Source organism: Bidens hawaiensis, unplaced genomic scaffold (genome assembly GCF_021521415.1).
Source record: "Bidens hawaiensis isolate Kalapana, Puna unplaced genomic scaffold, B.hawaiensis_p1.1 tig00032805_1, whole genome shotgun sequence".
Taxonomy (NCBI): domain Eukaryota; kingdom Viridiplantae; phylum Streptophyta; class Magnoliopsida; order Asterales; family Asteraceae; genus Bidens; species Bidens hawaiensis.
Window position 1 is genome coordinate 76,083 of NW_027495604.1, and position 72,089 is coordinate 148,171.

A 72,089-nucleotide genomic window follows, 5' to 3' on the forward strand; every position below is an offset into this window, starting at 1 on the left:
GCTTCCTATAGAGCCTTAGCAGACTGTAATTCTCTAAATCCCAAGGCAATCTCGGGTGAAAGTGCCATGGTTAAAGTAGAAAGCGCCTTGTTGTCCTCGTCAACTTTCTCAAAATCATCATCATCATACAGTTCAACAAGTTTCACAGCAACTTCTTCAAAGTTTTCACGTTGATATGTGATAACTTGAGGGCCTCTAACAATACTTCTCCAAATCTTGGCATCTTTCATTTTCACGTACTTCTCAAACCTGAACTTCCACTCGCTAAACCCCTCAAGAGACAGGAAACGGGGTACACGAGTAGCAGTTCCCATTATAGAGTCAAGTTCTTGATGCAGTGTAGCATTAGTTGATCCATTTGTTATTTGGTCCATTTTTGGATAAAGGTTAATGGTCTGGTCCAGAAAATAAGCCCAAACAGTTTATTAGTTTTCTTAAGGCCCAATAAGATCAGGCCCAAATATATAATCCAGCCGAAAACTACAGTTGACCGAGAACTGACGTTGACCGAGAACCAAGAAAATCAGCCGAAAACACTCTTAGTTGACCGAGAACAACCAAAGTCAACAGAGAACACTTAAAGTTGACCGAGAACACTTAAATCTGACCAATAACCAGGAAATTTGGCTGAGAACAGATGAAATCCACCGAGAACCCAGATTTTTTGGCTGAAAACTCTTAAATGATCCCGAAAACAGTCAAGAATGCCCGAGAACAACTTATATACTCAAGGATGCTTTGACCAGGAAGCTTTGGTAACAAGATAAATTCTGAACTAGGATTTGAAATTTTAAAACAAAAACCAAATAAAATCCTTTCCAAACTTGTCTCAACAACCCCGATGAATACGATGAGCACTTGATCTTCGATTTCCAGAAATTCTTAAGCCAAAATCAACTGAAAATCACTTCTTGAATCAATGATATCACTTCAACCAAGCCTAGAATAGGTCTACATGCTCTGATACAAATTGTAAGTCCATGGAACGAATCTTTCAATGTGATACCAAAACAAGATTTACCCAAACTAAAGTACAAACCAAACTAATGCAAGCCCAGCAAACAAGCAATACGAAATTTGTTTTAAAAAATGCAAACTATCTCTAATAAATATTTGGAAAAACTATCTAAAAAAATAAAACAATTATAGACAAAAAAACTTATTTTTAAATAGTGAAATAGTGTTTATTTTAAATAAGAAAAAAATGTTTTTTTTAATTTAAAAAATATTAAAAAATGTTTAAAAAAAAACAATAATAAAAGATAACAAAGTAACAAATGTTTGAATTGTATTAATGTATAACTTGAAGGAGTGTAGTATGTTTAGTAAAAATGAAGGGAATGGGAGTACGTTTAGCAACACCCTTTGAAAACTAAGCAATTGTTGAGTAAAGATGAAGATCAATTGTTTCTTACCTATTCTCAATGGCACAAGGCATAAGAATGATTCTCAGGGCAATAAGTGGAGTAAGAATAATAATGATGTGGGTAAAAGTTCATGGATTAATCAGAAAGGAAAGAATGGGGACCGTGGTATCCAGGAAAACAAGAACGCCAAGAATGGATAAGTCCAAGATTAAAGGTTTCAAAAGTGATTATTTTTAGACATTTTGCAAGTGACCTAGAATCAATATCAAGAATCAAGATGTCAATTTAACTCAAGCACAAGAAGAAGTCAAAAATGAAGGCTCTGCCTTGTTTATGATTCAAACATAAGTCAAAATGGAGATTGTATTTCTGAATGAGCATAAAGTAACCCCTACAAAGTATGAATCGGACTCTACATATGAGCTTGTGTGGTATCTTGATAATGGTGCTTCAAACCACGTGACAGGTAATAACTCAATCGTTTATGATCTTGATAAGAAAGTAAGTGGTACAATAAGGTTTGGACAGTGGGACAGTGGAAAGGAGAAGTAGGTTCATCCTAAATATGACTAGAACTATACGGAAGGCTATGAGCATGCCACAAGATTGTTGGGCAGAAGTAGTAAGGCATTTTGTGCATATACTTAATAAAGTGTATACTACAGCTTTGGAAAATTGTACACCATATTAGGCATAAAAAGATAAGAAATCAAATTTCAGCACTTAAGGGTGTTTTGGTGTGTTGGGCATGTAAAGGTTACTCAACCTGGTTTGAAAAGGCTGGATGATAGGATTGTTTCTATGGTCCACTTATGGTTGAGGTTGGTACAAAAGAGTACATGATGTTTGATATTGCCAAAAGGAAAATAGTGGTGAGTAGAGATGCTCACTTTAAAGAAGGTAGGAAATGGGATTAATCAGAATACCTAGAAGAAGTAAGTGACGATAGTCCAAAATGGGTTGAATTCTTTGTGCAACGTGACTCTATTCAAAGTGATGTGACTACCACAAATAAAGGAGGTGAAAATAATGTTGGCCAAAATGTGCATACCAATGAGGTAGAGGGATGTGGTCATATGCAACTTGTGAATGAGTCAGCAGTCTGAAATCTGAAGGTCTTCACATACTCATGTGCTGCCATCTAGACTTAATAATTATGTTTTAGATGGTGAACTCAAGTATGGTGGACATAGAAATGAGGAAGCTCATAATGTGGAACTGTTGTTTACATAAGAAGGTGAACCAATGACTTATAAATAAGCTTCTCAAGAAAGTGTATGGAGACAAGCAATGATAAAGAGATTAATTCTATTGAAAGAAATAATACATGGGGTATTAACTAACAGACCACAAAAATGTAATCCAGTGGGGATGAAATACGTCAATAAGGTGAAAAAGGATGCACTTGGAAATGCCACTAAGTACAAGGCCCGTCTAGTTTCTAAGGGATATGTACAAAATTTGGGCATAGATTTTGAAGTGCCATTTACGAGAATTGAAACTATTAGGCTAATCCTAGTTATTTCAGCCAAGTAGATTGGATAGTGTATCATATGGATGTTAAGAAACATTTCTCCATGGTGATTTAAAGGACAATGGGTATGTTAAGAAGCCAGAGGAATATGAAAAGAAAAGGGTTGAAACAAAAGTGTTGCAAGTTTTCAGAGGCACTTTATGGTTTGAGGCAAGTTCCAAGGGACTGGAATTTAAAATTGGATGGGATCTTAAAGGAGTTAGGCTTCAAGAGATGCCAACATGAGCAGGTTGTCTATGTGCTGTCAAAAGTAAGTTCTCTTTTAAAAGTGGTTGTATAGGTACTTGTGAGTTGAAGGAGTTATGAGGAAATTGAAAGGTTCAAGTTAAAAATGAATTCAAAGTTTGAAATGACAGATTTGGATTGTTGTGTTATTAACTTGGGATTGAAGTGGCCCAAAATCAAGAAAGGATCTTGGTGAAACAGTCAGCTTATGCTAGCAGATTAGTGAAGTTAGCAGGATTGGAAGTTTGTAATGAAACCAAAACTCCTATGGAATTTTGTTTTAAGTTGTTTAAATTAGAAAGAGGTAATGAAGTGGATCCAACACATTATAGAAAGTTAGTTGGTTCATTGAGACACTTAACAAAAACAAGGCAGGCTTGACTTTTGTAGTTGGTTATGTTAGTGGGTTCATGCAAGGGCCTAAGGAAGATCATATGTAATATGTACAATGCCCTATGGTATAAAGTATAGAAGGAATGATGGAGGTGGTTTGGTGGGTTATAGTGACAACAATCATTTAACAATAATGATGGAAGGAGTACGCCTGGTAATATGTTTTATTAAAATCGTGCAGAAATATCTTGGCATTCACAGAAGCAGAAAAATATGACATTATCAAGTTGTGAGGTGCACTAAGTTTATGGCAGGTGCATCAGCAGCCTGCCATGCTATTTGGCTGCATGGTTAATTGGACTAAACAATTAGTAAAAAGCAGAAAGTAGTAACTTTGCTGGTGGATAATAAATTAGCCATTGCTTTCATGAAAAGTCCGGTTTTTCAGGTAGACGTAAACACATACACACAAGTTATCATTTTATAAGAGTGTGTTGAAAATCTGGTTGACTTTATAAGAGGTGATATGCAAAGGGCTGATTCTTAATTGAAGCACTGCCTAGAGAAAAATTTGGTGAAATGAGATTTTTACTTGGTCTAAAAGATCTGCAAGAGAAGACTTGGAATCAGAGGGGATCGAGTTTGTTAAAGTTTGAGGGTTAGTTTTGTTATTCCAAGTAATGTTAGGGTTTGTTTTGTAAATATTGTAAACAATTATCTATTATCTATATAGAGTAAAATAAAAAAGTTGATGTCACAAACTTGCAATTGATAAAGTTTTATTCTTAGTATATAATAGATAGTTTTCCAACCTAAACATAAGTTATGTTCAGGTAGGGTGGTGGTTGTATGATTATGTGTATGTCTTCCTTAGTTTCAACCCAGTTTCGACTCTAAGTGGCAGCTAGAAAGGTTGTAGGTTTTTGGGATTTTTTTGTCAACTTGTCCATTGTTATTATTATTATAACAATTAAAAGTTTTAGTGTAACAAGGACCATATTGAGCTAAAAGAAATCCCGATAGTAATGTTGTTGTTTGATTTTTTTAGTTATGATTCGTATCGAATGGTATAAAACTGATCGAATACCAATATTTTTTTGTTTTGTTTTTTATAGTTCCTATATCGCAATGAACATAATGGAAACCGACCGAATTCGCACAAACTCAACGCGTATTTTTTTAGTTAGTAATGTTTTTGTTTTTGATTTTTATTTTAGTTATGGTTCGTAACAAACGGTATAGAAACTGACCGAATACCAATATTTTTTGTTTTGTTTTTTTATAGTTCGGTATCACAACGAACATTATGGAAACCAACCGAATTCACGCAAACTCAACACGTATTTATTTAGTTTTAGTACCGTAACGAATAGAACCGAGCGAATGCGTTTTCTGTTATAGTTACGGTACCGAAAATTTTCAACGCCAGAGATTGACAACGGCCGAGTTTTACCAACGCTCAGGTTTTACCGACCAACGCTACCCCATTGATTCACCTTAATTTTTATAATTTTTTTTATACTTTGTTTTAGTTCCTATAAAATAACGCGCGTAATCGAAACCGGTCGGACTAGCGGTGACTTACCACTTCAACGTTTGGGATTGACAACACTTGAGTTTTACCATCGTCTTGGTATACCGATCTGTCCAGCGCAAAGCGCCGGGTAAAACCCTAGTATATAGTAAAAAGAGACTTTTGGTGCCACAACATAAAAATATGTTCTAGAAGTTATATCTATATATATATATATATATATGATATTTGTGAAGTTATTACAATAAGTAGTTCGGTCCATTGATTTTGGTTATGTTGTTAAAGTGTGTTTCCTTTGCTTTGCCCCAGGTTCGATTCAAAAGCAGGCAACATGTTTTCTTCTGTTATTTTAATTGTGTCACTTTCCTTTGTGTCATTATCAAACACTTTTAAAATATGATTTTTTTTTTAATTTGTTCCAGTATCAATCAGTTTTAAAAACATGTTTGGTCATCGAACTAACAGACCGGACGGACGGCAATTTTTTTAATCGACCAACTGAACTAATGGACCGGACGGCAATTTTTTTATTTTGTTTTAGTTTCGGTATCGTAGATAATGTGACGAAACCGACCGGCCGAACTTGCGTAGACTCACAGCCTTAAGGCTCGAGTTTGACCAACGTCTGGGTTTTATCAACCAACGCCACCCCATTGATTTACCTCAATTTTTATAGTTTTTTAATTTTTTTATTTCTGGTACTGTAACGAACGTAACCGAACAAATTTCTTTATCATGGAAATTGACCAAATTCACGTTGACTCGCCCGCCTCAACTCAGGACCGACATTGCTCGGGATCTACCTACACCCGATTTTACCAACTGACACCGCCTTATTGGTCTGCCTCAATATTTATATTGTTTGTGTTTTTGTGTTTGTGTTTGTTTTGGTTCGGCGCCTTAACGAATGTAACCAAAAGCAATGAACATGATGGAAACCGACCAAATTTACATAGACTCATTGCCTCAACGTAGCGCGGGGGACTGACAACGTATACGTTTACCAAAGCTCGAGTTATACCGACTGACATCACCGTTCACCTCAATTTTTAAATTTTTTTTGTTTTTGTTTTGGTAATGTGATGAACGTAACCGAAACTGACTGAATTCCCATCGAGTCATCGAGTTACCGCCTCAACGCCCAGAAGTCACGCAACGCGGGAGTAAATGACTAGTTTGGTATTAATAGCGGATAGAATTGTGAACACTTTTTAAGATCATCAGGTATCCCGAATGGTGGAGCGATGACCACAAGAAGGGTAATAAATATGGGGGAAAATCCGTTGCCGCCATAGGAGAAGAAGAAGAAGAATCAGGCATCGATGGAGGTAACAGGTTTATGGAACTCTCCTCAAGCCGTCTTGTTTTTTTAACCTGAATGTCTTAAACCCTATAGTTTTAAACAAGTTAAATAAACCCCCTAAAATTTCTGGGAATTATAATGCTGGCCATAGTTCACAAAGTAATTGTAGGTTGTCAAGAAAAGCCCCTCAAAGTTATTTTTTTTTAACAAACATAAAACTGTGGAAGAATCTGGATTAATAAAAAGTTTTTTTGTATAATTCCGTTTGACAAGTTAATTTGGTTAAATTCGATGATAATTTCAAAAAATCGTGGATATTCGATTGTGGTGCTACCGACACCATAACTTTTGAATTGTCCGATGTAATATCAAACTCTAAACCCAAGATTAACCACATTAAAACCGCAAACGGGGAATAGTTCCCGTCAACGAGGGGGGACTATTGAAATTTATTCATCTTTAAAACTATCAAATTGTCTATATGTTCCATTATTATCACACAAACTATGTTCTATCGGTCATGTAACTAAAGAATTAAATTGCACTGTATTAATGCATCCCAGCTTTTGTATACTATAGGACATCAGGACGGGAGCAATTATTAGGCGTGGCACTGAAAGATAAGAATTGTATTATGTAGACGAAGTGACTCGACATGGTACTTTGATGCTTGCTCACAAAACTACGAATAGAGAAGCTTGCTTATGGAATCGAAGATTAGGACATCATTCTATCGGTTATTTACATCTTTAATTTCCAAAACTATTTCCTTTAAATGAAACGATAAATTGTGAAGTTTTTGTTTTGGCTAAAAGTCATATACATACCTTTAAACCGAATAACACAAAAGTAAATTTACCTTTTTCCCTTATTCATTCGGACGTTTGGGGTCGGCCGAAGTTATTGGTGGACAAAACTTTCGTTTTTTGTTCTTTTTATTGATGATTGCACTGTGTATGACCTGAATTTATTTTTTAAAACACAAATATGATGTTTTTAATAAATTTATTAATTATTATACTATGATACAAACACAATTTAAAACAAACATCCAAATACTTCGGCCCGATAATGGGGGAGAGTTTTTTAACTCCGCAATGAAGCAATTTTGTCAACAAAAAGGAATAAGTCACAAATCATCGTGCACCCACACTCCCGAACAAAACGGAACAGTAGAACGAAAAAATTGAATTCTCTTGGAAATAACTCGAGCCCTTGTTTTTTATTCTAAAACACCTAAATCTTTTTGGTCGGATGCTCTCGCTACTGCCACTTATCTTAGCAACCGCCTTCCAACCAAAGCTCTTGACTTAAAAACCCCTCTTCTAACCCTTTCCGAGTTTATCAAACTTCCTCCCGCACTTAAACTACAACCACGCATCTTTGGGTGCTCTGTTTTTGTCCACATACCCAAAATAAATTGATCCAAACTCATCCCTTGTGCTGAAAAGTGTGTATTTGTGGGCTATGGTATCAACCAAAAAGGTTACAGGTGCTATAGTCCAAAAAGACGTCGTCATGTGTACACTACCAGGAATTATGACTTTCTAGAAACCGAATTCTTCTACACTTCCCAACACAATGGCCAGGGGAAAAATTGGATAATGACACATTGAATTGGCTAAAATGGGTTCCAAAATGGGCTCAGTCATCAGAAGAAGTTGATCAAAGTACCAATTAGACAATTAATACTAAGTCATATGAAAGGTTTGTGTTATGTCATATAAATGGTCCATGTTTATGTTAGGCAATATGAAAGGTTATGTGTCCTTTATATAAAGGACCCTCATATGTATCTACAAGATATAGAAATCAATTATAATACAAAACTTTTACAATTATAAGTTTAAATTGTGGGGAAAGAGAATCACAAGTTTCTATGGTTTTGGTTTACTCAATTTTGCACAAGGTCTGGTAGTCAACATCTTACAGCCCATAAGCCCAACACAAGGCCCCCAAGACAACGGTTTTGAATATGGTTTAGTTTAATGGTTAATTAGGTATTTTGCAATTACAAACTAAATTTCTCTCCGGGTGTAGTTTGCGGATGTGTTCGACAAGCCACTACCCTCACAACGGTTTCTCACTTTACCATTCTAGCTTCATGTCGCTCCTGACCTTAGCTTGAGGGGGAATATTAGATAATTAATACTAAGTCATATGAAATGTTTGTGTTATGTTCATATGAATGGTCAATGTTTATGTTAGACAATATGAAAGGTTATGTGTCCTCTATATAAAGAACCCTCAAATATATCTACAAGATATATAAATCAATTATAATATAAAGCATTTACAATAATCAAGTTTAATTGTACCCAATCATCATTAGTAGAAGATAATGGTACCCAAGACAAGTCACTATACTCAAAACAATCTGTTGGACCAACTAATAGTTTTTCAACCCAAAATCCTTCCAACCCGGCGTCTGAGGTAAGCAATTCTCAAACACACGAAGAATCACATAAAAATCAAAGTATTGATTGATATACATGATAATTGTGAGATAGAGATAGAACAAACAGTGCAGGAAGAACACATGCAAGAAGAAACAATACAACAAACGGTGCAGGAAGTAGGGGTGTTCAAAATTTAATTCGAAACTTTCGAAATTCGATTCGATTTGTATTCAAGTATAGTAATCGAATACGAATTTATGATTTATTATTCGATTCGAAATTCGAATTCAAATATATATATATATATATATATATATATATATATATATATAATTTTGTGTTTGGGCCATATACATACGTAATAAACGTCCATTACAAAATATTTAAAACCCAATAGCACATATTAGTATTTCTTATCCCATACTATTTGCATTTTAATTTTAAACTTATTATCACATGGCATCGTAGCTATTTTAAACTAATATTTGTGTGTTTTACAATTATGATTTGGTTCTTGAAATTTTTACATACGTGAACTTGAATAAACTTGAATTTATTCTAATTCGGTTCGTATTCGATTCGAATTCGAGTTCCAAATACGAATCGAATCGAATTTCGAATATTTCATATAATACGAATTCGAATCGAATAATTCAACTTTTATTCGAATACGAATACTAGCAAAAAAATAAATTATTCGGATTATTCAATTCGATTAACTTAGAAATTCATTATTCGATTCGATGAACACCCCTAGCAGGAAAAACTTGTACAAGAAGAAACAACTAAGAAATACGTTCTCCCATCCAGAGCTAACCGAGGAATACCAGCTAAACGGTACTCCCTAGGAAAACAGAGTAGGTCCTCCAGATATCTCATAGAAAACATAGCTGAGAGAAACTTATCCAAAGAAGCCAAAGCCTTTACTTCAGCCATATTACTAAACAAATCCCAACCTCCATAGAACAAGCTTTAGAATCAAAAATCTGGAAGGATGTTATGGAAATACAGATAAGGGCGTTAATGAAGAATGACACATGGGAAAAGTGTAACCTTCCTCAAGGAAAGAAATTTGTGGGATGTCGATGGGTCTTTACTATTATATATAAACCAGACGGAACTATTAAAAGACATAAATCACGACTAGTCGCTAAAGGCTATACCCAAACAATATGGGATTGACTACTCTGAGACATTTTCTCTAATAGCCAAAATCAACACAATCCATGTGTCTTTTTTCCATCATCGCAAATGAAGGATGGTACATTCATCAATTTGATGTTAAGAATGTCTTTCTACATGGAGAGCTAAAAAAAGAAGTTTACATGGACGCCCCACCTTGATTTACAAAGAATTTCAAGATAAAGGAAGTGTGTCGACTGAAAAAAACCCTCTACGGGCTTAAACAGTCCCCTCAATTTACTCTTGCAATGAAAACATATGGCTTTCAACAACGCAGTTATGATCATACACTATTCCTTAAACGAAGAGATACACTTGTCACTTGTTTAATTATATATGTTGATGATATGATCATTAGAGGAAATGATGATGAAGAAATGAAGAAATTGAATGTAAATTTATCCATAGAATTCGAAAGGAAGACTTGGGAATATTGAAGTACTTTCTTAGAATTGAAGTCCTAAAACAAGGAATTTTTATATGCCAAAAAAAATAATTTCTTGATCTTCTAGCCGAGACAGGGATGATTGATTGCACACCTGCCTACACTCCGATGATAGTTAACCATAATTTTGTTTTATTTCAAACAACGGACCTTATTTATTTTTATCATTTGCCAAATCTCGTGTAATACACGAATAAATAAATAAAATGAAACATAACATGCTTTCAAAGAATCTATCACTTGAAACAAAGGAGTAAATGCGTAATGATAATAATGACAATCGATCTCACGAATTTTGGTTAGTGATGGTTTGCATAAAAAATAAACTCCCTTTTATTTATTTATTTACTTATTTATTTAGTTTTGTTTGAGAGGTTAAGGAATATATGCATCATGAACACCAAATATGATAGAACCCAAAGCAACGGATTAGCTTTCCTTGTTAGGTTTAGAACCGTCTGTCGGTTTAGAACCGTCTATCGAGCTTGAGCATTCTTCACAAGCACATCAGAACAGTCAGTCGGTTTAGAACCGTCGGTCGGTTTAAAACCGTCTATTGAGTCTTGAGCATTCTTCAAAAGCACATCAGAACCGTCTGTCGGTTTAGAACCGTCTATCGAGTCTTGAGCATTCTTCACAAGCACATCAGAACCGTCTGTCGGTTTAGAACCGTCAGTCGGTGTAGAACCGTCTGTCGATTTAGAACTGTCTATCGAGTCTTGAGCATTCTTCACAAGCACATCATAATTTATAGAAGCTAGCTGAGACAAATTCTGATAAACAAAACAAAATCGCTAGCTTAGCTAACGGGTCAAATCAAGTAATTTAGATATGTAGGCAAAACGGGTTTGGTCAGTTTGGCCGGATGTACAAACTGTTACCTTAAATGAGAAATTACTAAAAGAGTAATTCACATTGAGATTCGAAGCACCGAATTCTGCCAGGTTACCACATTCATCACCCTGCTTAAACAACCAAAGGATTAGAAATGGAAAAAAAAAAGTTTACTTTCTACTTGTTTCACAAGGTTTGACTTGATTGGCTTGTTTCGTTTATAAAGGACGCATGCATACCTCCTCATCTAACATATTGCCATATGAACTATCGCCAAATGTGCTGCCTGAATCTGACATATCATCAAAGTCACTACCACCATCAACTTGATCATCTTCTGGATTCCAAATATACCGACCTATAAAATAACTCGTGTCAAGTGCTTCAGCAGATGGTATGAATGCGGCCTGTAGGAAAACGAAACTTATAAAATAATAGTTGCTAAATATAAACAATTTTACTATTTCATTAAGAAAAGTATCAAATCACCTTCTGCCTTGCAAGTGTGTCCCAGTGGATATTCCTAAAAAACTGGTGTGTCTTTACCTGTTTATACCATAAAACAGATCAAATTATAACTTTTTTGGTGTATATGTATACGTAGGTGAGGGTTCTACGTAGAACATATTAAATCATTCATTTTCAATTAAAAAAAATACAAGAAAATGGTTAAATTGCAATGTTTATTCATCTCTTTTACCATTCTAAACATATACAAAGCAAATTTTGATTGTTTAAAACCTACGCAGATGTAGGTTATGTGTATCATGTGTAGGTATATTTTCCTACACATGTGCTGGTAGACGTTTAAAAGTGAAAACAAAAAAAACATATGAGCAAATTATTTTAGTGACTTTTTATGTATATAACATAGACATTTGTATGTAAGAAGTAGAAGTCCTAAAAAATATGAACCATTGATAGAAAAAAAATTTAATGATTTTGGTTTGTTGTCTTTCTTATTGTAATAATTTAGTCTTTTGTAATGAATCTCTCCTTGTATATGCGTTTGCATATGCGTATGCGTATGCGTATGCGTATGCGTATGCGTATGCGTATGCGTATGCGTATGTGTATGTGTATGTGTATGTTTGTTTATGTAATTGTAGAAAAAATTACCTCTTGAGACCCCGTTGCACCAAGACGTTGAACTGGATTTTCAGTCAACAACCTAAGATAAAGCAAAAGGTTAACTTTACAACATCATGCAACTTTTAAGCAGCTTCCTTAATATAAAATAAAAGTAAAAAAGCTCAAGTATTATGCCAAATTCATAATCATCAAGCTAACTTGTTAATCAGATCATATGCTTCATAGCTCATCTCCTCAGGAACCTTGGGCCATGGTATATCTCTATTCATAATATTGACAAAAACTTGCTGCATCAAAACAAGATGATTTCACGTAATATTTATTTAAGAACTAAAAACTAAATAATGAAACTATTATTTTTAGTGAGAGATATCCCACCTGTGGAGATTCTGCGTTGAATGGTGGGATTCCTACAAGTAACTCAAAAAGAATAACACCAACAGACCACCAATCAGCTGTTGCGCCTACAAGAACAAAAGCATTGCATGATAAGTATGAAGAGTAAAACATTATTATCAAATAAAGGGTATAGTGGTAACCGTGTCCCACGCCAAGAAGTATTTCAGGAGCCAAATAGTCAGGGGTACCAACAACTGATTGTTTTTGACCGCTTTCGGTTGTAACTTCATTCTCCCCATAAACAGGAGCCCTGTCGCCTGATGTCCCTGATAAATCATCTGTGCTGTTTATTAGACCCACCTTAGATAGCCCAAAATCTGACAGCTGTAACATTCAGTTAAAACATTGACTCAGTAAAAGTATTACAACTAGTAAATAGTAATAAATGTTAAAAACATAGATTATTAGTATTGCATAATTAGGTTTTATGTGTATTAAGCCCTCGAGCCTAAGGTTTATCTAGGGTTTCTGGTTTCTTTCCTGTATATATATTCTTGTTTGTTTATTTAACTTTCACCAAACAAACGATCGGACACGAACAACTAAAAGAATGGGGCTTCCTTGTTCTTGTTCGTTCGTTAGAAAATGAACGTGTTCGTGTTCGTTTATGTTCGCTCATTAACGGAATAACCGTACGGTTCAGGAACGTAAACAAACGAACATAACATAGCATAGATGACTGACATAAATGAGCTAAAACCAATTAAAAGTAAATGTGAACAAGTGAACAGCAATGTTCGACCTAAAAAGTTACTAAAACTAGACTAAATTCTAATGTGCCTGAAAATTTTAAACGAATATATTAAAAAGCGTAAACGAACCAACGTAAACTAACGAACATAAATGAACGTAAATGAACATATTCAAATTTGAATTAACGAAAGTAAACGAATGTTCACGAACATAAATGAACGAATGAAACACGAGTTCATGTTCGTCCTTTTAACTAATTAACAAAAAATTTGTTCATGTTCGTTTGTTTATTAAAGAAACGAACTTCCCGCCAAAAGGTTATGAACGGTTCACTGAACCTCGAGTTCGGTTCACTTACAGGCCTAATTACAGCATACAAATATATATTTTCCTATTTACTTTTACAATAAAAAAAAACAATGTTGAAACTGTATTTAATATATTGGTTATTATGAAATAATAACATTACAACAAAATTCACATTCTCCTTGCTCTTTGAAGTTATAAGATAAAATTCAGTAGCCAATTATTAAAATACAGATTACAGAATGAAAATAGAAATTGTGGACCTTGATGTGGCCATCTGGACCAATTAGCAAGTTATCTGGCTTCATGTCTCTATGAATGATATTCAAAGAATGTAAATACTCCAATGCAAGAACCTGCAAAATAATTAGCCAGAATTCAAGTTTACATCAAAACATTACTTTTTAAAACAAAAAACAGAAAAGAGAAAAAGCACTCACAACTTCAGCAATATAAACACGTGCCATGTTCTCTTCTAAGCAACCGAGAGTTCTCAATAAAGAGAAAAGATCTCCTCCATTTAAAAACTCCATAACCAGATACAGGTTTTCTTTACATGTGAATGAGTAGAAAAATCTGACCTGTAACAATTTTATGAATTTACAAAACAAAAAAGTCAACTCTGTTTTGACTAATTCTTTATGTGCTTCTAATAATCTAATCTCACCACAAAAGGATTGCGAACAGATATCAAAATATCGCGCTCAGCTAGAATACTCTCAACCGCATTTTTACGAATCATATCAGCCTTCTTCAAAACCTGCAATACTTGATCCAAATTAAGTCACTGATTATTCAAATTATTCCAAATTAATTACTTCAAGTTGTATAAAGTTCTCACCTTTATGGCAAACACATCACCTGTTGCCCGTTTCTTGGCTAGAAAAACCCGTCCAAATGCGCCTCTGCTTATCGGTTTTATTATTTCAAAATCTTCAATAGACGTCCGATCTTTAGAAAATGCATTCACGGGGCTGGCCCGCAGACTACGGGCTGTTTCATCATCTACCGAACTATCTTCATTGCCCATGTTACTTGATGACTCTATCTTATCATCATCTATCTGCCCACAGAGTAGTACATATTTCTCCCTGTATTTTGAAGGAAAAGCTTTCAGTTTAGTTATGAGATGCTATGATAAAATTTATAAATGAATTACTCACTGTAATAGTTTCTCTATACGTCTACCAAACGTTTCGACAACAAGTGCATCCGCCTTTCTGTCTTGGATAGCATATTTAAGGTCTGTTAAATGATCAAGCATTATCTCGAGTGCACTGTATTGGTTAGTGTTGTTAATACTGGCCACTGATCTAGCAATTTCCAGTAGCTTATGTATCTGTCATTTGATTTGATAGATGATTTCAGTATCTTAGATTATAAAAAAGATAAAGATTGATAAATAATTACTACCTGCTGCCAGTTTTCATGCTCAGTTGTGGTCTTTCTTTCACTCAAAAATAGTTCAATCTGATTGGTTCTTGGTGTTAGTAAAGGTGATCTAGGTGTCAAGCTTCCACCAGAAGAACCTATGTGACATGTAATAGGTGTAAGGGTTCCACGTCTTTCATTAGAGACATCGGGCAAAGTCTGCAGGTTTTCCATCACATAATTACTGTCAGCTTCATGAATACATTCTAATATATCTTCAGAGCATTGACAAGTCAACCGTTGTTTTCTAGGTGATGATTCATCGGAGTCATCTGGTGTATTGGAAGAAGATATTCTTTCAATTTCGGGATTTCCAATAGTAATATCTGCATTCTTGGGTGTACACGCGTCAATAATCCTTTCAAGAGTCTCTGCAACTCTATACAGTCTTTCATTGACAGTTAAACCTTTCAAATCACATCTGTCAGCAATGGCACATATTCTAGAATGTTCTTCCACGTGTACAGTCGGTATTTCAACTTCACATATACGACAAATCAATGAACTTTCATAACTATGATGAGATACTGAAGCCTCAGATGTATCTCTTCTTAGATTTGATGATATCTCCAACTCCTCAGGAGGACCAACTGGTATTCCAATAGTTAAGAAAGGATCATCTTTGTGATCAAATTGGTCAGAAACATCTTTTGTTGGGGTGTCCACGTCATCATGGCCTTTGAGATTCTTGTCTACTGTTGATGAAGCAGCAGTACTAACATCAACATTGTCAATTACATCTACTAAACTTAACTTTGCTTGATTTTGCTCTTTATTTTGATCAGCCTGTGTTTCATTGACTTCAGTTTCATCTAAATAGCCGCTGGAGTTTTGGTATGTAGATTCTATAACTTTTTGATAAACACTAAGGTCACTAAGCTGGTGAAGACCTAACATATGATGACCTTCATCATAACCACATTCTTTGTGGAACTGCACAAGCCGGGTGCATCGAGTAAGAATAAACAAAAGGCGTGTATGAACCTGTTTAAGAATACCCGTTGGTAAATCTTGACGACGATCATCCAAAATCTGAACAATGTTTTCACACTTCAACCAAAACTCATTGGGTGCCATTTTTGCACACTTTCTTGCAATAATCAACAAATCCTCCAAATTTTCTTGCAATTCTTGGTGCATTGAAGTTTCATCAAGTATGCCCACCAGATCTCCAGCGAAAATAGCCAGGTCAGCATCAACTTCTTCCTTTAATTTATCAAACTTCCCTCTAAGCATTACCAAAATCTCCTGAACTTGATACATATTGCAATGGCATAGAGCAACCATATTAAGAGTGAACCATATGTATATATGAAACTTAGAATAACATGAAGTATGTGAAGCAATGATATACCTCCACACGGCCATATCCACGCGACTTTGCAAAAGATAGAGGCCTTGATCCTTTGGAGCCGAGGTCATGAGTTAAACTCTTGAGATCGGAGGCTCTCTTTTTAAGACCACTTGTGGCACGCAGTATAGCTTGGAACCGTGGAGATTGCATTTCTTTAGACATAGTTGCATTACCCTGTAACCATTAAATAAAACAAATCTGAATCATTAAATATATATAAGACAGATGAAGTATTAGGTCGCTCTTATCTAACAAGGAGTAGATTACCTCGAGTCCACCAATGGGTGGTGGAAGGACTCGTAAAGATTTAGATTGACTCCATGATACCTTCTTGCCTACAAATTCATGAACGATAACTTTAATGAAAGATAACTCGAATATGGTCCAGATTGTAGACTTAGATTATCTGCTAGCTAACACTAGAATATACCAAATAGTAATTCTGTTTTTTAACCTCATAATTTAACAACCTGGATCAGCACAGCGCGGAGGAACAAGAGTCTTATCTTTATTACTAGTGCCCAAATTGGAAAGGTTAATGTCGGTGGAAACAACCCGAAGCGGAGAGGGAACAGAGCAAGTGGTGCGAATGTGATTGAGGCCAAGGGAGGAAGCATGGAGTAAGTAATCCTCCTCTGCCTCCTCGTCATCCTCCAGCTGGCGATCATCGTCTTTATTAATATTAATATTGTCTGGCATTTGGGCCATGGTGCGGGTGTGGCGAATGGGAATGGGAGGTAATTTCGTCATTTTGACGATGGAATTGGAATTGAGGTTTCTGTAGACATGGTCGATGGAATTGTGTTCGGGTTCTGATGATGATGACGAAGAAGAGGCGGTGGTGGTGGTGGAATTGACATTAGTAGATGTATTATTATTATTATTATTGGTGGTGGTGTTCATGGCATATTTGTTTTCCACAGTGTAGTGAAATGGGAATCAAGATGATGATATCTTTTAGGTTTTTGTTGAATTTGGGGGAATTTTGTTAGAAAGAAACAGAGGATGGGGAAAAGAAGAACGTATCGGGAGATATTCGCGGGAAACGGAGTGGACACCGATCCGAATCATGACCCTTCCAGAGGCATGTCAAATGATTTTATATTTTTAAACAACTTTGGGTCAAAATCAAAATTATTAATTTATGTTTTATTTAGACCATGCGCGGCGGTGGACTACAAATTTGGGTGTAAAGGGGCTTGAACACCGTCCTTCGGGGCGATAAACGGGGGGACTAGTTATGTCGCCTGCAATGTTTGTTCTTTTATGATTATTATAATAGTTTGTGTGATATATATACACACATGTATATACTAGCTTTAGAAACTCGTGTATTATACGACATCTAACTATACTATTAAAGCAATAAGCTTTAAGTCCATATTCCCCTCCCTATTGGTTGATTCTCATACTTTCCATGTATATCAATGGTTTCTCTAATTTTCAAGTTAATAAAATAAACCAATAATATATTAAATTAAGATTCATCAATGTTATTAAAGTATTATCTTTCCTCTTTCCTTTAATCTTTAATTTTTCATTTTAAATATTCTAATTAATGTATTATTTTAAAATCCTACCTATAGTTTCAAATACGAAATATTAAAAAAAATTAATATATTTTATTATTTTTAGTTGATTTCATTCACCACCTTTGTTATTTTTTGGTTGATTTCATTCACCACTTATGTTAATTTTTTAGATAATATATAATATATAATTTAATTAATTATTTGTTATTTCATCAATAGAAGAGATTACAAAGTGGTGATAAAGTTTCATAGTTGACCTAATTTTTTTTTATATTTTATTATTTTTGGTTGATTTCATTCACCACCTTTCTTATTTTTTGGTTGATTTCATTCACCACCTGTGTTAATTTTTTAGATAATATATAATATATAATTTAATTATATATTATCATAAGCTAAAGATACAAATGATATAAAAAATTACGATAATGGTATTTTATCAGTTATAATACATTATTTTTATGTTATAAGTTATAACCTGTGTTGAATTGTATTTTATCAGTTAGATTATATATTTATACATTTAGGAAAGGATGACCCATTTGTACCATTCATGTTTAATTTTATTAAATTAATAATAAATTTTATTAATTATGGTATAAATTTGTAAATTGATATCAAATTTAATTATGGCCAAATAGGAAAGGAAATGGTTTAATTACGGAATTTGTAAATTTGTAAATTTGATATTCCCCCCTTCCTATTTGAATTCACTATTGTATCAATTATGGTCTACATTTGAATGTAAATTTTAATTAATTAACAATCATTAAGTTTTACTATAATTACCTTAGTTGACCGATTGACCCATTGACCTTCGATCTAATAATGTATTATTTTAAAATCCTACCTATAGTTTCAAATACGAAATATTAAAAAAAATAATATATTTTATTATTTTTGGTTGATTTCATTCACCACCTTTGTTATTTTTTGGTTGATTTCATTCACCACCTGTGTTAATTTTTTAGATAATCTAACTATACTATTAAAACAATAGATTTTATAAACACATGGTATCTTCTTATTGGTCTAACCCTATTACTTCCATATGTAACTACTTTTTCTTTGATTTTCTTGCCAATAAAATAATTCAAAAACAAATTTTAATTAATCACAACCAATTTATGATTAATAAAATAAATAAGTATTAAATTACCAAAACAGAATGTTTTAAATATTTAAATTATGAATATTAAGGATATCTTGATTTGAGGAAATGGTTTAATATGATAATATCATTTTAAGAAGTCTGACCACTAATTATTTTGCCAACTATTTTACTTGGTAGTCAAATGATTTAATGGCCACATCAATTGGGATCATTCAGTTTCAATTCTTCAAGGACATATATACAACTCACCAATCATCTCTATCAAATAAAGTTAACCCTAATTTCAATATGACCGCTCAAAATCCAATTGATTCTATAGTCGTTGTTCTCCCTAAGGTATTAGGTTTGTGAATACTGTCTCTGTTGTTTGTTAGTCTAAGTTTTTATTTATTTACGGCTTTAATCGGTTGATTGTGTTTCATACAAGATTTTGATTTCTATCTTTGTATTCACTTTTTGATCATCATGGTAAGGTTCAATTTTTGTTCATTTATTGATGTTTTCTATCTAAATATTTGATTTTTAAGGTTTTAGAATTTATTTACAAGGGTGTTAAAACTGTTCTTTGTGTTGATTATATTTGTTTTTTGCAAGCCTATCGTTCCCGCAATGTACAATTTTATTCCTCTTTGGTATTGTTTGTGAAATTAATGAATTAATGACTGAGTGCACGTTTATTGTTTGTGAAATTAATGATTGAGTGCAAGTTTACTCAGTCATGCTAAAAGTATCAAATTCTCTACCAAAATACTTTGATAGTATTAACCAAAATGAACATGGTTAGACAAAATTCTCTATTTTAATGTATTTACATAGTTTGACCTTGAGAAATCGAACAATTATAAAACAATTCAATTTATTTATTATTAATTTTTAAAAGTAAAAATTCAATGTGCAATAAAATAGAATTTAGTTATTTTATAAATATGAAAATGTATACACGCAGAGTAAGCTAAATAGTTTGTTGATAACTAAAATAACATGAAACGTTGATAAAGTTTTATCAGTGTAAGTTTTATTATTATGAACAAAACCATTTAAATAATTCATTTAATAATTGTTATTTATTTCAGATATTCTTGCAACCGTATATAATTTAAGACTTGTAATTGTGGCTGCAGTAGGAAGTACTAGCCCATATATAAAGGCAATGGGTTTACAACATTCTCACATATCTAAAATTTAATTTCAATAATAAATTGTATTATGTTAACCAATAATTATTGATTTAACAATAGTTATACTTTCTATATATGTGAAGCTTTTTGACTTAAGTTTTTTCTTTTGATTTTGACCAATAATTATATCTTAAATGAAACTTTAATTATATAGTATTTTATTTTATAAAAAAAATTAGACTTTCTATATACGTTAATATGTAAATCCGTTTAAACTTAAGTCTTTTCGAATCATTTTGAAACTATTAATATGTTTTTTCTTACATATTAGTCAACTTCATTTTCATATTGTTTTGTTTTGGATTATCATTTATTCATATTCTTATATATCAAAAAGAAATCATCACCCCATAATACGAAACCTAAAATTAATGGTTAATATTCAAGTTTTGCATTCTCTATTATTTAATAAAACAATTGCAAAACATACTTTACATTGTTATATTCAAAATGTTTACTTTCAAGATGCATGTTTGACATTTCTTAAAATGATTTTAGAAAAAAATCTTTTTTTGAAAATTAGACTCTTTATCTTTCTATAATTCTTAACACAAAATTGCTACCATTTTTTATTCAAGCAATTTTCTAAACAATTAATATGATTTCCTTATTTATCAAAATCAAATACCTATTTTGTATTAATTATATTTAATTAGGTTTTGACGTTTCCTTAAAATAGGTATTCAAGCTGTTATTCTTAATTCATATTTATTTTAAGATAAGTAGTTAGTGAGTAACATTTATTCATTTTTATTTTTTCTCTTTAAATAATTACTTTGCAAATTTTGTCATGTTAATAATGTTTGTTTGCTTTGTTTATTATTGCAGGTTGCGGTTTGGGTTGTTACGTATAGATTGCGTTTTTATTTTCAATTAAGTATTGTATTCTAATATATATAATGGTGAATTTTAGTAATGATTTGGTAAATCGTACATGTAAACAAATTTGAATTATTACTATTTTAGTTTATTGAGTGATCATAACAAAAACATAAAAATGATGGCTTGTCAATTCTTTTATTTCGTCCGAGACATTGGTTTAATGCTTACTTTTGTTTAGCTTGGTCTATGTTTGATACGTTAATAATTATGAACACTTGAACTGATCATATTAATGGTTAGGCTGCATTGCACAATTAATGACATAACTTTTCTACTATGGTAAAACAATTTTTTCCGACCAATTCATGTAAAACAATCCGTTACATTTCTTCAAATCTAAATATATGTGTGTTTGTGTTTAATTAACGATTTTTATATTTCCGCATGTGTGGTACACAGATTAATAACCTATATGCTATTAAAACAATAGAGTTTATTGACACATGACATCTTCTTATTGGTCAAACCATATTGCTTCCATATATAACAACCACTTTTTAAAATTTATTTCTAATTGTATAATTCAAAAACAAATTCAATTAATTAGGAACCCATCTTACTTAGACTATTAACACATTTCTATTGGTTCAATTAACTATTTTCCAAAAATATCATTCATCCATAGAATTTCTATCTATTATAATAAAGAAAAAATTACAATGTTGAAAGTGATATACACTCTCTTCACCCGTTTGAATTGGAAGAGCAATTTCAAAATTAATTTACACAAAATCTTAACTACTCCTCGATTTCGTTTCATACACTCCATCGTCTTCCACCATTCAATCATCACAGAGTTTCTACAATTAATGCTACATCTATTATTTCTTTTTGTGTTTTGATTGGATGTGAAATCTCACCCATATTTCAGGTATTATCATATCTAAACGATATACGTTTATTCTATTGTTGGATAATCAATATCTTCATCAATTTGTGTTTAATCCACCGTGGGTTTTAAATAATTTAGAGTTATAATATGGAGAAGTTGGATATTACTACAAGTTTGATTTATTGCTCTAAAATGGACTGTCGGTTTTAAATGATTTAGGGTCTAAAATTTAATCGACTAATTGTGATTGACTTCTTCCCTATAAAATTGCTACGAGTTAGATAGTTTTCCATATACAATGAATATTTTTAATCTATATAGTGAAATTGCAACTTGGAATCTAACATTACTAGATTGATTGAATTTGATTTCTTTTAATATATATAAATTGTATTTTTCTTCGAACATCATGTGGTTTCAACACTTCATACCACTTGGGTAGTTTTTATTTTTTATTTTTTTGCAGGATTACAGAATCTGCAACTTGAGTTGGTTTATATGTGAAGGTATATAGAATTTTTTTTGCTAACAATGTAACTTGCAAGTTCATATCGCATATTCAATTTCACATCATTGAAGATATTTTTTGTGTATTATGGGTGTCAATTTACCTAATGTCTCGATCTCCTATAATTTCTTCAACAGGTTTGTAACATATCATTTTCTTATTATCTTAATACTTGTTTGTATTAGTAAAAGCCAATTTTGCAAGTCATGATACCCGGTGCAAGTAGTTAAGCGGAAGCAACAAAGATTTCACCAGGTACAATGCATATTTTTTTAAAGATAAGGTATCGAAATCAAGTTATGAGTCCTTAAGTTTCTATTTAGTTTTGGTGGATTATATTGGAATGACAAGCTACATTACATCAAATTGTCTAAAGTAAGGCTGGCAAAATGGGAGGGTCAGTTGAGGGTGGGCGATGGATTAAAATGAGTTTGGGTCAACTGATTCTAGGGTTCAGTTGTGGTTTTGGTTTTTTCTCATTCTAGGAAAAAAAATTGAATTCGATTCAGCGTTTGAATACGTTTGTTTCAACGGATTATGGTTTCATGTTTCTTAGTTGCTTGGTTTGATGGTGAAACGTTTGTTTATTTCTCTCTTGATATTATTATTTAAACTTAAATTCTATTATTATTGTTTGACCTTTTCCCTTTAATAATATATATTAATTATAAGGGTGACGCCAAGGGATTTGTAAATAGCCAGGAAGAATTGTCTAGGTAATACAAGATGAACCTAACCATGTAATTATTGTTAGTGCACTTTGAGGCTAACAATGGAAAAAACTATAAAGAATTGTTCATCAGAATGCACGTATTTGTTTGATTTTATATTTCTAAAACATTCTGTCATTTTTTGCGGGAGTCATATGGGTTTCTCAAAAGATCATTTGACTAAGTTTCTTAAAAGATCATTGGAGGCAGCCATTGGTTCAATTAAAACTACCGCAGCCAGTCATTTTTGACAGGTAGAGTTTTGACATGCTTTGGTTTATGTAATTAAACCAATAATTATATATGTTTGTTTTTTTCTTTTGCTTATACTTTAATTTAATTAACTATTTAATATAATTTTATTTAATAAATTTCCGTTGTATTAATTTTATAATTTAATTTGATTTGATTCGTTGCTTCCAAATTTTGAAATGAGTTTCCCTATTTTCTTACTCAAAATATATTATGTTGAGTTAATAATTAAAAATTAGAAAATTAAATTATCACATTATTATATGAGCAACAAGGTAACTCATTATGATCATAAATATCAGATAATTAATTTACCACAATCACATTTTATTAGCGTTTTAATTTTAATTGTTGTTTCTTATTTTTGAGTTGAGTTTCTTAATTTTTCTTAATCGCAATTTATTATGTTGACTTAATAATTCAAATCTCGAAAGTTTGAAATTAGTTAACTCCTAAATTTGAGTTATATGTTTAATGACATGTTTTTTCAAACATTAATTTTCTCAATGCGAATTCTTTTCACAAACATTCTTTTTCTTTGTTTTGAAAGTCAAATATACAAGTCATAATCATCACCAGTGTATACGCGGCCCTCTGATTTTTATTATATTTATATTATAATCGATTGTTGGCGCTGAAGAACATATTTACGCGAGCTATGTGGATTCAATGTAGTGGTTGGAAAGTACAAATGCGTTGGAGACTTGGAGATAATTGTTGATAAATTTAGTTCCAAGCTAAGTATTATCTATCCAATAGATAAGTCAAACATTGATGTTAAAGTCAAACTTTGTTACTTTAAAAATTAAAACAAAACAAAATTACTAATATATATGCTCTTACAATATGACACTATTCATTTAATGGTGATATCATATATTCCTCACTTACAGTAGTTTTATTACAAATTACTTTTCTCTTTTAAGGGAGTTTATTTATAACTAAATTTAATATATGCAAGATCATTTCAAAAGGATTTTTGATTTAAAAATAGGGAAACTCATTTATAGTTTAAAAAGAAATATGTATTTCAGAAATATTGTGTATAGCATATGTTGTGGTTTTAAATTACACGTGTTTGTTATACAATTTTTTTATTTCAACATGTGTCGTACACGAGTTAGACAACTCTGAAAGTGTTGGTTCTGGTTTCGATGCAGCATTACACTCACCGGATTTTCTAAATGGTTTAAAGATTTCTGGTATGCCTAATCATCTATTGGTTCTAAAAGTTGGTGTGCCGATAATGCTACTAAGGAATATTGATCAAAAGAACGGTTTATGCAATGGGACGAGATTACAAGTTATTAGTTTGGGGAGGCATTTTATCGAAGTCAAGGTAGTTTCAGGTACCAATATTGGGTTTCGCACTTATATAACTCGTAGTGGTCTAACTCCTACAGATAAGAAACTGCATTCAAATAAAAACGAAGACAGTTTCCTGTTTCGGTTTGTTTTGCAATGACCATTAACAAAAGTCAAGGCCAATCACTCGCAAGAGTTGGCATATACCTACGAGCACCGGTGTTTACGCATGGTCAACTATATGTTGCTTTATCACGAGTGAAGAGTAGAGACGGTGTTAAAATGCTTATATTAGACAAGGAAGGAAAAGTGACAAATAAAACTACAAATGTTGTTTATAAGGAACTCTTTAGTAATATATGAAATTGTTATTTTTATTAAATAGAATGATTGTAAAATGCAGTTTATTTTGCTTTTGAAGTTATGTTTAGTAATGTTTTTATTTTGTTATCCACGTTATTAACCATCGTGTATTATCTTTATCGTCTCGACATGTATGTATGAACTTTTGTTTTCCAGTTTAATATTACCGGTTCATGTTAAAAAGTTTATATTTGTCCACCCGTGGCGCCCACGGGTCAATAACCTAGTAAGTTAATGTATAAATTACAATGAATAATTCAATACAAATAAAGTAAAATATAATTAAGTCTCTTTATATTATATAGAAAAATGTATTACAAATATAGTCGTTTTATATCATCAAATGTATTTGAATTATAAATCGAGAATGGGTTGTTATACTATCGGTATCTTTAACTTCATCTTTCAAATCTAAAAGTCTCATTGTTTTAAATGTTGCTTTCAGTGACATTGCTTAATTATTGTTCTTTCACAAAAATGCTTTTCACTCCATACCCTAATACTAAACCATAAACCAAAAAAGACACAAGATTTTCTTTTTTGAACAGCTTTCATGATGTCCAATTATAAACACACTATTGTTCAACTATCATAATAGTCTTATACTAGATATAAAATATGAAAAATTTGTCTATGATTTTTAAGACTTATTAAACATTGAATATGTAAAAAAATAAAATAAAAAAAATATTATAGTTTTATTTAATATGAAAACAACAACAATGAAGATGTCTCAAAAATATGAAATGTCTCCAAAATAAAATGTTAGTGTACTCTTTAAACATAAACTCTTTTATATGCATTTCAAGAGAAAAGATCAAATAAGAAGTTTGATTTTCCCAAGAAGGCTAAGAAGGATGGTATTTTAGTCTACTACCTTAATATTGAAAACCCACTTAATTTAATTAAAACCCACTTAAATTTTTACTAATCTCCTACAACCACCACCGCCCACCGTCACCACCTTGTCGGAAAAGTCTTCGGAAATTTCGCCGGAAAATAAAAGACTATGAAAAACGCAATGAAAAAAAAACACAATGTAAAAAACACAATGGAAAATACACTCTGAAAATAAAAATACAATGACAAAAAAAACAATGAAAAACACAATTACATAACACAATGCAAAAAACACTATGAAAAAATAAAACACAATCGTATAACACAATTTGTAAAAAACCCATGAATTTTTTTTATTTTTATATAGCAATGTGGTACTCAAATAAAAGATAACGAGTGTTTTTTTATCTTTTAAAAGAGAGAAAGTCAACAAATGCGTTATCTGTAAGGCCCCGAACCCGGTAGTCTTATTTTAGCGTCGGATTTACTCATAAACACAGTTCTTACAAATCAGAGTTCATTAAAACTTTCGCGGAATATAAAAACTTTTATGAAACGTTACAGCAATCCAAAACTTGCCTTAATTAAACATTCTTGTCTTTCAAAATAAACGTCAATTACATTAAAACATCTTGAGTCTTCAGATGCCAGTCTCCTATTCGCCCACCATGTGCCCGCTCAAGCTAGCTGTCTCATTCTACTCACCTGCGTGCATACTAAAAGTCAGCTACGCTGAGTGAGTTCTAGTTAATCGGACGCCATACAATACATACACATACATACATATCCGAAGATACATATCCATACTTAACTAGTTACCCTTCTGTTCTACATACATACTTACTACCATACATACATACATATCTACAATCACTAACCTCAGTCTACCGAGAGTACGTTCATAGTCCGCCGTCTATACCTGTACTCAAGGTCGTGAACACGTAAAAGGTCCGCAGTCCTTACCTATGTTCACCGTTTAGGGTATGTGCAAGGTCCGTAGTCCTTTCCTATACCATCCTACATCCACAACACGTACAAGGTCCACAGTCCTTCCCTATGTTGCAACCTAATTCATAGCACGTACGAGGTCCGCAGTCCTCCCCTATGCTACCACAACACAAATACAGCACGTATAAGGTCCACAGTCCTTTCCTATGCTGATGCCTATCTGAAGTACGTATAAGGTCCACAGTCCTTAACTACGTTCTCATCTATCATCTATAACACGTATAAGACCCACCGTCCCTATCTACGTTTACATCTATCATCTACATTACGTATAAGGCCCGCAGCCCTTAACTACGCCATCACCAGCCGAGTCTATGTCCGACAGAAGCTAGAGGGATTTGCCATCCTAACTTACTATGTCGAACGTATAACTCACATACCATTCGTGTACCTGTATACACATACTTCACATATACAATAATTACATTATAGCATAAGAACACTCTAGGCGTTCTTTACATCATTCATTTAACAACCATACCCCTTGTCGATACGTGCAATATCCGAAGATCGTTCACGCCCTGACAAGTATTCATTTGTAATGTTCATACATCTTCGATATATAATATTCGTACCTTTATTTTTAACCTGACAGTACGCGCAATATCCGAAGATCGTTCGCGTACCGACAAGCAATCATTCATATCCATCACATATATCACATATGGCATACACTTATCACTTAGGATAAATGTATTAACAAACACATCGAGTATGCACACAGCCCCGAAAACATAACAAGGAATGGGGCTAGAAACTCACCTGAATCCTGTTACGCCCTCCGTTAATAGTTATTCCCTTCTTGAGCTGTGCACGGCTAACTGTATAATATTTACACGTATCAATTAACTACTACTACTACTCATGTTGTATTTCTATCTTTATATGACCCACAACGAACGGGGGTCCGGGGACAGCGCCCCTGGCAGCGGGGTCTAGGGCGGCAGCCCCTAGCAGGGTCCAAGGGGCAGAGCCCCTGGCTGGGGTCGAGCTGCCAGGTCAGCTTGGAAAAATTTTATTTACATTAATCGTCTTAACACATTTTCCATTAGGTTTTTAATTTATTTTCTAATCGAACTTGACTTTAGGCGAAGTTAAACCTTAGGCGAACTTAGCTTTAGGCGAAGTTAAACCTTAGGCGAACTTAGCTTTAGGCGAAGTTAAACCTTAGGCGAACTTAGCTTTAGGCGAAGTTAAACCTTAGGCGAACTTAGCTTTAGGCGAAGTTAAACCTTAGGCGAACTTAGCTTTAGGCGAAGTTAAACCTTAGGCGAACTTAGCTTTAGGCGAAGTTAAACCTTAAGCGAACTTAGCTTTAGGCGAAGTTATGCTTTGAAGGCGAAGTTAAGCTTTGAAGGCGAAGTTAAGCTTTGAAGGCGAAGTTAAGCTTTTGCAGGCGAAGTTACCCAGTTCGCAGGCGAAGTTGCCCAGTTCGCTACGGGTTTGGTTTTTATCACGCATTTTGGCGATTTTAATACCCTTGTTATGGTTCGGCATCACCCCCTAACGTTCCCTAACCATTTCGTTCGTATATATATCCCGTATATACTATAAAGCTTGGATCTTTAAGCTTAAGGACATTCAATAAAACATAAACTTTAAAGGTCAAGAACATACCTTTTGTGCTCGTTTGGATCTCGTTTAACTTGTTTAATCACAACTAATCGTTTACTCTCTCTCGGATCTTGCTCGTTTCTCTCCCTCGGCCGCCGGCCGTATATGGCGGTGTGTGGTGTGTGTGTGTTTTGGAGTGTGTAGAGATTATGATGGAAATGAAATGAGGGTTTAGGGTTTTAGGTTGGTTTAGGGGATATTTATATCCCTTAAAGCCCATGGACCTAGAGCCCATTCTTATTTAACCCATCTCAATTAATCTAAATCCATGATCCGTTCTTTACTCGATATTAATTAATTAATAACGCGAAATCACTAAACTTAACTTTCTTTATTCAACATTATAAATTTTAGGATGTTACATTATCTCATTATGCCCTTACCTTTGTTTTACACTTAACTTTCTCTATAATCTAATCTCAACCATTCAAGTCTAAAATGAATTGACAATATTATTTCCTATCCTTCCTACAAAAACTAATCTTCTTATTATAACTCAACTCTGCAATTCAATTTTCAATTTTAAAGAAAATATCTTTATGACACGTAATTATTATATTAATATAATTTTTAAATTAAGTATGTTTATAATATAACTTACGGCATTAATAATTCAATTAATGGAAATTGACCAATTAATACGATATGTTAAATTTATAATCAATATTATATTTAGAGAGTAAAGTTAAAATACAAAGGACAACAAAAATGAGAATGGTGAGAAGAAATCCAGTCCATTGATCTTAGATTTGAATGGCTGAGATTAATTTAATAAATAAAATTTGATGGAAAGGTCATGAAGGTAATAACTCACCTTTGTTGACTTTCTCTCTCCACATGCAAGGCGCATGTCAATTCCCCCATCATTTTAATATGTCTATAATTTTTTCATACGATATTATTTTTTTTTAAAAAAAATTTTACCATAATAATAAGCGTTTTTTTATCTTTAATACGAGTATCATATTGTTATATAAAAATAAAAAAAATTAATGAGTTTTTTTAATTGTGTTTTTTTTTGTTCATTGTGTCTTTTAGTAGAGTTTTCATATGAATTGTATTATACATTTTGATCATTATATATTTAAATTGGTACTCCTATTAAAGACAAAATTTAAAACAAAGATTACGTCATTGTGTCGTTTTGTTCGTCATTAACTTTTAGTCATTGTGTAATATGTTCATTGTCTTTTATTCGGATTGACATATGACAAATTCATTTAGTTTGAGAAAAATAGTATTGTGTTCATTGTATATTACGTTCAAGTCATTGTGTAATATGTTGTTTCCATTGTGTTTTACGTTTCAAGTCATTGTGTTATATATATTCACCATTGTGTCTTACGTTTTAGGTCATTGTGTGTAAGGCCCCGTTACCAGTAGCCTTACTTTGGCGTCGGATTTACTCATAAACATAGTTCTACAAATCAGAGTTTATTAAAACTTTTCGCGGAATATAAAACATCAATCATTTATTACAAAACATTAAATCCTTTCTTTAAAACCAACTTAAAACATCATATTTAAAACACCATTTCTTCCGTCTTCAGATTCCAGCCGCTCAATCCATGCCATGTGTCATCCTCATGCCATCTTTATAAACATGTATACCTGCGTGCATACTAAATGTCAGCTACGCTGAGTGAGTTTTAGTTAATCAGGTAACATACATTACATACACATACCATACATACTTACGTATCCGAAGATACATACTCATACTTAACCAGTTACCCTTCTGTTCTACATACATGCTTACTACTACCTACCTCAATCCACCGAGAGTATGTTCATATTTCGCCGTCTATACCTATACTCAAGGTCGTGAACACGTAAAAGGTCTGCAGTCCTTACCTATGCTCACCATTTATGGTACGTGCAAGGTCCGCAGTCCTTCCCTATACCATCCTACATTAACAACACGTACAAGGTCCACAGTCCCTCCCTATGTTGTAACCTAATTCATAGCACGTACGAGGTCCGCAGTCCTCCCCTATGCTACCACAACACAAATACAGCACGTATAAGGTCCACAGTCCTTTCCTATGCTGATGCCTATCTGAGGTACGTATAAGGTCCACAGTCCTTAACTACGTTCTCATCTATCATCTATAACACGTATAAGGCCCACCGTCCTTAACTACGCCATCATATGCCAAGTCTAAGCCCAACGAAAGTTAGAGGGATTTGCCATCCTACCTTACTGCGTCAGACGTAGAACTCACATACCATTCCTGCACCTGCATACACTTACTTCGCATATACAATAATTACATCATATCATAAGAACACTCTAGGAGTTCTTCACATCATTCATTTAACAATCATACTCCTTGTCGGTACGTGCAATATCCGAAGATCGTTCACGCCTCGAAAAGCATTCATTAATAACGATCATACATCATCCATATATAACATTCATATCTTTATTTACAACCTGACAGTACGCGCAATACCGAAGATCGTTCGCGTACCGACAATCAATCATTCATATCTATCACATATATCATATATGACATACACTTACCACTTAAGGTAAGTGTATTAACTAATCACATCGAGTATGCACATAGCCCCGAAAAACATAACAAGGAATGGGGCTAGAAACTCACCTGGATCCTGTTTCTTTCTTCATTTATCGTAATTCCCTTCTTTAACTGCGCCCTGCTAACTGTATATAGGGTACGCGTATTAATATTCATCCCTTTTTGCATTCTAGTTGGAAATGACTAAGTCTGGTATGACCGGTTGGCCTTGGTTAGATTTCATTTACTTATTATTCTTCCTACAATCCTAATGTAAGGTTTTATAATTATTTTACTATTATTTTCTCTTTCCTAAGATATTTTATTATTATCTTAAGACTTGATTCTTTTAATATTCTTTTCTTTATCGAGTTCACGTCCCTCCTCGTAAATTGTCATGTGTTTATACGTATGCTCGTATTTAGACGTATGTGTGTGTATGTATTGGACACACGGGTTATCCCATACTTTTGAACCCCAAGTGAAATCTTAGGTGTATACTTAAGCGAGCATCTCTTTGTACTCCCGGGTTCTCAACGAGATCAAATACAAATTAATCAAGTCACTTCGTAATGTAATCGAATTATAAGTGATCGGGTGTAGGAGTGTTATAGGGCTCGGGTTTGTATTTGGGCTTGGCTAGTGTTTTGGGCCGGTTTTGATAAAATATATAAGAAACATAGGCCCATCCTTCTCACCCCATCTATCTGCTCATCGTCTCTTTCTTCTTCCTCTTTTTTTTTTCTTGTCTGGTTCCCCTACAGCAGCTCCTCAAAATCGATTACAATGAGATCGATGATGATGAATCACTGATTATACGGACAGGTTCATTGTAATCGAACCTCCCTTGTATGCGAATCCTTAATAGCAGCTCTAAGGGTAATCAGGTTATGTGGAAGTAAGCGAGTTCTATGTAATCGAACTCAGATTGCGATTGAGTGTCTTTTGTATGCGACTTGTCAAAGTAATCAAGCACAGTTGCAGCGAATCCTTATTGCAAGCGATATGTAAAGTAATCGGTGTCCGATTGTAATCGAATATGGGTGTAGCGATAGAGGTGTAATCGAGTCTCAGCTGTAATCGATTTGGTATTGTATGCGCTAGGGTGTAATCGGGTTTATTGTAATCGAAATCCATTGTGTTCGGCTCGTTGTAATCGAATTCCATTTGTAAGCGAATTTATTGTAATCGAATCTTGTATTCGAGTTCAGTTGAATCGAGTGTCACGGCATTGTAATCGAGTTCATATGGGGCTCGATTACAATGTAATCGAGTTTATTATTACTATGTAATTGAGTCTTGGTTGTATTCGAATGCCGAGTGTATGCGATTTCTTTGTATATATTGTATGCGGGTTGTGTGTACACTGTGTATTGTATACGAACAGGGGTGAAGAGGAACTGGTGTAATTGGGTTGTATGCGATGTATATAGGTAAATCCATTTGTATGCGATTTATGTGTATGTATGTATTTGTAATGTATGCGACTTGGAGAAATGAATTTGGTGGGCTGCAGGTCATGGATGTGAACAGTGACCACCATGTGGTCACCAAACCCATTATCTTTTATACTTAAACCTTCACTACGAGACTATCCAACTCGTACATGACCCTACGACCACTTTCGTCTAAGACTTGGCTCGGGTATGCATAAAGTTTAATTCTTTAGGACTTATACATTCAAACTAGATCTAGGGTTTCTTTTAACGAGCCGTTCATTTTTCGAGTTCATTAGGTTCCATTTTAACATCAAGCTTTCAACTTTATTGTTCGTTTATACCCGATCTACTCTCGTTTTAAGTTTCAAGGCCAAACATTAAGGAAAACGTAGTTTTTAAGGATCAAGAACATACCTTTTCGTGTTCGTTTGTTGTCGTTTGGCTTGGTTATGATCTTAAATCCTTGGATCTATCTTATATATAGAAGATCTAATAATAGTTAGCTTGATTTGGTCTCGGATCTCTTTCGTTCTCTCTTGGCCGTTTATGTATAGTAAGGAAGATGTGTGTGTTTGGAGTGTGTGTAGAGATTTATGGAAAGGATGGAATGAAATGAGAGTTAGGGTTTTGGAATGGTTTAAGGGAGTATTTATACCCTCAAGGCCCATGGACCTAAGGCTCATCCATCATCTTAATCCATGTTAATTAATCTAAGTCCATGATCTCTCTCATATATTATTTATTAATTAAATATTATCACACGACAACTCGACGCAACTTTCTTTATTTATTATTATAATATTATAATATTTGGGATGTTACATTGTGTTATACGTATTCACTATTGTGTCTTACGTTTTAGGTCATTGTGTTATACGTATTCACCACTGTGTTTTACGTTTCAAATTATTGTGTAACATCTATTAATCACTGTGTTTTATGTATTAGATAATTTGTTGTTATTTTATCATTATTTTTACATATTATTATTACACAACGGTGTTATTAATATTTAAAAAAACATAATGATGAGTTGAAAAACACAATGACGAAAAAAGACACAATGATAAGCGAAAAGACACAATGATGTGCGAAAAAACACAATGACGGAAAAAGACACAATGATTAGCGAACCAATGACGGAAAAAGACACAATGATAAGCGAAAAGACACAATGGTGTGCGAAAAGAAACAATAAAGAAAAAAGACACAATGGTGTGCGAAAAGACACAATGATAAGCGAAAAGACACAATAGTGTGCGAAAAGACACAATGACGTGATTTTTGTTTTAAATTCTATATAACAAAAAACATACTCTTATTAAAGATAAAAAAGCGCTAGTTATTATGATGAATTTTTTTTTAAAAAAATATCATACGAAAAAGTTATAAACGTTCTAAAATGATGGGGGTATTAACATGTGCCTTGCATGTGGAGAGAGAAAATGTGTAAAATTACCTCTATACCCTTTTTGTTTTGGCCCCCACTTGACACATGTCAATTATTTATGGGTTCTCACACTTCTCATTTTTTGAACCCTTTGTATAATAACTTGACCCTATATTTAGAACCAGGATATTTTTTTTCCATCAATAGAAGAGAAGTGATTTGAGCGGGAATTTTATAGTGAAAATTAACCTCAGAATGTCATGTATTCAAAATTATTTTCTTTTATTAGTATAGGTATATATATATGTGTGTGTGTGTGTGTCTGTGGGGGGGGGGGGTATAGCACCATTACACCCTTAAAACAAAAATCACTCTTTGCTGATTGAGCGCCATATGACGCAAGTCACCCTATTTTGTAGCCCCCTCCACTACAAATAGCTTTAATAAACGAGTTTGAGACCATGCTTAAGTAGAGTTATATTATGAGTCTACACAATCATCCTACAATTTGTATTAATTTATATATTAAACACCTGAACAAAAAAACAATAATAGGTAAAAAGCATGCCATACTCGAACTATGTACGTGAAGGTCAATGAGCCGTGTCTTAGCTCTTTTAAGCTAAACAAGCCGAACTTGGTGTTACGCAAGCTCGATTTAGTTTGACTCATTTCCACACCTAGGGGTGCTCATAAACCGTTGAAACCACTGAACTGTCCAGACCGACGAAATCGGCCGGTTTCGGTAGTTTAAAATATTTGTTGTCTTATTCCCGGTTTAGACTTTATGGTTTGATAGTTTACTATTTGAAACTCAGATTCAGTTGTTTAACATTTATTTACCTTTTCATATTTTATAAATATAAAGTTTTGTATGGATATTATGCATGAACATTCATTATATTTTAAGAAAATAATCACTACAAATGTATGTTTTAAATATTCTGTTGTTTAAACGGTAAAACTAAACTGACAAACCATAAAACCATAAAAACCAGCCGGTTCAGTTTGTATTTTATTGGTTCGGAGCAAAATGTTTGTCAAAATGATCAAACCATACTCTTACCATCCCTAGACACGTTATTGTGCAAGGAGGCTAGTGCGTAATTAATCGTCACGACTAGTGGTAATGGTGTACTTAAGCATACCTTAAAATAAGGGACTACTATTCTATTAATGTAATAAACGTTGTATAATAACCAATGTATCATAAATTTCATAAAGCCACATGTAATTTGCTCAAAGTATATCATAAACCCTATGTCAACGGTTGTTTAAAAAACCCGTGGCTCGTAGCTCGCTCAATGAAAGCTTGAATAAAACTAGCTAAAAAAGCTTGATTTGAAACGACCTAAGCCGAGTTGCCTCATTTTTGTAACCGAGCCAAGCTCGACCCAAGCTTGGCTCGTTGGCTCGATCTTAAGCTTGTTTGATTTCAAGCTCATGCTCAAGCCGAGTCGAGATGCCTCGTTTAATATGAGCTCGAGTTCGACTCGGGCTTGACTCGTTGATTGCATGTTTTAAAAGCGAGGGACGATTTCTGTAATTCAACGTTAGTTAAGTAACTTGTCAGATGTTCGACTCCTGAATTGGTGGTTAGGCATTATTGCCCAGTGGAGGGTTTAGGGTTTAGGGTTTAGTGTGAGTTATCATAATTTGCCGTTAAAAAAAAATAACCACCACCTCCGGCTACCGGAGAACCACCATGTACGCCCTAATCCGCAAATCACCTTCAATTCTCCGGTCCAAATTCAACATCCGATACTTCATATCACCAGCGGTTCATCGCATGGAGGAAACCGGTTTATACGGATGCCATCATTTAAAAAACCCTAGGGGGTTTCAACGCATAGTAGATGACGCCATTGAACGGTTAAATTAAATAAATTCGAATCAATATATTTACTTCCTTCCGTATATTGTAAACCTTATTACTGTTTATTTTCTATTATTAGTATAGGTATATAAATATATATATATATGTGTGTGTGTGTGTGTGGGGGGGGGGGGTATAGCACCATTACTGTTTATGCTTGAAATCAATAAATTAATTATGTTATGTATTGGTTTTTATTTTATTATTAGGTCTAATGAACTTGTTAGCTATATTTCTCGAATGCCGTCGGCTTTGGATATTATTAATGCCATGGATGAAATATCAAACACTGTAAGTATTACATTGGTGTATAGTGTATGCATTGATATTATTACTTCAATTTTTACGGTGTTTATATCAAATTTGATTTGAAAAGTATAATTGATCTGTTTATTTGCTTTTTAGGTATGCCAAGTTGTGGACTCTGCGGAACTATGTAGAAATACACATCCAGACAGGTTTTTTTTTCCTATTTCCATTAATGAGACTCCTGGTTTAAAAATGCGCACCTAGGCGAGAGGCGCACTTGAGTTCTACGGTGGTGAACTCAGTGGAGTCAGTTATGGTGATCCTGTTACGGTAAAAAAAATGCTGCGTGCGCTTCAAATGATTTAAGGCACAGTTTGTACAAAAAGCCCAAAAAGCCCTAAGGCACACCGAAAAAAGCCTTGAGGCGTGCGCTTTTTGTACAATGCGATTTTCCGTGCATCCGGATGTTGTATAGCAATCTTTTTAGGTTTTACATGTATGCAAGTCAATTATTAAATCATATATAAAGCTTATAGATGCCTAAATATTGAGTAAATGTGGCTATAAACCTATAGGAAATATATATATATAAAAATTCTATAATATTGCGTGTCTTGCGTATGAAAGCCTAGCGCCTTTGCTCTTTTCACTTTTTGCTTAAATTTGGGACCTTGTCGCCTCGGTGCGCCTCAAGCTATTAAAAACCAAGATGCATACGTGTTGTTGGAATCATTTTCTTTATGCTGTTTCTTGATTGTAATTAAGTTATAATACAGGGAATATGTTGACGAGGCGTTGAAGGCGTCAATGAGGATAAACGAATATCTACATGTGAGGTGACAAGTTACATATAGTGCCTTGAATATCTAATTTGAGAATAGATATTATGAATAACAACCTTTTAGCTCTGTTTTTGGAATGTTTTAAGATTACTTGATGCAGCTTCTTGATTTTTCAATGATGATTGTGGTGTTCTTGATCAATGTTATGCAGTATCTCAATACAAATATTACTTTATATGATGCGGTGGTGAAAGCTGAAAGAGATCAAACTTTGACAAGCGAAGAAGCTAAAAGAGTTGCTCGGGATCTCCGCGTTGATTTTGAGAAGGGTGGAATTCATTTATGTGCAGGTTTTTTAATTCACTCTGTTGTATAACTGTATAAGTACTATCTTTAGTAAGCATATTTACTAACTATATATTTTTATATTAACAGAAAAGAAAGAGCGAGTGAGTCAGCTAAATGCTGAAATTGCTAAATGCTGTGCACAGTAAGTAATTGTAATCCATATTGCTTCATTTTTTGGATTACTATTTTGATACATTGCACTGTTTCAATTGTTTGTATTCAACAAAAACAAACCTTTGTTTATATCGATTAACCTATTTTCATTAGGTACAATGAAAATATAGTGAAGGAGCCAGGCTATGTGGATGTATATCCAGCATCACGGATTCCAAAGAACTTGCATAATCTTGTTAAGCCTGTTAATCGGATAACTTCACCTGGTTCAATAGTCAACATTAGAGAAAAAGGGTTCAGAATAGTAACAGAACCAAGCACTGTGTCTACTCTCTTGCAATGGACATCTGATGATGAGGTTCAATATGAGTCCTTTAAATAGAAATACATTCACTTTATTGATTTTGTTAACATGAACTCAGCAATATATACGATAACAAATTTGGAACAAATAAACTGAGTAACTGACCCATTTTTTCCATCTATATATTTGTTCTCGTTCAGGTTAGGAAAATGACATATATAAAAAACAATTCTGTTCCACATGCAAATCTTGGTGTTCTTGACAAGCTAATCGCTGCACGTCATGAAATTTCTCAGGTTTGTCGTTATGTATTTTGGAAAGTTCTTTTACACATTGTATTTATGCATCATGCAGCATGTCATGATATTACATGGCGACATGGCGTGTAAATTGTTTTATTTTCAAGTATACTCCTGATTCCTGAAAAAGCATTTTTTTCACTCTTCCCACCAGATGTATAAAGCACAATATAACGTGATCATGTCATTTTATGTTGTGCACTTGTGCATATATTTTAAATCCTTTTAGTAGACTGAACTGCTTAGCAAAAGCAATAATTTTAGCTAATCACATCTTTTATGTTGTACATCTAAGACATGTGTCCCAAATTTTCATTCAACAAGCAGAGATGCGCTTCATGTGAAGAAACTAACCATTAGCATCTTTTTTGTTGCAGATAATGGGGTACAAATCATATGTTGAGTATGCTTTGCAGTCAAATATGGCTTCATCACCAGATGTTGTATCATCCTTTTTAGTTGAGCTGAGTAAAACTGTACAGCCCAAGGCAGTTGAGGTACTTTTCTCAAAAGGTTATTCTAATGGTTGGTTTCAGTCAAAGGTGACAGTTTTGACCCATTTACCAAATTTGTTGATTTGGGCTATACTTACTTTTTGTTCTAGCGGGTCGAATGGGTAAATTTGTTGAAATTGAAAATGGGTCAAATGATTTGAAAGTCACCGAAAGTGTATGCAAAATGTATATAGACTCAAATTGTTCTATTAAACAAACTATTTTATTCTTGTAATTTAGTACTATAATTAGATTAAAGAAGAGCCAAAAAACCGTGTTTGCAGGTTGCGTTTTAACAATACTTGGAACATACCCATTCCTGTTACCGTACCAGTAGATCTGTAAATGAACAGAACGAACACGATTGGTGTATGTTCGTGTTCGTTTGTTTAACTTAAACCAAACAGACGATCAAACATGAACATTTAAACGAATGGAATGCTCTTGTTCATGTTTGTTCAATATGATAGTGAACGTGTTCATATTCGTTTGTGTTAGTTTGTTAACAGTATTAACGATTGGTTCACGAACGTAAACAAACACACATAAATGAACATAGATGAACAAACATAAAGGGACTTAATTGAGCAAACAACAATTAAAAGTAAATGTGGACATCAATCTGCTAGGCTTAAATAATTAATAAAGCTAGACTAAATTTTAATAGACCTAAAATATTTTAATAAATATCCGTATATAAACAAACTTGGAGAAACATAAACGAACTTTCACAAACATAATTGAATGAACGGCACATGTGTCCGTGCTTGTTTGTTTAACTAAATGAACTGAAGATGCTTGTGTTCGTTAAATAAAATATTAAATGAATGAACTTATCACCTAACGCTTCACGAACAGTTCACTGAACGTTCTGCTCGTTTGCAGGTCTACACACCGGCTCTTTTTTGCCACCTGTAGTTCCAGTACTCCAATTTTCTCTGTTTCATTTCATACTTATATTGCTTCAATATGTTAGGAGTTTGAGTCAATGCGTGATTTCAAAAGAAGGAAAACCAGCCAGCAAGATGTTGAACTAGAGCCATGGGATGAAGCATACATTGCAAGGTCAATGAAATCATCTGCTTACAACTTGGACTTCTCAGTATGCTATCTTTTGCTTTTTATATCTCAACTATATTAATACACTTAATGATGTCTTTTGTTATTTACTTAACAATTTTGTTAATATTCTTTCTCAGGCCGTCTCTTCATATTTTTCTTTATCACAATGTATTGAGGGATTTAAAGTTCTAGTCGAGTCCTTGTTCGGTATGAAATTTGTTAATATTCCTCTCGCACCAGGCGAATCATGGCACCCAGATGTGATAAAGATGGCCCTACATCAACCCAACGAGGTGCATTTATATTTTTATGACGATTCATATTATATTCTACATTGCATCGCACTATTACATAATTTCACATTTTCACCTACATTTTAGACCCGATATGGGTTCTGCATCTAGCTTGTATAATAAGTGAACATAACATTATTGTATCACAAATAATATATTATTTGCAGGGAGATTTGGGGTATATATACCTTGATCTAAATTCTAGAAATGGAAAATATCCCGGTTGTGCTCATTTTGCAATCAGAGGAGGGCGTCGAGTTTCCAAAACGGAATATCAATTGCCAGTATGTTAATCAATATTTGTACCTGTCAAAATTGTCTTTATGTATAAAAAACAAGTGACTGAATGTTTTCTTAATTATCGTGCAGGTTATAGCTCTTGTTTGCAATTTTTCAAAGTCACGAAGTTCACGAGTTGTGGGGCTTAATCACTCTGATGTAGATACACTTTTCCATGAATTTGGGCATGCTCTTCATTCCTTGCTTTCAAGAACAGTATGCACTCTTTTGATCCTTTAATTGTTTATCGTTATAAAGGCCTTGCCTTTTGTGTATCTTTGTCTTATTTTAATTTTCATCTGTATTTTGCAGGATTATCAACATTTTTCAGGAACCCGAGTGGCTTTTGACATGGCTGAAACCCCTTCAAACCTTTTTGAGTGAGTACTGGCTATCAACTAAACACCGCTTAAAAAAAGTACTTAAGCTTTTAGAAGTCCATTCATACATGCTTCAAATTGATTTAGTAGTTTTCATAGAGTTATACGAAAAAGTATAGTTTTTCTTTTTGTGAAAGGTCATCTATCTATATTAAAATGTTACAAAAACTAACTTTTTTTTTTACAAAAATGATTTTTTATATGGGTTGTTAGTGTTTTAACATCCTATATATATTAAACCAGTGATTTTGTATGAAAAAGATTTAGTTTTAGAAAAAAAAATCATTTTCTCAATCCTTTAAGAGAGAAAGATATATGCCCCCACATCAGCAAATTTTGTATCTTTAGTTACCGTTTTGGCAATTTATCTATGTGGATATATGGATATTTGTAAAGTGATTACGTGATTTTGGATAATCAGAATTAGATAATGACCTGTAAGAAAGGGGTTATTACTAGTTCTGATTAGCAAAGTAGATATTCTTGTTCAAATTAGGTTAAAAAAAAAGATATTTAATTGTCTTTAGATTATGTTTATCTCATTTTAATCAGTTTTGTTGAAGCTAGTATGATATTAAATACTTTATTAATATTTCTTCTAAGTTTGTTAATAATGTTAGGTGCTATGCATGGGATTATAGAGTCTTGAAGAAATTTGCCAAGCATTATTCAACCGGTGACATCATTCCCGAGAAACTTGTCACCTCATTGCAGGGATCCAAAAGGATGTTTGCAGCAATGGAATTGCAACAGCAGGTCAAATTTTTATTTAATACTATATTTCTTTTGAATTTTAGCATTGTGACATAAACCACGAATATTTAAATTATTCTTAATTAATGCTTTGATCTGCAGATATTTTATGCATTGGTGGACCAAACATTATATGGTGATAAGACATTGTCACCAATCGATACCACCTCGGTGGTTGCGGATTTGAGAAAACAGCATACCAATTGGAAACATGTTGAGGGTACACATTGGCAAACGCGATTCAGTCATCTATTATATTATGGTGCAGGTACATTTCTTATCAACCTATAGTTTCTAATCATTATAAGAACTATATTAATGTAAGTCTAAACCTTCTATGTTATTTATTTAATTAATGTTGTGTGTAGGTTATTATAGCTATTTGTATGCCAAGTGTTTTGCATCAACCATCTGGGAAAGAGTATGCAAGGACGACCCGTTATCATTAGAAACGGGTACTGCTATCAGGACAAAGTTCCTGCAACACGGGGGTGCTAAAGATCCTGCACAATTACTCAATGATCTTGCTGGAGATGGTATTACAAGGCGCCAAAATGGAGGTATAATTCCTGACATTACAAGCCTTTGTCGCGAATTGAACTTAAGGAACTGATTACTAAATTAAAGGGACAAAAGTGTAAGAAATTGAGATCTGTTACCGGTTTTGTCAAGTCAAGGGATCTTATGCAGCAAACGGAAGTATATGGGTGGAAATAGTGATGTGAAATTACCTTCTTGGCCCCTTCCCCGCCCATTTCTCTTCCAGAAGGGTGGTCAAGGTTTTTATTATTTTTTTAAGTGTATCAATTAATAAGATAGGATGCAGATTTTGGTTTGGTGTTTCAAACTTGTGATTGTAGAAAGCGTGTGAAGCAGACTATTTTTTCTCACACGCTTTCTAATGACTCGTGAGACTACTTGCATTAAGGGTGAATGATGAATGACCAATAACCCAAATAGATGGCTATTTGTCTCCTACCTTTTTTTTGCATCGGCATGGTCAAAGACCATGACCACGGTCAAGTCAGTCGGGTATTCATGATAATTAGTGTATGAATGTATATAATCAATATATGAATGTACATACTAAAGAAAAATGAAGATGAAAGGGCATTGATAAAGTTAAATCTTCTGATAATGGATTATTAAAGAAAATCCCCCTCCAGTGAGGATCAATCCTTTTTATTTAGCCGTGTATACGGGCTAGAAGGCTCAGGAGTATCTAATGGGCCCATAACCAGTGGGTCAAGTCCAGTTAAGAATAACCTCAACGTGTTGAATCGATGTTATTGTTGTAGCGTTGAAACAGGCTAAATTAATTATGACTTAAGATCATTCATATAATGACTTAATCATCTTATTGTTTGATATTTAGTATACTGGATATCATGTTATTTAGAGCATATTAACTTATGATTCGTTCTTAATTGATCCCATTTGGCCATTAAACAAGCGCTTCGAACCATGGGTAACCAAAATGTGGGTACCCACTTACTAATGTTCTAGTTTCAAATAGTGAAATGTGTACCAGTTCCATAATGAATGGATAAAACTATCCAACCAAACCGAACTAACCAACTCATTACACCGAAAGAAAAACATAAAAACGAATACAAAAATTTATATTAAGGGTTCAAAACACACTTTACAAAAGTACAAGGTTTCAAACAAAAACTAAAAAACCCCGTAAAACCACCAGCAAAAATAACGGGGGTAACGAAGTAAACAGAAAATGGCGTTAATTCTCCCCTCATCTTCAACCTTTATCACTTACAGCCACAAATCTGACCGTCATCTTACCCATCAAACCGCCATTAAAGCCCAAAACTCATCACCACCAGAATCAACCGATGAGACCTCTTCTCCCGCCAATTCCACCACCACCAGTCCCCAAGGGTTCGGTTCGAAACAGAAGGGGAAAAAGGAACGGTCGAGGATTATTCGAAGAGAGCCGGTTGAAACGCCTAAATTTGTTTCGCAGCGGACCAAAGAACCGACTGAGTAGGGAGCTAATGAGCGTGCGTTTCTTCTGGCTTGGTTAGGGTTAGGTTCCATTATTATTGTTGAGGGGATTGCTCTTGCTGCTTCAGGTATACGATTAGTTTACACTATTTAACTGATTAACTTAGCTTTTGATTACGTCTTATATGCTATCAAGTTAAAAAAATATTAGATTAGTAACATCCCTTTATTTATTTTAATGTACCGAATTTGAAAGTTTTACTAGTGTAAAGGATGACACACCGGTTGCTTGTGTTTTTTGTACGAAAACTTGTGTAGGTGGATTGCCATGTCTGTGATGACAGACTGCCAACTTGTAGTTAAAACAGTTTTACTTCACTTTAGTTATCCCTTGCTCACTTGAAACATATCTTCTCGTTAACTGACCATCATATTTTACCTGTAAATATATATCTGACAACTGTGATTACAATGTAGGGGAAACACAACGGAAATGCCAGGCGGTCCTATAACACACCCATGAGCTAAAGACAGATAAATCCTAATAATAAACTAGTGATGATAAACCCTAGTTGTAATTAACACTTCCGACCATCCACACTTCCCTACCAAACTCTCTGCACTCTTGCCTTCAACCTTTACCCAAGTACCAACGCTGCTATGTCGCCTTCACCTCTTCATTGTTTCATCTCTTATATTCAACTATTACCACCTCCCTGCTAGGCCAGAAAAACTAACCAAATGATATTCCAACTAGAAAACCATAGTAAAAAATGAAATGAAGGATGGATACAGGTTAACAGTTTTGTGTGTGAATTCATTTAGGTGTTTTTCAGTTTAATTCCAAATAAGTAATCTATGGGCTATGTGAAGATAGTTATTAGGTTTGCTAAGAAGTTTATTGTTTATATGTTTAAATATGCGATTGTTGTGCCAATGTGGTTTGATGGTTGCTATAGGAGGCCGGCCTCAACTAAGGGCGTAAACAAGCCGAGCCCGAGCTTGTCTAGGCTTGAGCTCGGCTTTTCAAACTTGCGAGAGAAATCGAGCTTGGCTTGTTTAGAGCTCTATTTCAAAAGCTCGAGCATGGCTTGGGCTCGGCTCGTTCATTTATTGGTTTAATTCTGGAAAGGATTTCTATCCCTTCTGGCTCGTGAAACCACATCATCATCATCATCGTACTCAGTATATCCCACCAATAGCAAAGCTATGGTAGGGTCTGAGGAGGGTAAGATGTAGACAGCCTTACCTCTACCTCATGGGGATAGAGAGGCTGCTTCCGGTGAGACCCCCGGCTCGATAGTAGTTTTGCATCAAGCCTTGGACATAAGGCACATAGCACTCAATAATCGGGACGCCGGCTGATTGGTGCATGTACCCTTGTCTTTCGGCTATCAACGCCGCCACATGATGCCTGATTAACCTTCCATCACTTTTAACGTTATTTTCACGAGATTAGTAAAATAACGTCAAAATTAGTGCAATTTTACTTTTGCCCACCCGAGGGTTCACACATATATACATTATATGCGCGCACGCGCACCGCAAGGTGGCTCGTGAAACCACCTTTTTTTTATTTGTTTCTTATTATTAAGTCTTTTCTTTTATGGATGCTTTGTTCCCAAGAATTGGAAATATTATAAATAGATCATAGGACCCTTTTGTATTTGTAGATAGAAAATTTCGTTTAGTTAATAGAATCCAAAAATAGTTGATGCTGAGTTTTGCAACAAATCTTGGCGTTCTTGCTGTTTTTCTGCCAATATTATTATTTTATTAATTAATGTATTTGTATATATTTTAATTATAATTCTTCTATATAACATAATATACATCATTTAGTTGTTTTTATCATAATTATTTATATATTTTTTGAGCAGCTCATAATTTTTTTTATATATAATAATAACAATAGTAAAATATATATTTAATAAAAAAAATTTATTTGAATAATAGGCTAGTTTAGGCTTGTGAGTTAGCTTGAGCTCAATAAGAGAACCCGGGGCTCGGGCTCAGTTATTTAACAAGCTTAGTTTTAGTCTCAGGCTCGTTTAAGTGCGGCTTGATTCGAGCTTTCAGGGAGCCGATCTCGAGTAGCTCATGAGTGGCTTGGCTCGTATACACCCCTAATCACGACCCAAATTTATTTCGACCAATAACTAAAACTACTCATTTCTCCACCTCAATACAATAGAGATCAATAACTCTGCAATGTACTAGTTGATATTATTTGTACAATGATGCAACTTTCTGACTTTGACTCGTCTTCGGTTAAGATTTCATTTTCAAGCTCACTCTCTTTGAAAGTCAAAACCGTTTTTAACTATTGCAACCACAGGACTGTCTTCCTTTACCTGTTTCCATAGTACATGTAAATATAATACTTATTCTCTAGAATCAAAAAATTATTTTCTGTTAAGTTAATTTTGTTTTCTCCTTTGATTATAATGTTTTGTGTATACAGGTTTCCTTCCAGAAGAATGGGACGCTTTATTCGTAAAGTATCTGTATCCTTCATTTACCCCAACTGTCTTCTTGTTTGTTGCTGGAACAGTTGTCTATGGCGTTGTGAAATACCTGGAAAACGAGAAACCGAATAGCTCAAGTTAGATCTTGACATGTATGTAATTATGAGGCCTATCATAAGTACCTGTATGATTGTTGGTTTGATTGAATGTCATGGGTAAATGCCATCCATATGAAGGCATGTGAGGGGTAAAAGCAAACAAGTCAGAAGGTGGATTATAACTTACAACTTATAAATGCCCTTAAGTTTTTGAACACTCCTCTTTCACCTAACTCAATAATAACATAAGATAAGATTTCATATAATATGTATTAAACTCTATATCTGTATTTGTACCGTTTTGTTCCTATAATAACTACTCTTTTACCACTAGCCATTGCTCTTTTCAGAGGTAAACCAAAGCACGTGAAGTATTCGCCTTTTGTTTGTTTATCTGTTTATTGTCTAGACTTTTTGGACAAAATCATAATGCCCCCTCCCTAAACCTCCATACTTGATGGTACCGGCCCATGTCGTGTTACCACTACATTTGCTCCTAAAAAGAACAAGTCTTGCACAACAATCTTTCACTGTCACACATTTATGGTTTTGGTATGTCATCTTTATGTATGTGTTTATAAAAGTGGTCCATGAGAGGAGTGGCTTAACCACATGGATTGTTGGGCAGGTACCTACAAATAGACTGGTCACTTTGTGTACTATAACTATAATAAGCTTAATGGGAGGCCTGATTGGGTTGGTATTTGGTAAGCTATACCCTTTCTCTACTCTTTTCTGGTTCATCCATTTTTGGTTTATAGGATTTTGATAGAAATTTTAAAAAACATAGATATGAAGTAGAAACAGATTGTCGCGTATTATGTATTTTTGTATTGTATAAAACGTCCTAATTCATTCTATTACAAAAGATATCTATATTCGTATAAATGTTTCGACTTTATTACAAAATTTGAAAAAATAATAATATTAGATTTGATTAAAGTAAGACCAACTAAAATTCATAAGAGAATGAAATATGAGCATGATAAGTTATGAAAAACTTAAAAACACAAGGAAATGATGTGTGGAAATGATATAGGTGGAAGATGTTGTGGGAACATTACATTGGAACTAATAACACATTTTCCAATTTCTAATTCTTTTATGTACAAGATATATTGCATACCAACATTGTTCGACAAGTAATACCATGTACGTGTTTGAATTGATTATAAAAGAATACAAATTTATTGACAGTACCATACCCAGGTAACAACAATTAAATATTTTGAATGAATACATACCCTAATTCTAAGTAATTTAATTTATTACTATATAAAGAAGTAATCTTGTAAACATGTAACTCACGGAGGTTGAAAACCGACCGACTGAACTGCTAAAGCCAAACCATAACAGTTGTTTCGACCGGGTTAGGAGTAATGCGGTCAGGTTTACAGTTCGGAACCAACTAGGTAAACAAAATCGACTAAAATATTAATAAAAAATTAAAAACATTAAATTTTATACAATGATTGCGTGTGAAATAATTCTTTTCACGTATATGAATCTAACAATTTTAAAACTTACAAGTACTTCGTGCTTTTGAAAATTTTCATCCATTTTTCTTAAACCTTTAATATTTAAAACATTCAATCTTCATATGAACCTACCATTTACTGCTAGCACGGCCAAAAATCTTTTCTAAATCAGTCTAACTAGATTGTTTATAAGAAGAAATATATGTAAGTAATATACCATTAATGCTATTTATGTATAAATTTATATGGTTAGGACTGAATTAATGCAAAATAATATATTTACATCAACTTAAATGTTATGTAACTACCTAATATTTTTAATGGAATGAAGCCGTACAATCTTCCAAAAATCTAGACAAGCTATTTACCATGAAAAATATCATGCTATAGAAAATCTACAACTTGAGTTTTATATTAACATTATAACATATGGTACAATTTTATTAGTTCAATTAAATTTCCAAAATTACTTCGCTTTAGTTCAATTACATTTCATTATGTTAGTATATAGTCGGTGTAATACATGAATGATTAAAAAAACAATAAAAAAGTTAAATTCAATAATATACATAATAGCATACCTTATATATTCATAAGATATAAATAATGATAAATAAAATTTTATAATTCATAAATATCTAAAATCCTCATCTAATACAACATTATTTGTAGCTTTGTTAGTAATTACATAAATGGTAATAGTTTAGTTGACATCCTAGTTTTTTACTCTAGTTAAATGATATGTGAAAAAAATAGTTTTATTTTAATAGTATCGATAGATTAACCTAATGACATATTCTTCACTTTTTATGTTTCTAATTTTTTTTGACAGATGATTCATTCAACACGACAAATCTAGCAAGAAGCTAGAAGCTATAAAAAATGATTATTCTATGTGTGTGATTTATTCCAATATTATTTACAGTAATGATAAACAGAATATTACTTTAGGCATAGATTTTATTGGTATTTATTGTGTACTTGTTCTCTTTAATCAAATTAACATCCTAGATTCCTTAAAAAAGTTAGGTCTCATTTTATTCTGATTGATTATTGTCTTTATCATGGATTAGTAAATGGGTGTCAAACCAATTCGTTATATAGATTTCACTATAATATTTTTTATATATTATCATAAAAGATTAGTCCAAACACCTTTTATTAATTACATTTTTCATATAAAGTTTGTACTGTAAACGTTTTTTCTTCATTCTCACAATCTCTTTATGAACCCAAATTATTTTAACGAACTAAACAGATAATAAGAAAATTAAATACTTATGAAAACTAAAAAAAACGTCAGAAATATAAACTTGTAAGCACTCCAATGCAACTAAACCAAATCAATATTTACCTTCTCTCCAAAATCAAGTAGTATTAACTGAAAGAGTAGTTAGACAACTTTTAGCCTCTATCAATTATAGTGACAAATTGACAAAAAAAATGGTTATTAAAAGGTCCTTACAATTCTTTAACACAGTATTAACTGCTTTTTTAAGTCTTAGGGGGTGTTTGGGATTGCTTATTTTCACCAACTTATAACTTATTAACTTTTTGAAAAGGAATAAGGTGTTTGGGATTGCTTATACTGTAAGAGAAAAAGTTCCATAAGTTACAATGTTGTTACTTATTAAATTAATAAAAAGCTATAAGAAGGTAAAATAAGGAATCCCAAACACCCCCTTAATTATATAATCAAATCACCTTTGTTTGACAATATCAAGGTATTTCTCACTTTGCGCAACAAAGTTGTTTTCTTGAGACAAGACAACTAATGTACGTGTGGGCGTGTGAGTCTTTACGATTCTAAGACAAGACATATAACTAATATATGTGTGGGTGTGTGAGTCTTTACAGTTCCAAGATAAGACGTTACGGCCTGTCCGCTAAACTGCTTTACTTAATAGGTAACGGGTTAAGAGCACCGAGCCAATCCAGCATAACATCATGGAAACATTTGTTTTATTGTGAATAGCTTTTTGAGAATAGCTTAATTTGGTTTTGCTGATTGTAGGTCGAATAATTTCATTTTTTATAAGAAAAAAATGATTGTCCACTAGAAATGCAGATTGGCATGGAAATAAACAAACCAAAACAATATTAAAAAAGAATGTAAAAAGTAGTTCGTGTTATAAATATATAATATTATGGTTATCAATACCTAATATAGATTAGCTTTCTCCCTAAGTTTTTCTACCCTATATATACATCTCGTGTCATTCTTTGTAAGATACAATAATTAATGAAATCTCCATCTTTCTCCCTACATTTCTTTGTCATATGTTTATGCTATTAGGCTTGTTTCACAACACGTTATCAGCACGATGCTTCTTCAGATTCTCTCTTCGATGGTGTATGTTCAATCGGAGTATCCTACAATCTTTTAAGAATTATGAATGTTGGCTGCCTAGACATGATAAACTAATTAACTCTGGTAAGCACAATTCTGTTAATTGATTGTTGAATGTTATTCGTTTCATTGGCCGAATAATAAATTTAGATATATAGATTCTATAATAATTAGTATATAATCAGTATACGACATTAGTTATTGAGAATTGTTTAATATGTTTGTTGTTTAATATTTATCATATTCACTTTATTAGTTTTTATACAACTAATACTTTATTTTATTGATCAAGGCTAAATTTGATAACAAAAACGCAAAACTAGGACTTTTGTTTTAGTGTGAAAACCTTTTATCGTTGTTATTTTTTCTAATTTCTCATGATTGTTGGTATCATAAAATCTGTATCTTCATCGGATATTTGCGGAATGAAAAACTAACCTTTGATTTTATCATTTAAAATTGTAATTGTAAAGCTTTGATTTACGTGGTTTTTCTATGGGGGTGTTTAAAATAAATTAAGAATAAAATATGGGGACACCTCTAAATAGAATCAAATAAAATATATAACAATTAAATATTGATTAGTTTGGTATATTCAATTGCCTATTATTTTGACTTCTTTTTTTTAGTTCTATTAACTTATATTAATATAATCCAATGCTATTAAAATTACGAATTTTGGAGTGGAATAATACTTTTTTACTTTTAGATGAAAATTTGGCAAGTGTAAGACTATTTAGTATTGAAAGATTTGTTGTTCAAAACAAAAAATATTATTGACTCATATATTTAATTATATACTCAACTAGTTTTAACATGGTATAATAATTTTGGAGTTATATATGATCTCGAACCTCAATCCATACAATTCGTTGATATGTTTTTAATTTTATGCTTTTTAGTTCCTTAAACATTTACAGTTTATTTATGATTTATAGATCTCATGTTGCTAATATTGCAAATAGAATATAATTGTGCATTAAAAGAGATATTTAACTTATTTCATTTATATTCAGTATCTTTACTTTAAAAATAAGATACAAATTATATTTCTTTATTAAAATAACTAATTATCCTTGTTATTTTAAGAAAAAATTATTCACATATTTAATTGATTTTTACATTGATTTTATCAAGTATGTATTTGAATAACAAAATATTTCTTTTGAATATTATCAATTAAATAACTTCATTAGTGAGCCTAGAATTAAGGCTGAAAATTCTTATTTGTATCATGGTTTTCGATACACCTAACTAATATGAATTTAGCTGGTAAATTTAAAGCTCAATTGACTTATAATAATAGACCACAGCTAATGCTTATTTTATGCTATAGAATATGTAACTCTAGATAGTTCAAATACTGATTATCTTAGGTTGAATTATTATGGCTCTTGAATAAATTGTTTTGATTCGTTCATAGATCAACAATATTAACATCGGCGTTCTCATGCACAACGTTTGTTGTACTTACTTTTATTACTTATAAGCATGATCTTTAATATAACTTTTTATATCGTAACATATTAACATCATGCATGTATCGTATTATTTAATTTTATGTATGCTTGGTATTCTATATCATATTAATGGATATAATATAAAATTAAACTTAAGTCATGATTTATGATCACTACATGAAAGAGTATAAGTATGCTCAAATATGACACTTAAAGTGTCATTCTCCTTAAATCTCATAATTAAAGATTATAAAATATTAGCATGATAAATCTTATATGACTCATTCATGTAATTACTTCTCAATATTTGTTATATGAAGAGAAGATTAATTATGAGGAAAAATTGGACAAGACCATTTTTTTATTTGTCAAACCTCAAATATGCCCTTGAAATAGCATATCATTAAAACATATGAAAGGTTTGATGTGATTATGTATCCGTGTTCTATAAAATTATAGAATAAACCATGAAAATGATTTGGTTTTATTTCATTCCTTGAAGTGATGTGACTATGTATTGATCGTTGTGATCATGAACATAATTGAAAAATGTAATGATGGTTATATTAACAATGAGATCGACCATCCGAATTACAGTGATGGTCATGTTAATGATGAGATCAACCACTACAAGTGCAAATGGATTGACATATATGAGAACAAAATGCGGGGACATACAAAAGTGAAATCACATCACTTGGAATATAATACAAGGTTCTCTCATATTTAAATATATGCATTAAAGAAGCATAATGCTTATATGATCATAAACATGAAGTTTATGGATCATGATTATCTTGACATGATCGGTTAGACCACATCGAGTCAATGATGTGAAATTTATTGAAGAACCAAAAGATTCTTGTAACATCCTAAAATATTCTAATATTAAATAAAGAAAGTCGCGTTTAGTTATCGTGTGTTAATAGTTAACTTATGCCTAATAAAGAAAGGACCATGGATTTGGATTAATTAAGATGGATTAAGGGTAATGGGCCTTAGGTCCATGGGCTTTAAGGGATATAAATATCCCCTTAAACCATTCTAAAACCCTAACTATCATTTCCATCATTCATAAATCTCTACACACTCCAAAACACACACACCACACACCACCGTATACACGGCCGAGAGAGACGAGAGGGGCTTGAGGCCAAACGAACGTTAGTTGGTATTAGATCTTTATTACACGAGATCTAGAGTGCATAAACAAGTTAAACGAGATCCAAACGAGCACTAAAGGTATGTTCTTGACCCTTTAAAGTTTACGTTTTATTAGCGTTTAGCATTGAAACTTAGAACGAGAGTAGATCGGGTATAAACGAAACATAAAGTTGTAAACTTGATGATAAATACGAGTGTAATGAACCCGAAAATGGAAACGGATCGATTAATGAACCCTTAACACTAGTATTGAACGTTTTTGAACTTAAAGGTCCAAACTTTACGTGTTTTCGGGTCAAACCATATACAAAAACGACCATAGGAATGATCGCGGGTTAGTCAAATACCATACCCATGGATTTCTCGGTAAAACGATGATGATTTTGGGGATTAAGGACGAACATCGGCGGCTGCTGCACAACTTCGCCTACAAGCGAACTTCGCCTGCAAGCAAGTTCGCTTGCAAGCAAGTTCGCCTAACTGATCAACTTCGCTGATTGACTAAGTTCGCTGCAGCAAGTTCGCCGTAGACAAGTTCGCTGTAAGCAAGTTCGCCTACTATGAACTTCGCCTAATACAAGTTCGCTGATGATAAGTTCGCATGACGTTAAGTTCGCTTACAGTAAGTTCGCTTATTGTTAAGTTCGCTTAATGATAAGTTCGCTGGAGTTAGCAAATTAGAAAATAAATTAAAAACCTAAGGAAAATTGTGTTAAGGCAGTTAATGGAAATAAAATTTTTCCAAGCTGACATAGCAGCTCGACCCCAGCCAGGGGCTCTGCCCCTTGGACCCTGCTAGGGGCTGCCGCCCCTAGACCCCCGCTGCCAGGGGCGCTGCCCCCGGACCCCCGTTCGTTGTGGGTTATATAAAGATAGAAATACAACATGAGTAGAAGTAGTAGTTAATTGATACATGTAAATATTATACAGTTAGCCGTGCACAGCTCAAGAAGGGAATAACGATTAACGGGGAGCGTAACAGGATTCAGGTGAGTTTCTAGCCCCATTTATGTGTTATGTTTTCGGGGCTGTGTGCATACTCAATATGTTTGTTAATACGCTTATCCTAAGAGATAAGTGTATGCCTTATGTGAATAATGTGAAATGTATGAATGATTGCTTGATGGTACGTGAACGATCTTCGGATATTGCACGTACTGTCAGGTTGTAACGCTATATATAAGGTAAGTATGATATGTATGCTTATGTGTATGAACGTGATAAAGTTAATAAAAGAAGGAAAGGATGGTTGTATGGTTGTATGGTTACGAAAAGGGTACCGAGCCCTAATAATACTCGAGGTATGATGTATGGTTGTATGGTAACGAAGAGGGAATCGAACCCTACTAATATTCGAGAACTAGGGAACCGAACCCTACTAATATTCGAGGAAAGAGGGTACCGAGCCCTAATAATACTCGAGGAAGGAGGGTACCGAGCCCTAATAATACTCGAGGAATGTAGGGCGTAATGCTCTTTATAACGTAAGATATGAAAGCAAGTTAGTAAAAAAGAAAGTATGAAAGTATGAATGAAAGAATATAAATTTGTGTGTATTGTATAATGTATGATTAACTAGAACTCACTCAGCGTAGCTGACTTTTAGTATGCACGCATGTGAGTAGGATGAGGCAGCTTGCTTGAGGGGACACGTGGCGTTGAATAAGAGACTGGCATCGGAAGGCTCAGGGCGTATTATGTTTTAATTACTTAGTTTTCGAAAGACAAATTGGTTGTTTAAGACAAGTTTTGAATTGTTATGAAATGTTTTATTAAAGTTTTTATATTCCGCGAATGTTTTTAATTAACTCTGATATTTAGAACTGCGTTTATGAGTAAATCCAACACGAAAGTAGGGCTACCGGTAACGGGGCCTTACAATTCTTCCTAATGATTATACATGTAAATATTGCTCTCAATGGGAATTAGTTATTTACCAACCAAAGGAGGGTGTGAATCCCTAAATGTTATGTTTTGAGAAAATGATACACGTATCCTAACATGCTACCATTTAGTATTTCAAAATCGATGCTTCGTCTAAATGGTTATCAAATTCACAGCTTGAAGTTTGTGAGAAATTTGGCTTAGCTAATGAGATAGCAAGCATATTTTCCAGATTGGCATATATATTTTTGGTAATAATAATGAATTCAATTCCCAAGTTATTATTGGAACAGTTGTTGAACTTCTTATAGATTATGTTCACACATAAATTGCTTTTGTTGAGACAATCATTGAACGTCTAGAATTAATTTCAAAGCAAGTGATCATAAGAGCAACAATTCATGTTTGCATTTGAGTTCATATGATTTTACATGTTTTAAAAACTAATTCACATCAGGCCAACAAGTCATGATACCTCCTCCCCATTGTAATTGGTTTTTGGTCAGTAACCAAGTATTTCTCATCTAATGTGTGTTATATACTGAAATTAAACCACCATAAGACACAAAGATGAGGCCACAAGGGAAGTTGGGAATTTATGTCGATATCTATGATATACTTAGAGCCGTTAATGTGATAGCTCATTATTTTTCACTTCAATGAATCAGCATTCCCAACATTAGGGGGGGGGGGGGGGGAGAAATAAAGCAGTTGGAAAAACGAATTTAGTTGGAATAAATTATCATTGATCCTCAAACTAAATTATACGAGTTAAAAGTTCAAAGGATAATTCATGTATAAATATTAGCGAATCAATTACCGGACGATTCACTGACCAAAAGAGAGTGTCTAACTAAGACATCTATACGAACTGCTAATGCTCCAATTAATAAATGTCTTGGAAGGACAACCACATATTGATAATAAGTCTAACGCGCGCGTGTAGGGTGGTAGACTGATCGGTTCCAAAGGTAAAATTTCCTCGAAAATTGGAGCAAATAATGAAGATGGTCAAGTCGAGGTGTAATAAAAGGTCTCTTGAAAGAGATAGACCATGATGGTTCTTAAAGAACCTTAGGTACCTGAATACAAAGAGCTCTCAATAATATATATATTGTATCATGTCTACAAAGATATATGGAATCGAAATAAAGTCGACGTCGCTATACTTTTATATATACAATTAGCGCTTTAAATGATGATGAGGAGGATCAAGATTCTAAATCTGCCTATAAAAATGATTGGCCAAAGTGGAAAGACGCAAACAGGGCAGAGTTGAATTCTCTAAATAACGGAAAGTTTGTCGGACCAGCAGTCCATACAAATGAAGTTGTAAAATATGTTAGATATAAACGGGTCTTTTATGTGAGTTATGAAAATTCAATAAAGTGATATAAGGAAAAATTGATAGCACAAGTGATATAAGGCAAAATTGGTAGCACCATGATTTTGCAAAGACCCATCATTAATTATGAGGAGACACATTCTCCAATGGTGGAAGCATTGACTTTCCGATATCTAAATAGTCTGGTAATAAAAAGAAAATTGATATGCGTTTAATAAGTATTGTGATTCGGTTGATACTGAAAGTTTACAAGAAAGTCTTCGAAGGATTTGAATTATCAAATCATGTAAATTAAATTCTCGAGAACACTATGACTCATGTTGTATATAGATTCATATTTGAATATGTTACGATTATTGAATATGTTGAACATAAATGTAACTCCTAAAGAGTTTCCTAAGGTAGTTGAATACCTGAAAGGTTAACTAATACATCTTAATGATGGAATTCTTTTGCATCAATAAGCATACACATAGAAGAGAATCTATATGATGAGTACAATATCTCAATAAACAAAGAAATGGTACAATATGGATTTTTGATATGCGATACAAAATTGATGTGTTATATGAGCAAGTTTATGCAGCAAAAATCCTAGAAAAGTGAATACACATGCATAATTTGTCAAGTTGGAAAGAAGTTCATGATAGATTGGAACATGCATAGAGTTATGCTTATTGCGTATGGACTAATATAATCGGAATGAGCATGGTACAATCAATAATTATTTTGATAAGGAGGGAGATAAGTTGGATGTCATTAGTCATACTTCTATCAAAATTTACTCTTAAAGGTTCATACAACCACAGTTTACAGTGATGATATACACATCATCGAGAGAAACTGCAGAACTTTTAGAATGAGAATTTTTGAAATACCTTGACACGATGTGATTATTGCTCGACCTACAGTTTGAGTATATGTGTAATTATATGTGTATCAATCTATCAAAGTCCATCTAAAAATGTTGAGACAATTACCAAAGACAAGATTCATTCTTTGAGTACGTTAAAGGATATCCAACAATGCACTTTCTATCATTTCCTATCATAATATGAAACATTATTGGTTCAAAAGTATCATAACTAAATGCATATGCGCATTAATATGCGATGCTAACTATACATGATTGTTATATCTTTTATTTATATTTATTAGCATGTGTCCGGCTATGAGACATCAGAATGGGTTAATAGATATATTACAAGTATGAAATATATGAGTTTACATTTTACTAACCCATCAAAACAAGTTTGGCTAGTATTGTCGATGTAGAAAAACACAACAGGGATATCAATACAGTGGTATATGTTTACGAGATGATGCAATAGAAGTTTTCAAATGAAGATCATGAAACGTTATTCAACCTAAGGATTCACAAGTCAATGGCCGAAGATGCAAATGATTGACTACAAAATTTTGGACAACTTTCACAAAAGATCAATATTTACCATTTTAACGGATATATAAATGAGGGGGAGATAATACGCGTTGCACTCTTTTTTCCTTAGCTATGGTTTTGTCCCACTGGGTTTTCTTAGCAAGGTTTTTAATGAGGCAACATCTTCAAGCGTATTATGTTGATAACCAAGGGGGAGTGTTATAAATATATAATATTATGGTTATCAATACCTAATATAGATTAGCTTTCTCCCCAAGTTTTCCTACCCTATATATACATCTCATGTCCTTCTTTGTAAGACACAATAATTAATGAAATCTCCATCCTTCTTCCTACATTTCTTTGTCATATGTTTATGCTATTAGGCTTGTTTCACAACAGTTCGTAGTCAATCAAGCACTAAAGTTAAATTTGATTGAGAACCACCGAAATATTCGGGGGCCCATATCAACTGTCAAGTACGCTAATTCACGGGCCGGTTTTATGGATAAAATTGTAAAAATAAATCTGTTTTAGTTTAACCAAAATATCGTTTTATCAACTTTTAACAACTTTTTAATCAACTTTTAAAGAACATAACTTTTTTATAAAATTTGTTAATGAGCTTTATCTCAACTGGTATTGCAAGGGAAGTGAAGATTTGAACTATAGTCACAAGGTCTTTGAATCAGATTCCAGCCTGGTTTTATTGCAGCGGGCCTTCGAGCGGCGGTTTTCCTGAAATAGTAGATGGTAAGCTTAGGTTACCCAACGATATCTGCTATCGCGAACATAGGTCGTTTTTTACGAGTGAGTTATCCCGCGTAGCTGAGCCCTATTAACTGGTCGCCCAAAAAAGAAAATGATAAAATTTAAATTCTAACAATTTATATTAAATCTTTATTAATAAAACCTGTCATCAACTATCCACTTGTATAACGAAATATATGTAGCGACCACACAACTTAACCAATTAGGACACATAAAATGTTTCAAAAGTTTTGAAGCCTCAAAGTTGAGCCAGTGAGAAAATAAGTGGCAGCATCGATGGTGATTTTAACCCTAAATCCACACCAATGATAGTGACGATGCCCATGTGATGTTTTTTTTATTAGACTTGTATTATTCTTTAATCCATGTGATTTTTTTTATATTAGGTTATACTTTTTGTAATAATTCACCACACTAAACTTTTATAGATTTTACTAAGTTAGATAAAAATATCTACTGAAAAGGATTATTCATGTGATTTTCTGTTTTGAAGGGATACAATATATATTTCTTTCATCTTCACACTACTTTCAGAAAGAAGTTTAATTGTTACTCTTGTATTTTACAACGTAGTTTCTTCGTGTTTGTCCCATAGAAACATGGTGTAGTGGTAATCCTGTAAAGTAAAGGTATAAGTCGTTTACGGAAATATTTATAAGTATCTTAGTTTGTCGTTTCTTTCCGCTTATTCATCACTAAAGTTTGTACCCACAAACAGGTTATGGGTATTTTTTCAAAATCTTAAAATTCAATTAATTTGTTAGGGAAATTAAAACAAGAATAAGAGGTTTAACTAATAACCACCATTGGGACGAAAGTTGGTTTGGTTGGATACATACAAACGTAAGAATCCAGGATAGTACTTATCCAAAAGTCGCAATAGTAAGCTAGAGACCCACATGCTTCATTAGACAATTCCAAATGCTTTCTAGAAACCAACTGTACAGCAGCTACTCTTTACCCAAATGACAACTTGATTCAAAATAGACAAGAGAGAGATAGAGAGAGAGAGTCGTACCGATAATCGTTTAGATAATCCGATTTAGAAGCACATGGTTACTAAATTTCATTTGTAAAGAAGAGTGTAAATGAGTTAAAAGTTAAAATCTGACATAAATTGGTAGATATATTTGTTAATATATTTTTTTAGAACATTTACTTTTTTTTTTAGTGTTTGGGTCATCGCACTCTTCAATTTGAAGAGCTTTGTTGCCCCTCTCTGGCTAGACTATGTTGTTTTAACCGGGTTCACGCTGGCTTCAGAGTTTGGCTTGAACGTTCATCCGGAAAACTATGTGTGTATGTTTTGCGGGCCACAAAAATACGCAGAGATTAATATTAATGACTTCACTAATGGCCCTATTAAAGATTGTTATACTGGTGTAAAAATAAAGTTCTCACAATAAAAGTGACAAAAATAATTTACTTTTATTTAAAAGATTATTTTCTTGTGTGTTAAGCCACCTCATTTTTTAAAAAAAAATGCTTTAATTCTACTAAATTAATTTTAAAACATAAAACGGTTAAATCGTCCTCTTATTCTCTTGTAAATTTAACTCATGTGATATTCATATTTGTGAAGTAAAGTTTGGTTATGGAATCGAGCTCTTTGTTTGCTCTTGTATTGTATGTAATGTTTTGATATATTCTCTCTTCTTATTCTTTGCTCACGCACTTCGATTTTACATTTTATTTGGTTAGCATATCAATTAACAAAACACCCTCAAAATTGTTTTTTTGGTACTTTTCTTAAATAAAATATTACTATACATTTTATTGGGTAAAAAAATAGTGGTTTTTTAGGCGCCGCTTTGCTTCTTTCCCGCAATGCTTTTCCTTAATTTATTTGGTTAATTATTAGTTTATCATAGATTATGATTCTTTTTGACTTTTCGTCATATAGATTTGTCATTTATATTTATTAAAACAATATTTATACTGTTAAAAGATAAAAAAAGACGTGTAACAAAAAATGCGTAATTAAATTGCAAAATATAAAATTTATAATACTTTTAATATAACTATCAAAATTTTTTATAATAAGTTTATCAGAGTGAATACTATAATAAGACAATTAATAAGTTTTTATATTTCTTTAAAAAAATTTACTCAACTTAGAGTGAAGCCCCAACTTGCAACAAGTACACAAATTCTCACAAAACTAATTTTGTTTATATATATTATAGATAGTCTCTATACTGCTCTAAAATGCATTTACTCTTAGAGAAAAATAACTAATGACCTTGTAACATTTAAATTAAGGAGGTATCAATTTCTTTTTAACTTTCCTAACATTTTGACCATCATATGATTTAACAAGTCATTATATATAGCACAAGTACATCCATGTTATATAATTTAGAGAATTTAATATATACAAATTGATTTAGTGACTTTTGCGAATAATCTTTGCAAAGTGAGAAAATTAGGTTGATAGGGTTTTTCATAATAACCTAGATTATAAATTCGTGTAAACACAGGTTAATAAGAAAATATTAAATAATTAGTAATAAATATACTTGAGTTGGAGGCGGATGTGACCTACAATGTTGAAAACCAAAAGACATAATTATAATTTACAAATCTTCAAGACTTCTTTTTATATATCATTAGATTTTCTATTAATAAGTTAATCATCTCTATCTAAAACCAATAGTTTTAGTCTTTATTTATCTATTTTTTTAACAAAAATTTGGATCATTGGTTAGCAACTGCTCATCCGATCATCTCCATTCCTCGAGTACAGAACAACATGGTTTTAGTTTGACACATCCTTGAAAGGAAGCTCGTACATCAATCCGTTCCATTAGTTTTAACCCGGATATGACCCTTATGAGGAAATCCACCATATGTAAGTGAAGAAACACTAAGTGAACCCCGGGCAGATTATAGATAATCTGGGGGTTAAGTAATGTTTCCCACGAGGATGAGGTTCAGCAGAGAAGATTGTTCTTCAGATGACCTGCAAAACAGACACCGTAAGCTCGTCATTGAGAAGGGGGGGTTCCTCCTTGTGACCACCCTCCGGCGTGAGAATCAGACTAGATTGCTCTGAATATAAGTGTATATTAAGAGATTGCTAGATAAGATGAGATATCAGATGATGTCCTTACCATTCCAAGGTGTTGGAGTATTTATAGCCGAAGGTAGGTTTCCTAGAAGGTACAGCCGGCTGAATAGTATTCCTGTTCTACCAACAGTGGACTACGCACAGGCCATGCTGGTTGGTGGATAGGCTACGGCCAACAGTAACAAGGTCGGCTGTACACTGTTCCTTTACTGCCGGCTATGCACTGTTCCACCAACTGTAGGCGGCGCACGTCCCATTGTAAGGGTTGGTGAGTAGGCAGCGGCTAATAGTGACAAACAGTATTAGAGGGTGCTCCTCCTCGTACTGTTGTCGGTGAGCTGTCACCCTGTGATTGGTTCATGGGCTGTTCTGGTCAAATCGTCTGTTCTGCCCATACCTTAGTAGGTATAGTACGAAAGACCTTCCAGAAGCATACGGACTGGCTCATTTAGGCTGGAGTATTCCCGCCTTGCTCATTCATTCATGTGACTACTGAAGTAGCTAATGCCTTGTGCGTGTAGCCTTGCTGTTAGTGCGGGTAGCCTTCCCTGATGGCTTGTATCCGCAGCTGCGGGAACAGGCGGGGTACTTCACCATTGGGAGGCTTTCCCTGCGGGTACAGCTGGCGTACTGCGCGTAAGGTTCTCTGAGCATGGTGGGTCCTGCTGGAGCAGTTGGTCATTGCGCAGACGTCCCTGTTCAAGGTGAGTCTTGCGGGTCTAACTGGGCTCTGCTGGGACCTACCTCTTCAAGTCCCCCCAGTCCAATGTTCTTCTCATGAATTATTGATAAGTGAGGTGAACTTTTGGACTTAGCAAGGGGTTTTGAAAAGGGTTTAGTTTTTAGGTTTTCCGTGGTGATTCTTCCCGCGGTTTTCCTGATGTCACGCAGAAATTCCCGACTTTTCTGCTTGATCTTTGGGTGTGAAGCGGGTAGGTTTGTAACCTCCTCGCACGTCAGGAGCGTTGAGTCCCACTTGTGTGGATTCTCCATGGGGTTTTGGTAGTTTTCAACATATTGATCAATTATGCTAAAACCACCAATCACATCATGGAGTTTCAAACAATATAGTTCTCGACGTTTCCGTCATGCGGGGATGTTATTCCCGTTTCCGCAAGCATGGCCCAGGATCCTTCTTGGTTTGAATTCCCTGCAGAGTGCTAAGTATGTGAAGGGTTTTGCCTTGACACTGTACCCGCACTCGTCTTACGGTTACTTTACTTCCAAGGTATTCCTGGCATCAATTCCCTGCGGGTGCTAAGTATGTGAAGGGTTTTGCCTTGACACTGTACCCGCACCCGTCTTATGGTTACTTGGTTGCCAAGGTAAGGGGTATTTTCCCGCTTACTTTTGAATCTTTTTGAATTTTTTTTTTTTTTGAAATTCGAAGAGTTGGTGAAAGGATAAGAACAGTCCAAACCTCTGAAACGTCGTGCGACGGTTTCTTCTGACTGTGTCAGGACGTGCAGGAAGTTATGGTAACGTGACAGTACCTGGTCATTCCAGTCGCTTTTTCAAGCGCATGGGCCCGTTTTTTCGGGCGCGTGGCCGCGAAATTAATGGTATGCGTCCTTTCAACAGCTGTTGCCAGCTTGCTTTTTGCCACGTGTCATAGTTTCATTGCACCTTCGATTTCTCTCTCCTCCGCATTAAATTCATCGCATTAATTGCGATTAGTATATAAAGGGGGAGAGGGTTCTTTGTAATTCACACTTTCACTTTTCTCTTCATCTTCAGAACGATTTCCGGTGAATACTCAACTTTTCAGTCGAGCCTTTTCTCGAAATCGTTTCTTTCATCTACAAGATGTCGTCTCGTGATCTCGAATCTACAGCCGACGACAAGAGTACTGCTGGCGAGTGCCAGTGTGCTTTGCCTGTCGATCTGTACCAGTACGTCGTCAGGAAGTTCATGCTCGAGTCTCTCGAGCCTGAGTTTCCTGAACACCATCAGACAGTGTACGATGCCCCCAGAGGCAAGATCGGGGTATATGCTGCATTCTTTGTTTATGGGAATCTTAGGTTCCCATTGACAAAGTTTGTGTACCGTGTCCTAGAGAGGCACGGTGTGCACCTGACCGAGGTGCACCCGATGGCGATTGCCAAGATTCGGCACTTCGAGTGGGTGTGCCGGATTCTGGGCATTGAGCCCTATGTTGACCGCCTGATGACCTTCTACACTTGGAGGTGCATCCAGGGGTGGTATACGTTGATAACCCGGATAAAGGGTTTGAAGATTTGCGCAACCGAGCGCAGTCTTCGCGCGTGGAAGCGGGAGTTCTTCTTCATCTCCGCCCGTGCCATCCCCCTTGCCATGAAATTCAAGAATGGGCAAGCACTTCCCAGCCTTCACGCCTCCAACTACCAGGAGGCGGAATGGTTCTCGAGGATATCCCGAGTCCAATCTCCGGTTTACCGGTTTGCGGAGTTCGGGATGGTGATGCTCGGGATGAGCCGGGTGTGGAAGGAGGCGGATGCGCAAAAGATCCCAATCGTCCTTGAATACGGTTCGAACTCTGTTCCTTACGGTATGCTCTGTTTCTTTTTGTTGATTTAGAATCTCTTCTAACTTTTTCCTGTTTATTTCAGAGGGGAACGACTTGAAGTCGCTCCTGAACCCGCGGGAGGCTGACGGTCCTGCTCGGATGGGTACTCGCGCTCTAGACGAGAACGAGTTGCCCATCCTAGAACAAACGGCGGATCGGTTCGTGGAGGTCTACCCGCTAGGCCACGAGATCCTTAGCGCCAGGCGGCCAGGTAAGGCGCTATTCAACCCTCGACCCCTCAATGTTGAAACCTCTGCTGGAATTCCTCTAATCGTATGTTCTGATGAGGAATCCGCAGATGGTCCTCCGTTGGTGCGGAAGAAGAAGGCTGCCGGCGGGAAGGGGAAGGAGAAGGTGGCCTCCACTGCCGATCCGGTGCCTCGGTCTGATTCGGAGACCGAGAGCGACGAGGTGGCGGGGAATCCCGGTGGTGACAAGACCACCGCTCCGGAGGCTGCGACTGTCACCTCCGAAGAGCCCAAGAAGACGACGGTGACCGGCGCAAAGAGGCCGGCTCCATCGGGTTCGTCCCCGCCTGTCCGTACCTTCAGGCTCAAGAAAACCCGTAAGTACAAACTTCTTGTCTTAACTTCATAGCTTTATCATTAACACTTTTCTTCTTTACGCAGGCGTGGATGTTGACGCATTCCAGGGTGGAGCGCAGAGGAGTACCTCTCCGCCAATGACGGTAGGCTTGGTCAGCCTACCTGAGGCGACGACCCAGGCGCCTGCGCCTGCTTCCGCTGGTTCAGTTGCTCACTCCTTTGAGCCGACTGTTCCAGCTGTGATGACGTCACCGCCGGCTGTGAGTGCTATTTTTACCGCATCTTTCACCGAGCCGGCGGTTACTCTTGCTGCGGATTCCGCAGCCGCGACCGCGGCGGCCGCGGCGGCCTTTACCATGCCTCCTCCGTCATCGGCAACGACGGCCGATCCTTCAGGTATGCATGGGGCGTATCGCCAACCTCTGCCACCTTCCCATCTGCCTGACCTCTTGGATGGATTTCCCTTGGGTTCAGGTGATGGGTTCGGCGGCTATCGGCCTGTTATTGACCCTACAGGTGCGTAGGGTTCTTTCGGCCTATTATATATATATATATATATTATTTTTTTTTATATCATCTTTTCCTAACTGCTTTTTGTTTTTTGCAGTGTCGGATTCCAATGAAGTGTATGTTCCACGATGGAACATTCGCCGAGGAACAACCCTTCGCACCCCTGTGGAGTGCGTGGAGTGGGCTCATCACGCTGCTCCTAGTGGTGCGTTGGGGAAAGCCATGGCTAGCTACCAGGTGGGTAGGCTAAGCAATGAGCTTCGGGTTCTCCTGGCCCGGATGCAGCCGCGCGTAGAGCTGCTTTGTCGTGAAAACGATAAGTTAAAAGCAGCTCGCCTTCAGGAAGTAGCTCAGGCGCGGGCTGTCCGGGAGGAGAATAGGAGGCTCTCTGCCGCGGCGGCGGAGAAGGAGAAGGCGTTCAAGGCCCTTGAAGTTGAGGTTCAGGCCCGTCTCGAGGCCCGTTCCAAGGCTGCCCAAGCTGTTAATGAACAGCTTCGGCTAGCTAAGGAAACTGCTAGGAACGCAACTGAAAGGGCCACCAAGGCTGAAGCTGTTGCTGAGCCTTTACGCCTGGAGAATGAAGAGCTTAAAGCCAAATTAGAGGCTCTCCAGCAGGCTCATGATGCCTTGGCGATGGAGGACGCGAAGAAGCTCCAAGAAATCCTGGACCAGAGGGGCGTGCTTGACCACACTGAGCGGAAGCTAAAGGGCGTCGAAGTGGCTGCTGCAAAGGAAGTGTTGCTTGCCAACCTTAATAAAAGTGAAGCTGAACGCGCCTGTACCCAAGCTCAAGCCGCCCTCCAAGAAGCTCTGGTTGCCAAGGAATGGCTTCTTCGAGAAGCGTTGTCTCAGGTAAGCTTTTCATGTCTTTACGCTTTCCTTTGTAAATAGAAAAGGTTCTGACTTGTATTTTTTCTTTGTAGGTTGTGCATCGGGTCTTCTCAGAGACGTCTTATGACGATGCTATGAGCGCAGCCCTCAACGCTTCTCATGAGGATGGGAAAAAGGCCGGCTTCCTGCTTGGTCTAGGGTTCGTTGAGAAAGGCATCCCGCCTTCCAACTTCCCTTTGTATGATGTGGATACTGAAGCTATTTACGACCAAGCAGTGAACCAGTATGCCGCCTTCCCGCATCCGGTGGTGGAGAAGGTGAACGAAGTCGCTGCTGCTGATGATGGGCTAGCTATTCTTAAAGCCTTCCTTGAACCACCACGCTCTACTGATGGAGCGGGTCCAAGTGGAAGTGGTCCTGAAGCTTGATTCTGAAGATCCCTTTCCACCATTAGCGTAGATTTTTGCTTTTGTATAGCTATCTTTGTAATATTTGAATTTGATGGAATAAAGATTGTGTTAGTTCTTTGCCTTGTTTATTTTACGCATGTTTTGATCTAATTTAGCAATTTCTTTAGTACTTAGATAAGTTAACTTTTTAACGTGGTAAATTATAAGTTTGTTTCGCTTCCTCTTTCATGATTGTGCGGGTATGACCGTCACTTACACTTAGTAGGATGGCTTAACTTTACTTATATCTGACCTGCGTGGAAGTTTTCCTCATCTTTTCCTTTGAAATTTTCTAAGTGTTCAGAATAAGTTAACATTTGAACGTGGTAGATGATAGGTTGAAGTTTTGCTTCCTTGTTCGTGATTGTGCGGGTAAGACCGTCACTTGCACTTACAAGGATGGCTAGACTTTACTTACATCTGACCTGCGTGTAGGTTTTCCTTAAAACTTGAGATTTCTAGCGTTGTGTTTATGCGGGTTTTGCCGCCTTCCACACGTAACGACTTACTTCTTCCCCCATTTATGCGGTGAAGACCGGCACATTAGTGCGGGAAGTTCATAAGTATAAATGTAAGGCTATCAACACATTGTGAAAGGAGAATCATTTCCATTAGAAGTGGCTCTAGGCCTTTTCTTTACATGTTTGGAATTGATCTACATATAACATTTGCGTAATTGAGCTCCATTCCATGTTCTTGGGATGGGAGTGCCATCGAGCCTTTCGAGCCGGTATGCGCCCTTTCCCAGGACTTCTTTGATAATGTATGGCCCTTCCCAGACTGGGGCCAGCTTTCCTGGGCGTTCTTGGTTCGAAGCCTCGTTGTTACGCAGTATGTAGTCTCCTACATTGAAGTTGCAGAGTTTTACCCGCGTGTTGTAGTACTTTTGCATTTGTCGCTTGTAGTTCTCTTCACGCACTGCGGCTAAGTCTCTGCGTTCCTCGGTTAGCATAAGGTCCAACCGTCTTTCCGCATCATTGTCTTCTGGCTGAATCAAGACCCTTGGTGAGGGTAAACCAATTTCGACCGGGACCATGGCTTCAGTGCCATAAGTGAGACTGAACGGGGTTTCTCCCGTACTGGCCTTCTTCAGCGTTCTGTTTGCCCAAAGGACGTGCGGAAGCTCGTCCACCCAGCCGGATCTGTGTTCAAGAGTCTTTTCTTGATGCCTTCGACGATGCTCTTATTTGCTCTTTCCACCTCACCATTACCTTGCGGGTGTGCCACTGAGGTAAAGGTGTGGGTGATTTGAAGTTCTTTCAGCCACTGTTGTAGGTTCTTGTCAGCAAAGTTGGTGCCGTTATCGCTCACCAAATTCTGTGGAAGTCCAAAGACGACAAATAATAAATTCCCAAATAAATTTTTTGATATGTTTTGCGGTTGTTTGGGCTAAGGGTTTTGCTTCTATCCACTTGGTGAAGTAGTCGATGGCTACCACTAGGAACTGAACATTTCCTGCTGCTGTAGGAAATGGGCCTGTCACATCGATGGCCCACTTCTGAAATGGCCATGAAGAGGTGACTGGAACAAGTTCATTCTTCGGGCGGTGCGTGTTGGGTGCGTAGAGCTGGCAAGACCTGCATTTTCTGATGTATGCCAGCGCATCCGTATGCATCCCCGGCCAAAAGTATCCCGCGTTGTTTAGCTTAGCTACAACAGCGCGGGGACCTGCGTGTACTCCACAGATGCCTTCGTGTACTTCCCTTAGGAGGTAGTCAGCATCTTGGTTGTCCACGCATCTTAAGAGTGGGCCAAGAAAGTTACGTCTGAAAAGGATGTCATCGATGAGTTGATAATTCAGTGCTTTACAGCGTAGTTTTCTTGCCTGTGTTTTTGACTGTGGTAGTGTACCTGCCGCAAGGTATTTTATTATTGGTGTCATCCACGTTTCTGTACCGGTTTGGATGACACAAATTTCCTTGTGCGGGACCGAAGGTGTCTCGAGGAGTTCAATGCGGATGTCCGTAAGGTTCTCTGAGCATGGTGGGTCCTGCTGGAGCAGTTGGTCATTGCGCAGACGTCCCTGTTCAAGGTGAGTCTTGCGGGTCCAACTGGGCTCTGCTGGGACCTACCTCTTCTGTAAGAAAACCTTTTAACCCAATATAAAACCCCTATTTTATCACAGAGTGTGACTTGCACTAAGACCTCCCTCTTTTAATAAAGAATTTGAATGTATCATCTTAACCAATTAGATTGGATTTTCTCTACTTTTAACTTTAGATAAACAACGTACACCTAACGATGTATAAAAATTTGTTGTCTCAAAAGTTAGAAAGTGGAGGTCATTGACCCTTATTTATGTTATCACGACCTACATAATATAAATTGTCTTTGATATTTGAAAGAAAAAATTATTGGATTATAAGTGAGATTACAAGCATTACTTCCGAACAAGATCATCACTTTTATAACACGATTATTCAATGATATCACTTGTAGTTTAGTTTCACTACATAGACGTATTTCTATATCAAACTATTTTTTAATACTCTCATTGTAACACTGACTTTTAGTACTCGCAAATGGTTTGACAACATGAGAGTTTAATCTCATTTAGTTATATGCTTTATACAAAAAAAAGTTATTTTGTAAATTTTAAAAAATTAGGTATAATAGGTACACTTAAACCATTAAAATTAACTATAACATCAGGATTTTAGAAAATATGAAACTCAAGACAACTTTTAGTGTCAAATATGTTGGTCTATACAGTTATCAAAGTTCTGTTTATCTGTTTCACGACTCAAACAATGTTCTGCTCAACGCTCACCTCTACAAAGAATTAAGTAGATATAATGATATATGCCAATGAGTTTTTTTATCACCAATATATGGTCTTTGGCATGGCCAATTGCCCAATTTTTATTTAACAGTTAAGAAGGATTTCATCAAATTTGAAAAGGAAAAAACGATGAAGTCAATAACAAAATACAATGAATATCATTAACTTGTAGTGATGAGATAACGAATGAAATATTGTCAAAATCTTGAAAATCATAATACACGACACAAAAGTGGGGAATAATCTTATTAGTCTAGTGAAGATTTAAGTAATCTTACACTATTATTTCCTAAAATTACAAGCTTACTCTACTTTTCAGACACTATGAAAGTAAAAATAGATATATTGTTTTCAATAAAGTTTTGATACCAAAAGTTGAACAAAATTGTGATTTAGATATATTTATATTGTAAGTATTCGATTATTACAAAAGAAAAAAAAACTTATATATTAAATATTAACGCTGTGTTCTCGAGCTCACTTAAGGTAGGAAAGGAAAAGAAAGGAAAACATTTACATTCCTTTCTTTTCTTTTCATTTTCCTTTCTTTTCCTACCAACCAATTCCTTCTAAAATGGAAAGAAAGATTTTACACTACAAAACCTCCACTTTCCTTTCCTTTCTCACATTAAATGAAACTCAGAAACACACCTTTTATTCTTTCCTTCCTTAAATGAAAACTCGGGAACACAACACTTCCTCTCTTTCCATCCCCTTTCATTTCCTTTCCTACCTTAAGTTGAACTCAGGAACAGAGCCTAAGATAAAAGTATTTTGATGTTTTGGTGGGGTGGTAAAGTGACTATATATGAAATAAATCTCATACCTGACATATATATTTTTTTTGAACTTTGAATTTTATAAACCTAACACCAACCAACACAAAACCAGACGTCCACACACTGTCTTCACAAGCCGGATTTCGAACTTTGATTTTATAAACCTAACACCAACCAACACAAAACCAGACACCCACACATTGTCTTCACAAGCCGGAGAATAGCCCTAAACACCCGGGGAAAAAGCAAAAACAAGATACATGAAAGCAAATATTGGGCCATTAAAAAAATGTTAAAAGTTAGAGAAAATAAAATTTGAAATTTGAGTTTGTAGGAAAAGAGAATCTATGGTGACAAACCCTATAAACACATTTTTAAAAGCAAAAAAAAATTAAAGATCTATCGTACTTTTTAGAAAGTTTCATTGATAGTATGAGGCCATATTTACGGTTCACGGGAGATTTACTGAGATGACTTGTAGCTTATATATTTACGGTTCATATGTTATTCTATTTTTAAATTTTCATTCATAGGACACAAGAACACGTGAACATGAAACCCAAAATATTTGAATGATTTAATGCGATTAGTTTTAAACAAAACTGATTGCGTGGGATGAGTATGGTATTAAGTAATATCCGTTTGATTATCTATTATCAGCAAAATACATGCCGGGTTACCCGAATAATTCCCGTAAACCCTTTTTTTTGTCTCATTGTATAAAGTTATATAAGAATTAACAAAGTAAGAAATATACCCTAAGTGAATAACTTTTAGCAAACTAACGGCCTCCGATATCTGAAGAATAATGAGTTATCAAGTACGCAACATGTATTGCTCACGGATTTACAATTACATTACAGGACTAGAACTACAAATACTTGATCAAACCGCTTCATTGTATTAACGCTATAGCATCACATAAAGTTCCAGCGGGATAATTGTGTTTAAATTCAAATTATTAGAACACAATTATCCCGCTGGAACTTTATGTGATGCTATAGCGTTAATACATTGTATCCCTACTCATATAGCTAGGCGATGCACGTCTTATCAGTCTATACTACCTTCAACTACATTACCATCACAACTAAGTTATCATTTGATACGCAACATAAATTTTAGTATCACTCTCACACATACTTTCAATAGCAGTTTGCTAACATTGATTCTGTATAGACATAAATTCAAGCCACATGACAACCATTTTCGTGCATCATAGACAAAGTGACCATTACCACCTCATTTACCCGAAACTATCTTAAAATATTGTAGCACCATTTTTTTAACCCAAAACTAGCTAGGTTCAACACATAACTTCCAACACTTGATACACCTACTTCATCTATGGGTTTCCAACACTTGATACACCTACTTCATCTATGGGTTTGTAAACCCTGGTTCCAACCGATGGGATGGCTAAATCCCGAGGAACTTGCGCCAGGGTTCCCACACTACCCCATGACGAACTCTACCTGCACCCCAACCACCCAAAGGGTAGAGATAGAAAGCCCATTAGATTATAATATTATACTTTTATAATTACACTCCTCTAAAATTACCTATGTTACCCGAAATTTTGAAGTTTGCATGATTCGTTGATTACCTTTTGTGTATAAAATTTAGAATATGTAACAATTCACAAAGCATAAACATATTTCTAAAAATATCTAACATTTTCACTTTTACCACCACGTTGTAAAAAAAATATCTAACTCCACCACCAATAAAATAAAAAGTGAAAAGGACCAGTCCTTGCTGACCGAAACAGAAGAATGGCGGGAATTACAGATACGGACAAATAATATGTACTTTCTTTCTACTTTTTCATTTTTCTTTAATTAATTAACTCCACTAAGGCTGAGGGGTGTGGGGGGGCGCGAGAGGGGGCGCGAGTGGGGGCGCCAGCCAATAATATTGTGACGTGTGGCAGAGAGAGAAACTTGATAAGATGGGTGTTGGTTGTGGTGCTCGCGCCCCGGGACATGGTGTGGAGGGGCGCGAGAGGGGGCGCGAGCGGTTTTTTTTTATTTTTTTATAAATGTATTAAAAAAACGTATTATTAAAAAAACTCATAAATTATTTAAAAAAATACACATTAATTAAAAAAACACATTAATATCTAAAAAAAAATTAAAGTGGATTTTTTTTTTTATTTTTTTATAAAATAGGTGAATCAGCTTTTAAAGAAAAAAGATAAAAGAATCTTACCCATCCATATATTTAACTCTATGTTAAATCATAAACTTGGCACTGTAACTCTTCCAACTCTAAAACCATTTTCTCTCTCTAAAATATTTTCAGAACCAGACACAACAATGGACACATCTTCAACCTTCGTATCCCCTATAACGTTCAATTAATTAGAGCTTTATTAACAATTAAACTTTTTTGCAGTTAATTACCCATTCTAGAGCTAACTCAGGCAGAGTCAAACCTCAACGGCTCTTTCACATTCTCCCAAACCTCAACGGCTCAATTCCTCCCGCTAGCAGGGTGGCGCCTGCCTTGGTTCTCGTGCTCGCGCCCCTCTCGCGCCCCGGTGGTGTGGGGTTAGCGCCTGGGGGCGCGAGCAGAGGGGCTCACGCGCCCAGGTTAGCGCCCCACACCCCTCAGCCTAATAAACTTCAAAACACAGACAAAACAAATAATTTAAAACCCGAGAAAAGGACCAAACAGCCCTCGTTTAAACCAAAATATTACACCACCACCATATGTCCGATACTGATATCAATCGAGCGCATTAGGGCCAGTACAGTAATTTACAACATGGTTCCAAACCCACTGCACTAAAAACCTCCGTCGGATCCCGTGCATGTTGTATGTCGCACCATCTTTATCATTCAACATTTGTCCCGTGTAGGACCCACCTCCTCCGGTTCCGTAAATACCCTCACACAGGTCGGCAATTTCCACCGGAGCCACCGGATCTTGCCCGGCGTACCACGCGTTCACCAGCGGGTTAGACGCCAGCTCAGCAATCTCATGACCGATGACACTTATCATCCCGTCAATCCCGGGGTTACCGTTCGGTGACTTCACCGGCTTTAACCCCGGGATG

General features: G+C 34.8%; 1 protein-coding gene and 3 pseudogenes across 3 annotated transcripts; 2 read left to right on the forward strand and 2 right to left on the reverse strand.

Moving 5' to 3' along the window:
• Nucleotides 1-10,420: 10,420 nt before the first annotated feature.
• LOC143584076 (putative serine/threonine protein kinase IRE) lies at nucleotides 10,421-17,291 on the reverse strand (annotated as a pseudogene). Its single transcript, XR_013144289.1, has 17 exons — nucleotides 16,902-17,291; nucleotides 16,699-16,766; nucleotides 16,432-16,629; nucleotides 15,060-16,325; nucleotides 14,810-14,985; nucleotides 14,488-14,737; nucleotides 14,314-14,406; nucleotides 14,087-14,227; nucleotides 13,910-14,002; nucleotides 12,788-12,971; nucleotides 12,627-12,712; nucleotides 12,447-12,535; nucleotides 12,276-12,327; nucleotides 11,646-11,702; nucleotides 11,396-11,563; nucleotides 11,204-11,284; nucleotides 10,421-11,095 (listed from the first exon to the last, which is right to left on the reverse strand). The product of XR_013144289.1 is annotated as a putative serine/threonine protein kinase IRE (transcript).
• An 18,313-nt stretch (nucleotides 17,292-35,604) lies between these two features.
• LOC143584077 (mitochondrial intermediate peptidase, mitochondrial-like) lies at nucleotides 35,605-42,007 on the forward strand. The gene is made up of 17 exons (XM_077066222.1): nucleotides 35,605-35,795; nucleotides 36,009-36,090; nucleotides 36,205-36,257; nucleotides 36,825-36,879; nucleotides 37,042-37,180; nucleotides 37,266-37,320; nucleotides 37,446-37,650; nucleotides 37,797-37,892; nucleotides 38,273-38,392; nucleotides 39,366-39,491; nucleotides 39,589-39,744; nucleotides 39,912-40,028; nucleotides 40,114-40,239; nucleotides 40,336-40,403; nucleotides 41,024-41,159; nucleotides 41,259-41,424; nucleotides 41,525-42,007. The coding sequence occupies exons 1-17, from the start codon at nucleotides 35,629-35,631 to the stop codon at nucleotides 41,767-41,769; spliced, it is 2,112 nt and encodes a 703-aa protein (XP_076922337.1). The 5' UTR covers nucleotides 35,605-35,628; the 3' UTR covers nucleotides 41,770-42,007.
• Nucleotides 42,008-42,788: 781 nt separating this feature from the next.
• Nucleotides 42,789-45,952, forward strand: LOC143584080 (protein LPA2-like; annotated as a pseudogene). The gene is made up of 2 exons (XR_013144290.1): nucleotides 42,789-43,246; nucleotides 45,583-45,952. The product of XR_013144290.1 is annotated as a protein LPA2-like (transcript).
• Nucleotides 45,953-71,641: 25,689 nt separating this feature from the next.
• Nucleotides 71,642-72,089, reverse strand: part of LOC143584081 (protein EXORDIUM-like 3 pseudogene) — a 1,223-nt pseudogene continuing 775 nt past the window's right edge.

Coding starts and splice junctions, on each gene's coding strand:
- LOC143584077 (XM_077066222.1), top strand. CDS start 35,629: ATGTACGCCCTAATCCGCAAATCACCTTCAATTCTCCGGTCCAAATTC. Junction 36,091..36,204: donor TGGATGAAATATCAAACACT/GTAAGTATTACA, acceptor TTTGCTTTTTAG/GTATGCCAAGTTGTGGACTC. Junction 37,893..38,272: donor CACGTCATGAAATTTCTCAG/GTTTGTCGTTAT, acceptor TTTTTGTTGCAG/ATAATGGGGTACAAATCATA.